General features: G+C 43.0%; 2 protein-coding genes across 2 annotated transcripts; both read right to left on the bottom strand.

The window, feature by feature from the left end:
- Positions 1 to 35,695: 35,695 nt before the first annotated feature.
- Positions 35,696 to 42,600, bottom strand: LOC117509734 (cytochrome c oxidase subunit 6A, mitochondrial-like). Its single transcript, XM_034169445.1, has 3 exons — positions 42,455 to 42,600; positions 35,907 to 36,049; positions 35,696 to 35,824 (listed from the first exon to the last, which is right to left on the bottom strand). Exons 1-3 carry the CDS (start codon positions 42,558 to 42,560, stop codon positions 35,735 to 35,737), a joined length of 339 nt encoding a protein of 112 aa, XP_034025336.1. The 5' UTR covers positions 42,561 to 42,600; the 3' UTR covers positions 35,696 to 35,734.
- Positions 42,601 to 59,582: 16,982 nt separating this feature from the next.
- Positions 59,583 to 66,525, bottom strand: LOC117510072 (cytochrome c oxidase subunit 6A, mitochondrial-like). Its single transcript, XM_034169686.1, has 3 exons — positions 66,368 to 66,525; positions 59,795 to 59,937; positions 59,583 to 59,711 (listed from the first exon to the last, which is right to left on the bottom strand). The coding sequence occupies exons 1-3, from the start codon at positions 66,471 to 66,473 to the stop codon at positions 59,622 to 59,624; spliced, it is 339 nt and encodes a 112-aa protein (XP_034025577.1). The 5' UTR covers positions 66,474 to 66,525; the 3' UTR covers positions 59,583 to 59,621.
- Between the last annotated feature and the right edge of the window lie 5,564 nt (positions 66,526 to 72,089).

Raw genomic sequence — 72,089 nt, 5'->3', positions numbered from 1 at the left:
CTGCAGGATTGTCTTACAGACATAAAGACATGGATGACCTCTAATTTCCTGCTTTTAAACTCAGATAAAACTGAAGTTATTGTACTTGGCCCCACAAATCTTAGAAACATGGTGTCTAACCAGATCCTTACTCTGGATGGCATTACCCTGACCTCTAGTAATACTGTGAGAAATCTTGGAGTCATTTTTGATCAGGATATGTCATTCAAAGCGCATATTAAACAAATATGTAGGACTGCTTTTTTGCATTTACGCAATATCTCTAAAATTAGAAAGGTCTTTTCTCAGAGAAAAACTAATTCATGCATTTATTTCCTCTAGGCTGGACTATTGTAATTCATTATTATCAGGTTGTCCTAAAAGTTCCCTAAAAAGACTTCAGTTAATTCAAAATGCTGCAGCTAGAGTACTAATGGGAACTAGAAGGAGAGAGCATATCTCACCCATATTGGCCTCTCTTCACTGGCTTCCTGTTAATTCTAGAATAGAATTTAAAATTCTTCTTCTTACTTATAAGGTTTTGAATAATCAGGTCCCATCTTATCTTAGGGACCTCATAGTACCATATCACCCCAATAGAGCGCTTCGCTCTCAGACTGCAGGCTTACTTGTAGTTCCTAGGGTTTGTAAGAGTAGAATGGGAGGCAGAGCCTTCAGCTTTCAGGCTCCTCTCCTGTGGAACCAGCTCCCAATTCAGATCAGGGAGACAGACGCCCTCTCTACTTTTAAGATTAGGCTTAAAACTTTCCTTTTTGCTAAAGTTTATAGTTAGGGCTGGATCAGGTGACCCTGAACCATCCCTTAGTTATGCTGCTATAGACGTAGACTGCTGGGGGGTTCCCATGATGCACTGTTTCTTTCTCTTTTTGCTCTGTATGCACCACTCTGCATTTAATCATTAGTGATCGATCTCTGCTCCCCTCCACAGCATGTCTTTTTCCTGGTTCTCTTTTGCTCTGTATGCACCACTCTGCATTAATCATTAGTGATCGATCTCTGCTCCCCTCCACAGCATGTCTTTTTCCTGGTTCTCTCCCTCAGCCCCAACCAGTCCCAGCAGAAGACTGCCCCTCCCTGAGCCTGGTTCAGCTGGAGGTTTCTTCCTGTTAAAAGGGAGTTTTTCCTTCCCACTGTAGCCAAGTGCTTGCTCACAGGGGGTCGTTTTGACCGTTGGGGTTTTACATAATTATTGTATGGCCTTGCCTTACAACATAAAGCGCCTTGGGGCAACTGTTTGTTGTGATTTGGCGCTATATAAATAAAATTGATTGATTGATTGATAATTATGTCTTGGTCATTTCTTGCACCTTTAATTTTTAGGTTGTTTACCCCTGTGTTATCTGTTGTATGGCCCACAATGGAAATATGTGTTGACACGATTGTTATATCAAAGTATTTTAATGTGCACTGTTTTGTGCTTTACTAAATAAATTCATTCAATCAATCAATTAATCAATTCCTTTGCTACCAAAGATATTCAGTGGAAATACCCGGACATGTAGAAAGCTCAGTTACACAGATTCTTTAGTCTAAGTTCAAGCACCAGTGGACTCTTTTTTGCCAGCTTGCACTCGGCCGAGACGGACGCACTTTTCTCTTCTCCCTCCCTCCTTATCTTTCCTGCTTCTGTGGCATGTTGTCTGTGAGGCTGCAGCTTTGCTCTTCTGGAAAACGACAAAAATGGATCTGTTAAAGTGGTCTTTGAATACAATTGACACTATTTTTTCTACAAGACATTCGGGGGTGGAGGACCCGACCTGTCCTGCCGGGATGCATGTGATGGGTTATGTGATGGATTCGTGAAGGAGATGGGAGGTCATGTGCCTCTACATGCTTTCTGTGGAGGACGTCGAAGATGTGTATATATTTGGCTTGGTGGTGACCGGCTTTCTGCTGTGTGGAGCGGGCATGGCGCTGGTTTACAGGAAAATCAAGAAAGTGGAGGCAGCTTTGATTGGGATGTCCAGACTGCCCTACATGATTGATTCGATTGGGAAGGCAGTGGCTGCGCAGTCGGCGGGTGTTAACCGCACGCTGGAAAACATGTCGGGCAGGATTGCAGCTCTGGAAACCTGCTTTGACCGTCTGTAAAGACCATATTCTACATTCAGATGCATTGAGAGCCACTCTGTTCTCAGAACTGTGGAATCTTTCAGGCGTCTGCTAATCTGGATATTCATTTGGCCTCCCCAAAACACAGCTGCACTCCAAGGCCGCTGTGATAAAAAACCTCCTCAGAAGATCAACACTTAAGCCTTGCTGCCTGGTCATCCCCCTCCCCTCAGCTTCTCCAGCACTGACGTTGACTGTGGACAGTGGACTGCCCAGGGCTGAGCCCCTCCCCCTCCAGGATTGTCAGACAAGGCCGTTGACGGCGCCTAATAGGCTGCCTCTGGAGTGTTCTGATAAACTGGACCTTCAAATCTCGGTTGTCGTCCTGCGTCTTTGTTTGTCTGTGTGATTATTGTTTTTCTGTGCTGATGGGGTTTTTTTTCCTCATTGCTGCTGTGTAACGCAGCGGCTATGAGGGGTTTTTTTTCTCCTTTTTCCCTCGTGTGTGCTTTTTTTAATATGTGTTTATGTACCGGGCCGACCTATGTGTGTTGTGTGTCGTTTGTTATGGGTCGGTCTTGGTTTGCTGAGCCCTGCTGTTGACCAAGGCAGGGATGTACATCTGGAGCTGGTCCCCGGGTGCCTAATGGCGACTTCTGCTCCTAATTGGCAATTAGAATGGGTTAAATGCAGTAGACACATTTCATTGTGCAAGGAACATGTTCTTTTGTGCATATGACAATAAAATTCTTTTGAATCCTTTTGAATCCTTGTGGAATCTTTTCCTCCAAATGTTTGTGAAAAGGAAACATGTGGTGATTAACTGTGGTAAAGGAACATGGTGCCGCACGCCTCCCTGCCCACCACACTATGGAACCACCTCAGGTACTGGATGGCAACCAACAAAACAGACCCCAAAATGTTGTAGTTTGTTGATTGAACAGTAAAGCGTGTCAGTGCAGGCAGTGCAGTGCTTCATGTGTGACATCAGCAATAAACAAAGAGACCAGGGGCCTCATGTACAAAGCATGCGTACACACAAAAACATGGCGTGCGTTTGTCTCCCCGACAACGCTCAGATGTATCAAAAGTGAAATGACCGTGGAAATGTGCGGTGCATCATGCAGAAATGATGTGCACATCAGAGACACACTGATGAACAATGAACACATCCACGTGTTTGCAGTTATATGGGTCGACATAAATTACATGCACAAAGTGATGCATAAAATGGAACTAACAATGGCTGTGTTAGCGTTGTTAGAGGACCTTGAAAATGGTGCAATCCGATGTGAGCGTGTATTCAAGGAACGCAAGGATTTACTTGCAATTGACAATAATTGGCTCATAAGCCAATTTTGATTACCAAGGCCAATGTTACTGGAGTTGCAATACGGCAAGGAGCCAGGAGACAGGCGCTGACCACGCTGGGCTTCCTGGCTTTAGGGGCATACCAGCAACAGTTGGCTGATTGGTCAGGCGTGTGCCAGTCAACCTTGAGCCAAGTCATGCCAGCTGTGTGGAATGCAATCATCTGAATGTCATCCAGGTGCATCACATTCCAACATTACAGTGCATTTTGCAGTGAGATCCAGTTTCCCGAATGTTATTGGAGCCATTTACTGCACACTGCACACATAATTACACGCCACACTTATGGTGCTGTCAACACGACACAACCAAACTATTTGAATACATTTGCATATTGCGTTGGAGGTGTGGTCAGGGAGGAGTTTGGTGCATGCACGTGTGTGCTAAATGCCATGTTGATTGGGATGTACAAACTGAATGTGCGTGGATCCATGCCTACATACACTTTGATACATCTGAATTTTTTGTGCCTTACGCCAGTTTCTGGGTTTTGGCGTACGACACGTTGCAGTAGGAAATCCACGCAAGTTTTGGTGCATGAGGCCCCAGGACCTTTGCATATTTAGGGGCGGAGCTTCAGTCCCCAACCATAGCCAAACCAAACTTACACAACTGACACAATGTGAAAAATAATTTTTGCAGTAATGCTTCTGACAGACTCTTTAACAACTTTGACTTTTAGAAAGAAATGTGTTGTAATATAAAGTTCATACATCTTCATTGAAGTCATACAGGAGTGTGGTTTGGAAATTGATGAGCAAGTGGTCAGAAAGTTATTTATAAAATAGTTCTTTAAATTATGTGACACATTCTGTTCATTCAGTGAGGACATTTTTTAAAGATCCTGTCAGAAGCATTACTGCAAAAATTATTTTTATATTGATGATATTACTGCCTTTCTTTCTTTCTTTATGGCTAAAGCTCTGAAGGAGCTGCATCAGGACTGACCAGAGTTTACCGGTTGGCTGCTGCTGGGTTTATGGGACATTCCATAATTAGAGGACATTTTGGCATATACACTTCTTAAAAATAAATCTTCAGTTTTAGCATCTTATGTTGTATATTTAAGAAATATGGGTCATAAACTACTACTAAACTAAGAATAAGAGAAAACCCCATTTTTAGGGGTATTTTACACCTATTCAGTATATTTAATTATGTAAAGACACAAATTCTTTCCAGCAAATTATTATATTTTGCTTTATGACAGTTTAATTGGCAGGTTATGTGATATATTTTGTTATTTTTGGACTAAAGTATTTTAAATATCTGGTGGGGGACAGCAAATGTCCTCTAATTCTGGAATGTCTCTTATACAGTTTCATCATATTACAGTATGAGTTCACCCAGAACGATCCTTTTTTTTATCTTATTGTAACTTTCCTAATAATTTCCCCCTCCATGGTCCTCAATCAGTGGGAACACAAAGTCCTTTGATGACTACAAAGGCCTTTAAGTAAAATTACAACAACACAAATAATTTGATCAGAAAACGCTTCTGTTCGTCTCTAATCCTGTGCTCGGGACTCGATTGATCACGCCTGTCTGCCACCGTGAACGCGCACGACCGACGCCGTGAACACATTCAAGGCGTTTCACTTTATTTACCATCACACGTTTTTCCTCCGGTGATTTTATTTAAAACGAACCGGATTAAACGTTTGTCTTTCAGACCGGCTGCCATGTTGGCTGTGCGTGCAGCACCACGTGCAAACATAATTACACATAAAATGTTTTATTTCTGACGTTCTTCTACAACCCCTGGCAATAATTATGGAATCACCGGCCTCGGAGGATGTTCATTCAGTTGTTTAATTTGGTAGAAAAAAGCAGATCACAGACATGACACAAAACTAAAGTCATTTCAAATGGCAACTTTCTGGCTTTAAGAAACACTATAAGAAATCAGGAAAAAAAAATTGTGGCAGTCAGTAACGGTTACTTTTTAGACCAAGCAGAGGAAAAAAATATGGACTCACTCAATTCTGAGGAAAAAATTATGGAATCACCCTGTGCATCAAATCAGATCTGCTCATTAGTCTGCATCTAAAAAGGAGTGATCACACCTTGGAGAGCTGTTGCACCAAGTGCACTGACATGAATCATGGCTCCAACACGAGAGATGTCAATTGAAACAAAGGAGAGGATTATCAAACTCTTAAAAGAGGGTAAATCATCACGCAATGTTGCAAAAGATGTTGGTTGTTCACAGTCAGCTGTGTCTAAACTCTGGACCAAATACAAACAACATGGGAAGGTTGTTAAAGGCAAACATACTGGTAGACCAAGGAAGACATCAAAGCATCAAGACAGAAAGCTTAAAGCAATATGTCTCAAAAATCGAAAATGCACAACAAAACAAATGAGGAACGAATGGGAGGAAACTGGAGTCAACGTCTGTGACCGAACTGTAAGAAACCGCCTAAAGGAAATTGGATTTACATACAGAAAAGCTAAATGAAAGCCATCATTAACACCTAAACAGAAAAAAACAAGGTTACAATGGGCTAAGGAAAAGCAATCGTGGACTGTGGATGACTGGATGAAAGTCATATTCAGTGATGAATCTCGAATCTGCATTGGGCAAGGTGATGATGCTGGAACTTTTGTTTGGTGCCGTTCCAATGAGATTTATAAAGATGACTGCCTGAAGAGAACATGTAAATTTCCATAGTCATTGATGATATGGGGCTGCATGTCAGGTAAAGGCACTGGGGAGATGGCTGTCATTACATCATCAATAAATGCACAAGTTTACATTGATATTTTGGACACTTTTCTTATCCCATCAATTGAAAGGATGTTTGGGGATGATGAAATCATTCTTCAAGATGATAATGCATCTTGCCATAGAGCAAAAACTGTGAAAACATTCCTTGCAAAAAGACACATAGGGTCAATGTCATGGCCTGCAAATAGTCCGGATCTTAATCCAATTGAAAATCTTTGGTGGAAGTTGAAGAAAATGGTCCATGACAAGGCTCCAACCTGCAAAGCTGATCTGGCAACAGCAATCAGAGAAAGTTGGAGCCAGATTGATGAAGAGTACTGTTTGTCACTCATTAAGTCCATGACTCAGAGACTGCAAGCTGTTATAAAAGCCAGAGGTGGTGCAACAAAATACTAGTGATGTGTTGGAGTGTTCTTTTGTTTTTTATGATTCCATAATTTATTCCTCAGAACTGAGTGAGTCCATATTTTTTTCCCTCTGCTTGGTCTAAAAAAGTAACCGTTACTGACTGCCACAATTTTTTTCCTGATTTCTTATAGTGTTTCTTAAAGCCAGAAAGTTGCCATTTGAAATTACTTTAGTTTTGTGTCATGTCTGTGATCTGCTTTTTTTCTACAAAATTAAACAACTGAATGAACATCCTCCGAGGCCGGTGATTCCATAATGTTTGCCAGGGGTTGTAATAATGTTTGTTCATATCAGGAAAAACTAATTGTAGATTTGTGTGGGGAAATCAAATGGATATTGCAGATTAAGTTCAGAAATCTAACTTCAGCGTCAAAATTACGATTCATTTGAGTCCAATCGACTTATTTTATTTACTCAAAATGACTGAAAATGTGCGTGTCACATTGATCTGGATTTATTTCTAATTATTCAAAATGATCACAGATCAGTGCTGTTTTCTGTGTTCACTCAGCTTTTATTTTTTAAGTCTCGTCACCTCAGTCGTCAGGTTCATCACACAATTTTTTTTTACAGAGACAAGCGTTTGTGTGGACACAAGCTCCCTTCAGTCACCAACAACTCATCACAGGACGAGAACACGAGTCTCTGCTGCCCTCCTCTAGGTGGCGCTCTGCACATCAAGCAAAAACCTGCTATATTCAAAATAAAATTCAGGAATCAGCCACTAAACCTGAGACAGGAGGCAGAACCAGTTACTGTCTAACGGCTCAAACAGGAACATGGACGATGGACTGAAGACGTTTCCTTTTAATAATCTACATCCTAGATGGTCGACTTATGAAAAATGTAATTGTGTATTTTGTTTTGGTGTATGTATGTTTTTATGATCGTCTGTTCGCCAGTGTTTTTTGTTTGACGTGTGTGGTACCAAAGTGTGCTTTGTGTGGTACAAAGCACTTTGAACTTCATAAACATAGAACATATGGTCCTCCATGTGTGCATGAACTCTGCAAATATGACAACTCCTTCAATATTCATCTTCTGCCACTTGTCCAGGTCACAGTAGCAGCAGACCTGTTGACATATGTGTATGACTGACTGTACATGGTATTCCTGTTCCTCTCCACAGGAGGGTGCTGTTGTTTATCCCATAAGGAAAAAGTTATTGGTGACGTCACACCTTATATAAAAATGAGTGTTAGTCTTTTTGAACTCTCTCTTGGTTCTCTCTCAGCATGATGGCTCATAAAGAGCAATGAGGTAAATGTTTGCCAAAATAAATATGCCAGAAAGGCTGAAGAAATATTTTGTCTTACCTACCTTTCTATGCTGCTAACTGTTGTCCCGCTGCTGTGTTAGTATTACACCTGCTAACAGGTTATGGGCCCAGGAACGACGACAGTAGTTGCAACAACGAAAGTGTGGTGTCGAACACGTTAGCTAATTAGCTAAAAGTGTGGTAGCTAGTTTAGCGCGGTGAAACCGGGGAGCTAAGCTAAGCAGAGAAGAATGGCAAACCAAAACAAGACAAAGTGGCCGACGTTCGACAGTAGGGTCGAAGAATATGAGCTCTGGGAATAACAGATGCTGTGTTGCATGCACCGTGTTGGATTAAAAGAGACTATTCTGAACGAGCCTGGCGCATCACGGACCGTGGTGGAACAAGCCGAAGATGATAAGCTGAATGCTGACGCATACTGCGCATTAGCGCCATTACTGGACAACGTGAGTTTGGGACTGATATTCAGAGACACTAAAAACAAGGGACGTGAGAGTCTGCAAGTGTTGAGAGAGCATTACATTGGCAAAGCTAGGCCACGAATTGTCTCCATGTACATAACGCTGACCTCGCTGAAGAAAGCGGGCACAGAGACTGTAACTGAGTACATTATCCGGGCAGAGCAGATTATTACGACGCTCAAAGGTGCAGGTGAGGCACCGAGTGAGGGACTAATGATGGCTATGATTATGAGAGGACTTCCAGAGAAGTACAAGCCGTTTACGCTGATGGTAACACATAGTTCAGCGGACATGAAACTGGCGGAGTTCAAGGCTAAGCTGCGCAACTTCGAGGCGTCGGAGGATGCAGAGCCAGTAGCTGAGGAAGTGGGAGAAAGTGTGCTGAAAGCCCGCGCAGCACTGAAGAAAAAGAACGGCGGATCTTCGACAGACATGGCCTGTTGGCGATGCAGAGAAAAGGGACATCGAAAGGACGAATGCGCAAAGAAAGTTTGGTGCAGTTCCTGCAAGAGCACAAGTCACATGGACAAAGCGTGCAAAAAGAAAGAGCGTGCACAAGGCTCTAGGTGCGCTTGCGCTCAAGATGACAGCGGTGGCAGCAGCGGCGGTGGCAGCAGCGGCGGTGGCAGCAGCGGCGGTGGCAGCAGCGGCGGTGGCAGCAGCGGCGGTGGCAGCAGCGGCGGTCGTGCAGCGAGTTGTGGAGGGCAGATCAGCGTGCAGGGACCCGCAGGAGACGACTTTACATTCCGGGCAGAGACCGAGGACACGTGCAAGCCAGCGCAGCAGCAGCAGATCGAGAGGAAAGGACTGATTGTCGACACAGGCGCGTCGTCCCACATCCTCAATGACAAAAGCCGGTTCAAAACCTTCGACAGCTCATTCAAACCAGAGAGGCACAGCATGGAGCTGGCTGACGGGAAGCGGACATTCGGGTTGGCGCAAGGCAGAGGAGACGCACAGGTGTGTCTCATTGACAGCGACGGATGCAGATGTACAGTGATTCTTAAGAACGCCCTGTACATCCCTTCATTCCCTCAAGAACAGTCTTTTACAGATGTGTGCACAGGAGCAGTTTTCACTTACTTTCTTAAAGCAAAGAGTGATGCCGCACAGGCTACTGAAAAGATCCTGGCTGATGTAGCACCTTATGGCACTGAAGTGCATCCGGTCAGACAATGGGACCGAGTTTACTAACAGAGAGTTTCAGACATTACTGAGAAAGAACAAAATCATACACGAGACGTCCTGCCCTTACTCGCCGCACCAGAACGGGATAACTGAGAGGGAAGGACGCACTCTCTTCGAGATGGCCAGGTGTATGCTTATTGGCAGCAACTTACCTAAAAGCCTATGGCATTATGCCGTTCAGGAAACAGCCTACACCAGGAACCGATGCTTTAACAAGCACATTGGTACAACTCCATACACAGCACTGACAGGGAAGAAGTGTGATCTAGCCAAGATGCACAAATTCAGGTCAGAGTGTTACGCGTACCAACAAGACAATCAATCAATCAATCAACTTTTTTCTTATATAGCGCCAAATCACAACAAACAGTTGCCCCAAGGCGCTCCACATTGCAAGGCAAGGCCATACAATAATTATGAAAAACCCCAACGGTCAAAACGACCCCCTATGAGCAAGCACTTGGCCACAGTGGGAAGGAAAAACTCCCTTTTAACAGGAAGAAACCTCCAGCAGAACCAGGCTCAGGGAGGGGCAGTCTTCTGCTGAGACTGGTTGGGGCTGAGGGAAAGAACCAGGAAAAAGAGATCGATCACTAATGATTAAATGCAGAGTGATGCATACGGAGCAAAAAGAGAAAGAAACAGTGCATCATGGGAACCCCCCCACAGTCTACGTCTAAAGCAACATAACCAAGGGATGGTCCAGGGTCACCCGATCCAGCCCTAACTATAAGCCTTAGCGAAAAGGAAAGTTTTAAGCCTAATCTTAAAAGTAGAGAGGGTATCTGTCTCCCTGATCTGAACTGGGAGCTGGTTCCACAGGAGAGGAGCCTGAAAGCTGAAGGCTCTGCCTCCCATTCTACTCTTACAAACCCTAGGAACTACAAGTAAGCCTGCAGTCTGAGAGCGAAGCGCTCTAATGGGGTAATATGGTACTACGAGGTCCCTAAGATAAGATGGGACCTGATTATTCAAAACCTTATAAGTAAGAAGAAGAATTTTAAATTCTATTCTAGCATTAACAGGAAGCCAATGAAGGGAGGCCAACACGGGTGAGATATGCTCTCTCCTGCTAGTCCCCGTCAGTACTCTAGCTGCAGCATTCTGAACCAACTGAAGGCTTTTTAGGGAACTTTTAGGACAACCTGATAATAATGAATTACAATAGTCCAGCCTAGAGGAAATAAATGCATGAATTAATTTTTCAGCATCACTCTGAGACAAGACCTTTCTGATTTTAGAGATATTGCGTAAATGCAAAAAGGCAGTCCTACATATTTGTTTAATATGCGCTTTGAATGACATATCCTGATCAAAAATAACTCCAAGATTTCTCACAGTATTACTAGAGATCAGGGAAATGCCATCCAGAGTAACGATCTGGTTAGACACCATGCTTCTAAGATTTGTGGGGCCAAGTACAATAACTTCAGTTTTATCTGAGTTTAAAAGCAGGAAATTAGAGGTCATCCATGGCTTTATGTCTGTAAGACAATCCTGCAGTTTAGCTAATTGGTGTGTATCCTCTGGCTTCATGGATAGATAAAGCTGGGTATCATCTGCGTAACAATGAAAATTTAAGCAATACCGTCTAATAATACTGCCCAAGGGAAGCATGTATAAAGTGAATAAAATTGGTCCTAGCACAGAACCTTGTGGAACTCCATAATTAACTTTAGTCTGTGAAGAAGATTCCCCATTTACATGAACAAACTGTAATCTATTAGACAAATATGATTCAAACCACCGCAGCGCAATGCCTTTAATACCTATGACATGCTCTAATCTCTGTAATAAAATTTTATGGTCAACAGTATCAAAAGCAGCACTGAGGTCCAACAGAACAAGCACAGAGATAAGTCCACTGTCCGAAGCCATAAGAAGATCATTTGTAAACTTCACTAATGCTGTTTCTGTACTATGATGAATTCTAAAACCTGACTGAAACTCTTCAAATAGACCATTCCTCTGCAGGTGATCAGTTAGCTGTTTTACAACTACCCTCTCAAGAATCTTTGAGAGAAAAGGAAGGTTGGAGATTGGCCTATAATTAGCTAAGATAGCTGGGTCAAGTGATGGCTTTTTAAGTAATGGTTTAATTACTGCCACCTTAAAGGCCTGTGGTACATAACCAACTAACAAAGATAGATTGATCATATTTAAGATTGAAGCATTAAATAATGGTAGGACTTCCTTGAGCAGCCTGGCAGGAATGGGGTCTAATAAGCATGTTGATGGTTTGGATGAAGTAACTAATGAAAATAACTCAGACAGAACAATCGGAGAGAAAGAGTCTAACCAAATACCGGCATCACTGAAAGCAGCCAAAGATAACGATACATCTTTGGGATGGTTATGAGTAATTTTTTCTCTAATAGTCAAAATTTTGTTAGCAAAGAAAGTCATGAAGTCATTACTAGTTAAAGTTAATGGAATACTCAGCTCAATAGAGCTCTGACTCTTTGTCAGCCTGGCTACAGTGCTGAAAAGAAACCTGGGGTTGTTCTTATTTTCTTCAATTAGTGATGAGTAGAAAGATGTCCTAGCTTCACGAAGGGCTTTCTTATAGAGCAACAAACTCTTTTTCCAGGCTAAGTGAAGATCTTCTAAATTAGTGAGACGCCATTTCCTCTCCAACTTACGGGTTATCTGCTTTAAGCTACGAGTTTGTGAGTTATACCACGGAGTCAGACACTTCTGATTTAAAGCTCTCTTTTTCAGAGGAGCTACAGCATCCAAAGTTGTCTTCAATGAGGATGTAAAACTATTGACAAGATACTCTAACTCCCTTACAGAGTTTAGGTAGATACTCTGCTCTGTGTTGGTATATGACATTAGAGAACATAAAGAAGGAATCATATCCTTAAACCTAGTTACAGCGCTTTCTGAAAGACTTCTAGTGTAATGAAACTTATTCCCCACTGCAGGGTAGTCCATCAGGGTAAATGTAAATGTTATTAAAAAATGATCAGACAAAAGGGAGTTTTCAGGGAATACTGTTAAGTCTTCTATTTCCATACCATAAGTCAGAACAAGATCTAAAATATGATTAAAGTGGTGGGTGGACTCATTTACTTTTTGAGCAAAGCCGATAGAGTCTAATAATAGATTAAATGCAGTGTTGAGGCTGTCATTCTCAGCATCTGTGTGGATGTTAAAATCGCCCACTATAATTATCTTATCTGAGCTAAGCACTAAGTCAGACAAAAGGTCTGAAAATTCACAGAGAAACTCACAGTAACAACCAGGTGGACGATAGATAATAACAAATAAAACTGGTTTTTGGGACTTCCAATTTGGATGGACAAGACTAAGAGACAAGCTTTCAAATGAATTAAAGCTCTGTCTAGGTTTTTGATTAATTAATAAGATGGAATGGAACAAGGGTAAACTAGATCCCAGGTGTGAGAAGGGACTCTTCGTAGGGCACGACAAGGGCAGTCCCGCCTTTCTAGTTTACTACCCCAGCAAGAGAAAAGTGCAGAAGCACAGATGGGTTAAGTTTATCACAAAGACCACATGCAAGAGTGAGACTCAGACTCAGGAGCTAGGATTTGACCCCATTGTGAATAGTGAGAAAACAGACGCATCACAGCTCAGTGCTACTAGCTCAGACGTACAGACTGACAGTCCACAATCCCCAGGAGATGATGGTGAGGAGCACCACAGGGTGACGCCACAGGCCCCAAGCAGTGGGAGGTACCCCACTAGAGAGCGTAAGCCCCCACGTTATCTTAGAGATTACACTCAGGAAGATAGCGGTGATGATGACAATACACTTACTAGTGTAGATTATTGCTACCAAGCAGTGTGTGGTCTGCCACTTACCTTTAAACAGGCTATGGCATCACCACAGTCAGGTAAATGGAAGAGGGCAATGGACGAGGAGATGCAGTCACTAGAGGAAAACCAGACCTTTACCCTGACCAAATTGCCAGAGGGCAGAAAGACAGGGGGAGGTAGGTGGGTATACTCTATTAAGGTGGGTGGTGATGGATGTGAACAATACAAGGCCAGATTTGTGGCGAAGGGATATAGCCAGAGAGCGGGGATAGATTATGGTGAGATATTCTCCCCCACGGCCAATCTGACTAGTGTACGTGTAATCATGCAGAAGGCAGCCCAAGAGAACTTGGTGCTACACCAAATGGACGTAAAGACGGCATATCTGCATGTACCCATAGACCGAGACATTTACATGGATCAACCTGAGGGTTACGAAAAAGTGGGAGAAAACCTAGTGTGTAAACTAGAGAAGTCTATTTATGGTCTTATTATGGATTATTGCTCTTGCTTGCCTCTACTGGTGGTTGGCTCTCACTGCGGTATTGTATCACTTCCTGTTCCGGAGCACAGTGGTGTTTTGCTGTATCTGTTAGCTGTTTAATCTGCGCAGTTAGATTGATCTAGATAACTAGATAACTGTTATGGTTTAAGACGGGGATTGAGGAGCGGTCCAGTATCTGACTGAACCCAGCATGAAATAATCAGAAGCAGTTCCAAAAAGAAAACACATTTATTTTTCTCCCTTTGTGCTATACATGAAATACTAAATAATTAAAGTTCTGGTGAGGTGAAAAGGCGGCGCGCTCTCTCAGCGTCTCAACAGTTGGAGTCTGAACGTTCAGGACTCAGGAGTTCCGCCAACACCCCCCCAGGTGACTTTCCCAGACTGTACTCTGCGAAGGAGGAACAGAGATGAGATTATTCAACACTTATTACTATGAAATATTGTTTAGAGGCAAACTTATCAGCTACACGTTTAGGTCTGGTTTCAAACTTAGTTCAAAGAGGCTGCTGCTCACAGCTAGTGGAGGATCATTAATCCGCACGCCACTGCCGTGAGGAGCACGCCAAACAATTTCCACCAATAATTACTTATAGCTGCGTATAAACGCCAATTTACATTCACGGATAAACTTTTCAGAATATTCACCTCTGTCGTGTGCTGACAACATTTGCCTCTCACCCTCGTCCTCCTTCACAGGCGCGATGTCAGACTCTGAAATGGCCCTCAGCGTCCCCACACGGTCATCACAAGGTCGTATTCTCCGGCAATCTTATCCAACTCACTGCTGGTTTAAATGTAGTTCTTCATCACTACATTGGTACCAGCTGGAAGTCCTCAGATCTGCACGTGAACATCACAGGTGTCGTGGATTGTCCTGATAGAGAGCCGCACGAGAATGCAACAGGTGCAGCCAATCATCGTAACAGAGGAGAGAGACTCTTCTGCAGCACATTTTCCTCAGAGAACAGCCCCAAATCACCTGGGAAGGAAAATAAACACAAAACAACCCAACCTTGTCCAGCCAAACCCCCCCAACACACAACAATAACGATTTGTTTCACAGTGTAATCTTCACGTGCCTTAACAAAAGCACTCCCTCTGCTGAATCACCTCTAAATTATTTACACATTATTCACTTCGTGTGTTTTTAGGAATCCGCTAGCTTAGCGCAGCTACTAGCTCTTAGCCGGTTTAGCATGGCGGCTTCTCCTGTCTCTCCCGCACTTTTCTGCTCTGGGTGTGAAATATTTAGTTATTCCTCAGCCTCCTTTAGCAGTAATTGTACTTGTAATAAGTGTAGCTTATTCGTAGCTTTGGAGGCCAGGCTGGGCGAATTGGAGACTCGACTCCGCACCTTGGAAAATCCTACAGCTAGCCAGGCCCCTGTAGTCAGTGCGGACCAAGGTAGCTTAGCCGCCGTTAGTTCCCCTCTGGCAGATCCCGAGCAGCCGGGAAAGCAGGCCGACTGGGTGACTGTGAGGAGGAAGCGTAGTTCTAAACAGAAGCCCCGTGTACACCACCAACCCGTTCACATTTCTAACCATTTTTCCCCACTCGGCGACACACCCGCCGAGGATCAAACTCTGGTTATTGGCGACTCTGTTTTGAGAAATGTGAAGTTAGCGACACCAGCAACCATAGTCAATTGTCTTCCGGGGGCCAGAGCAGGCGACATTGAAGGAAATTTGAAACTGCTGGCTAAGGCTAAGCGTAAATTTGGTAAGATTGTAATTCACGTCGGCAGTAATGACACCCGGTTACGCCAATCGGAGGTCACTAAAATTAACATTGAATCGGTGTGTAACGTTGCAAAAACAATGTCGGACTCTGTAGTTTTTTCTGGGCCCCTCCCCAATCGGACCGGGAGTGACATGTTTAGCCGCATGTCCTCCTTGAATTGCTGGCTGTCTGAGTGGTGTCCAAAAAATGAGGTGGGCTTCATAGATAATTGGCAAAGCTTCTGGGGAAAACCTGGTCTTGTTAGGAGAGACGGCATCCATCCCACTTTGGATGGAGCAGCTCTCATTTCTAGAAATCTGGCCAATTTTCTTAAATCCTCCAAACCGTGACTATCCAGGGTTGGGACCAGGAAGCAGAGTTGTAGTCTTACACACCTCTCTGCAGCTTCTCTCCCCCTGCCATCCCCTCATTACCCCATCCCCGTAGAGACGGTGCCTGCTCCCAGACCACCAATAACCAGTAAAAATCTATTTAAGCATAAAAATTGAAAAAGAAAAAATAATATAGCACCTTCAACTGCACCGTTTTATTTGTTATTATCTATGGTCCACCTGGTCGTTACTGTGAGTTTCTCTGTGAATTTTCAGACCTTTTGTCTGACTTAGTGCTTGGCTCAGATAAGATAATTATAGTGGGCGATTTTAACATCCACACAGATGCTGAGAATGACAGCCTCAACTCTGCATTTAATCTATTAATAGACTCAATTGGCTTTGCTCAAAATGTAAATGAGTCCACCCACCACTTTAATCATATCTTAGATCTTGTTCTGACTTATGGTATGGAAATTGAAGACTTAACAGTATTCCCTGAAAACTCCCTTCTGTCTGATCATTTCTTAATAACATTTACTCTGATGGACTACCCAGCAGTGGGGAATACGTTTCATTACACTAGAAGTCTTTCAGAAAGCGCTGTAACTAGGTTTAAGGATATGATTCCTTCTTTATGTTCTCTAATGCCATATACCAACACAGGGCAGAGTAGCTACCTAAACTCTGTAAGTGAGATAGAGTATCTCGTCAATAGTTTTACATCCTCATTGAAGACAACTTTGGATGCTGTAGCTCCTCTGAAAAAGAGAGCTTTAAATCAGAAGTGCCTGACTCCGTGGTATAACTCACAAACTCGCAGCTTAAAGCAGATAACCCGTAAGTTGGAGAGGAAATGGCGTCTCACTAATTTAGAAGATCTTCACTTAGCCTGGAAAAAGAGTCTGTTGCTCTATAAAAAAGCCCTCCGTAAAGCTAGGACATCTTACTACTCATCACTAATTGAAGAAAATAAGAACAACCCCAGGTTTCTTTTCAGCATTGTAGCCAGGCTGACAAAGAGTCAGAGCTCTATTGAGCCGAGTATTCCTTTAACTTTAACTAGTAATGACTTCATGACTTTCTTCGCTAATAAAATTTTAACTATTAGAGAAAAAATTACTCATAACCATCCCAAAGACGTATCGTTATCTTTGGCTGCTTTCAGTGATGCCGGTATTTGGTTAGACTCTTTCTCTCCGATTGTTCTGTCTGAGTTATTTTCATTAGTTACTTCCTCCAAACCATCAACATGTCTATTAGACCCCATTCCTACCAGGCTGCTCAAGGAAGCCCTACCATTAATTAATGCTTCGATCTTAAATATGATCAATCTATCTTTATTAGTTGGCTATGTACCACAGGCTTTTAAGGTGGCAGTAATTAAACCATTACTTAAAAAGCCATCACTTGTCCCAGCTATCTTAGCTAATTATAGGCCAATCTCCAACCTTCCTTTTCTTGACTAGAAGGAGAGAGCATATCTCACCCATATTGGCCTCTCTTCATTGGCTTCCTGTTAATTCTAGAATAGAATTTAAAATTCTTCTTCTTACTTATAAGGTTTTGAATAATCAGGTCCCATCTTATCTTAGGGACCTCATAGTACCATATCACCCCAATAGAGCGCTTCGCTCTCAGACTGCAGGCTTACTTGTAGTTCCTAGGGTTTGTAAGAGTAGAATGCACTGAGTGTTTCTTTCTCTTTTTGCTCTGTATGCACCACTCTGCATTTAATCATTAGTGATTGATCTCTGCTCCCCTCCACAGCATGTCTTTTTCCTGGTTCTCTCCCTCAGCCCCAACCAGTCCCAGCAGAAGACTGCCCCTCTCTGAGCCTGGTTCTGCTGGAGGTTTCTTCCTGTTAAAAGGTTTCAGTTTTTCCTTCCCACTGTTGCCAAGTGCTTGCTCACAGGGGGTCGTTTTTACCGTTGGGGTTTTTCCGTAATTATTGTATGGCTTTGCCTTACAATATAAACTGCCTTGGGGCAACTGTTTGTTGTGATTTGGCGCTATATAAATAAAATTGATTTGATTTGATTTGATTTGATGGTCTGAAGCAGTCAGGTCGAAATTGGAATGAGATGCTACACAAATGTTTGGTAAATGACAACTTCACACAGAACCCAGCGGACCATTGTGTCTACATAAAAGAGTCTAAGCAGGCAGAGAAGGTGATAATAGTCATTTGGGTGGATGATCTGATCATCGCGGCGAACAACATGAGAAGTCTAGAGCAAGTGAAGGCAATGCTTTCCACCAGGTTTAAGATGAAGGACCTAGGCAGGTTGAAGCATTTTCTAGGCATAGACTTCAGTCAATCTGATGATTGTGTAACAATGTCACAACAGAGATATGCTGGAAAGATTCTCAACCGTTTTGATATGCAGAAGTGCAGAACACGTGAGACACCGTGTGAACAAAAGATTGGCTACTCTGATGATGCAGCTAAGATGACTGATGTTAGGAAATACAGGGAAGCTGTAGGTAGCCTCATCTACATAGCTACTTGTACGAGACCTGACCTATGTTTTGTGGTAGGCAAGCTATCACAACATTTTGCAAACCCCACAGATGAAAATTGGATCACAGTGAAACATGTATTACGTTATCTAAGAGGTACCACAGACAAGCAGCTGACTTTTAGGAAGAGCAGCGATGGTTTAGGCCTCCGAGCATATAGTGATGCAGACTGGGGGGCAGACACCAGCGACAGACGGAGCACGTCTGGTTACTATGTGAGCATGAGCGAAGACAGCTCACTGGTATCTTGGAGAAGTAAAAAGTAATCCACAGTAGCGTTATCCACATGTGAAGCCGAATACATGGCTTTAGCTCTGACAATACAGGAGTGTATCTATTTGGAGCAATTACTGAAGGGTAGCGATTCCTATGAATATGTGAAAACAGTTGTTCATGAGGATAACCAGAGCACTATTGCACTCGTTAGGAATCCTGTGTGCAGACAAAGGTGCAAACACGTTGACATCAAGTATCATTTCATCAGGTCAACTATTAAAGAAGGGAAGATGTCACTTGTTTACTGTCCAACAGATGAGATGATTGCAGATGCTATGACCAAGCCTGTCTCAACGGTTAAATTGATGAGATTTTCGGGAGTCATGTTTGGTGTAAGTGTCTGATGAAGTGTATACGAGGTCTATTAGATAATAAACCGACCCTTTTATTTAATTTTTTAACTATATGGATTTGAATGATGTGCGATTACACCAATCATGCTTGAACCCTCGTGCGCATGCGTGAGTTTTTTCACGCGTGTCGGTGACATCATTTCCCTGTGGGCAGGCCTTGAGTGAGATGTGGTCCCGCCCTCTCGGCTGAATTCCTTTGTTTCACACGCTGCTCGAGACGGCGCGCGTTGCTTTATCAAAATTTTTTCTGGACCTGTGAGGAATATCCGAGTGGACACTATTCGAGAAATTAAGCTGGTTTTCAGTGAAAAGTTTAACGGCTGATGAGAGATTATGGGGTGTTTCTGTCGGTGTAAGGACTTCCCATGGAGCGGGACGTCCTGCAGCGCTTCCAGGCGCCGTCGTCGGCCTGTTTCGACCTGAAAACATCCTAATTTAAGACTTAATTCACCCAGGACATCGTGAGAGAACAGAGAAGATTCAGAAGAGGCCGGCATGAGGACTTTATGCGGACATTCCACTGTTTAAGGACATTTATTAATGAAAGACGTGCGCGCAAATTCGCCGAGTCGTTTCCGTGACTACTCGGCGAATCTGTGTGCGCCGCGACAGGAAAAACACCTCCGTGTTGAAAACCATTTGTAAAATTCAGGCGGCTTTTGATGGCTTTCAACAAGTGAGTAACTGAGAAATTGTTTAACAGCTTGGGCATGTTCCAACTTGCCCGTTAAGGTTTCCAATGGAGGTGTTTTTCCTGTCGCGACCCCCCGCGGTCGGGTCCGGCCCGACATGCGACTCTGCCCGCACGTTCTTTCATTACAAAATGTCCGTTAACAATGGAATGTCCAAATAAACTCCTCATGCCGACTTCTTCTGAAAGTTCTCTGTTCTCTGACGACTTCCTGGATCAACAGAGCCTGAAATGTGGAAGTTTTCAACTTGAAACGGCGAGACGCTGCCGCCTCGAAGCGCAGATCGCCGTCAGGCGCCGTGGGCCGTCCTTACGGCGACACTACCAGACCAAAATCTCTCATCAGCCGTTAAAATTTTTACCAAAAACCAGCTGAATTTATCAAATGGTGTCCACTCAGTTGTGCCTTACAGTTTTGAAAAAATTTTGATCAGACAAAGCAGCAGTCTCTGAGCCATTCCTAAACAATGAAAAAATCGACGAGAGGGTGGGCCACTCCTCACTCAAAGACTGCCCACAGGTGAATGACGTAACCGACAGGCGTGAAAAAACTCTCGCATGCCCACGAGGGTTCAAGCATGTCTGATGTAATCACACGTGATTCAAATCCATATGGTTTTTGAACAAAATAATGTCGGATACTTTTCTAATAGTATTGTTAAGTACATAGGTATGTACTATAAATGTTTTGACATCTGTCATTTATTTTTTCGGTCATTTTGGTTGTTAAAAGCTGTACAGTATACAGGTCATTCATAAGTGGGAGTGTTGACATATGTGTATGACTGAAAGTATTCTGTACATGGTATTCCTGTTCCTCTCCACAAGAGGGTGCTGTTGTTTATCCCATAAGGAAAAAGTTATTGGTGACGTCACACCTTATATAAAAATGAGTGTTAGTCTTTTTGAACTCTCTCTTGGTTCTCTCTCAGCATGACGGCTCATAAAGAGCAATGAGGTAAATGTTTGCCAAAATAAATATGCCAGAAAGGCTGAAGAAATATTTCGTCTTACCTACCTTTCTATGCTGCTAACTGTTGTCCCACTGCTGTGTTAGTATTACACCTGCTAACAAGACCAAGTAGGTCATCACACTTCCCTTACCAAAAAGTAGTATATGCAAGTATGTTTCAAGTATACTTCTAGTTTACTTTTTATATACTTAACAGTACTATTTTTTGGTAAGGGGTCCCTATGCTCAGCCAAGTCCTCCAGCTCTTCCTGGGGGATCCATCTGGGAAATACAATCTCTCCACTGTGTCCTGGGTCTTCCCTGCGGCCTCCTCCCAGTTGGACGTGCCTGGTAGATTTTTCAATTTCAATTTATTTTCATTTATATAGCGCCAAATCACAACAGAGTTGCCTCAAAACGCTTCACACAGATAAGGTCTAACCTTACCAACCCCCAGAGCAACAGTGGTAAGGAAAAACTCCCTCTGAGGAAGAAACCTCAAGCAGACCAGACTCAAAGGGGTGACCCTCTGCTTGGGCCATGCTACAAACATAAATTACAGAACAATTCACAGAAACAATTCACAGACGAATATACAAGAAATGCTGTTGGTGCACAGGACAGGAGGATCGCCAACACAAATACAACTCCCATCTCTGGATGGAGCTGCACCTTAAACAGAGAGAAAAAACAGAATCAGGCATCAGAAAGACAAAAAAATACTGTATAATTTGTCAGCATTAAACAACAAGAAAAAGAGAAATATGAGGTCTATTAGAAAAGTATCCGACCTTATTATTTTTTTCAAAAACCATATGGATTTGAATCACGTGTGATTGCGTCAGACAAGCTTGAACCCTTGTGTGCATGCGTGAGTTTTTCCACGCCTGTCGGTTGCGTCATTCGCCTGTGAGCAGGCTTTGAGTGAGGTGTGGTCCACCCCCTCGGCGGATTTTCATTGTCAGGAAATGGCGGAATGATTTGGGCTTTTTTTCCATCAGAATTTTTTCAGAAACTGTTAGAGACAGGCGGCTAGAAACCATTACAAAAATTTATCTGGCTTTCGGTGAAAATTTTACAGGCTTCACAGAGAATAAGGACTGTTACTACAGCTTTAAGGACAGCTTTAAGGACGCTCGGCGTGCCGCGCTCCATGCCGCCATCGAGAGCCACAAACCACCGGATCATTTCTAAACGGATGGCTCTGTGGAGCCGGGACCGTCGTGTGCACTTTCTCTGGTTATCACAAGAGCTGGACATCAACCATTTTCCGGCAGATTTCACTTTTAACAAGAGATTTTGTTATGGAAAGCCGAGCGGAGGCTTCGCGCATCACGACCGATTTGCTGATGGAGCGAGACAAAGGAACACCTCCGTTTTGGTCTCACAGGACGGCTTTGAGATGGCGTTCAGACAGCTGTCGGTGGTTTTTCCATCGAGTGATTATCCGAGAAATTGTGGATGTGCCTGGACATGCCCGAAAATGTCCTGTGAGGCTTCATCACGGCGTTGCTGTGCGCCATGCGGCACCGCCGCGATGTGCGGAATTCCTCCGCACGTCTGTCTCAATGTGCCGAAAAAGTGCTGATGTCCATATATTGTCACAATTCCTGTGCTAGTCAGACGACGTCCCAGATGAAACACAGCGTCCAGTTTGGAAATGAACGGCACATTCCACTGTTACAGGAGTTTTTGTCATGGAAAGAGGAGCGGAGGCTTCGCGCATCGCGGCGGTGCTGCATGTTCTGGCATGTCCAGGCACATCCACAATTTCTCGGATAATCACTCAATGGAAAAACCACCGACAGCTGTCTGAACGCCATCTCAAAGCCGTCCTGTGAGACCAAAACAGAGGTGGTTTTGTCTCGTTCCAGTAGCGAATCCATCGTGACGCGCGAAGCCTCCGCTTGGCTTTCCATGACAAAATCTCTTGTTAAAAGTGAAATCTGCCGGAAAATGGCTGATGTCCAGCTCTTGTGATAAAATGGCACACGACGGTCCCGGCTCCACAGAGCCATCCGTTTAGAAATGATCCGGTGGTTTGTGGCTCTCGATGGCGGCACGGAGCGCGGCACGCCGAGCGTCCTTAAAGCTGTCCTTAAAGCTGTCCTTAAAGCTGTAGTAACAGTCCTTATTCTCTGTGAAGCCCGTAAAATTTTCACCAAAAAAACAGATAAATTTTTCTAATGGTTTCCAGCTGCCAGTCTGTAACAGTTTCTGAAAAAATTCTGATGGAAAAAAAGCCCAAATCATTCCACCATTTCCTGACAATGAAAATCCGCCGAGGGGGTGGACCACTCCTCACTCAAAGCCTGCTCACAGGCGAATGACGCAACCGACAGGCGTGGAAAAACTCACGCATGCGCACAAGGGTTCAAGCTTGTCTGATGCAGTCACACGTGATTCAAATCCATATGGTTTTTGAAAAAAATAATGTCGGATACTTTTCTAATAGACCTCGTATTTCTCTGTTTTTCTTGTTGTTTAATACTGACAAATTATACAGTATTTTTTTGTCTTTCTGATGCCTGATTCTGTTTTTTCTCTCTGTTCGCCGGCCACTAGCCCTAAGCTTCACTAAAAGTTGAGGCCGCAGCCCACTCCAATTACTAATAAATGAATTAAAAGAGTATAAAGCATAAAACAAAACTGTACCAGTATGCTAGCCATATGAAAGGGAAAATAAGTGCGTCTTAAGTCTGGACTTGAAAATCTCCACAGAATCTGTTTTATTGATGCAGGGAGATCATTCCACAGAACAGGGGCACGATAAGAGAAAGCTCTGTGACCCGCAGACTTTTTATTCACCTTAGGGACACAAAGTAGTCCTGCACCCTGAGAACGTAAAGCCTGGGCCGGTACGTAAGGTTTAATTAGGTCAGCTAGGTAGGGAGGTGCCAGTCCCTGAATAATTTTATAGGTTAGTAGCAGAACCTTAAAATCTGATCTCACTGGGACAGGAAGCCAGTGAAGGGATGCCAAAATGGGTGTAATGTGGTTGTACTTTCTGCTTCATGTCAAAAGTCTGGCTGCAGGCTGTAGATATCCCTAGGGGGCAGCCTCACCAGATGCCTGAACCACTTCAACTGGCTCTTTTCGATATGAAGAAGCAGTGGCTCTACTCATCCGTCCCTGATAGGAACAAGCTGCTCACCTTGTTCCTGAGTGGAAGACCAGATACCCAACAAAGGAATCTAATTTCTACCACTTGTATCTGCGACCTTGTCCTTTCAGTCATTACCCAAAGCTCATGATCATAGGTGAGGATAGGAGCGTAAATCAACTGGCAAACTGAGAGTAAAGGTAAAATATTGATCACCTCCAGATCTTAGGTCTCATATAGGTGAGACGCCTATATGAGACCCAAGAGTGGATTGGCCATTGGGAGTACCAGGATTTTTCTCGGTGGGCCAATCAATAATAACCCAATGGCTGGTCGTTTTTTTTTGTTTTGTTTTGTTGTTGGATTTTTTTGTTTGTTTGTTTGTTTTTTGCTCCTTGCCATGGTATCTCTCCCGGCCCAAGGAGAGAGATATGCACCAGCCCAGAGCTCAGCCTGGAGAAACAGCATAGGCTCAGTGGCTTGTCTGTCAAAAGACTACCTGATGCAATTGTGGCCCCATGATAGGCGACAGAGGCCCAGGAGTCCCACCCACACATGTTCAGTCTTGTATAAAGTACCTTAGAGAAAGTACAAGCATCTTACCATAAAAATACTTTGGTAAAAGTTAAAGTCTCCTTTAAAAATTTTACTTGAGTAAAAGTGTTAAAGTATCTGACATTTTCTGTACTTAAGCATCAAAAGCACATTTCTCATATAAAATGTACTTTAAAAGTATTGAGTAAAAGTAAAATCCAAAATGAATGGAGAGTGAAATCGACAGAAAAGAAAGCCAGTGTGGTGTTTGGAGAAACCGGGGGGGCTCTGCCGCTATAAAAGGCTGGATCCATCTCTGGAGGAGATGGGATGAGTGAGCAACAGGTGGATGTGTAGCTGTAAATAAAGCTTCCGTTCTTTTTCCTGGAAGACCCACACACACTTTTCTCCTAAACACAACAGCCAGGTTCTTGTGAAACACAACAGTCATTTATAGCATCACCACCACCAACCACTGCAAAGTAGAGCTGGGTATCGATTCCGATTCTTAAGAGTCAGAATCGATTATTTCAATTAGATCTGATCCAATATCGATTTGGGTTTTTTGAAAAACCATGTTAAAACCATATTTTGAGCTGTTACCTGATTGTGTAGTTATGCAACATTAATACTACTTCACAAAATTTGGCTCTCAAAATGCAGGCAATAGTGTTTCAGAGACTTATAAATTAAATTTTTTTCAGGGGTAATATGGCCCTGGTCTCCCCTACAAAGCTCGAGACTGCAGCACTGTGCAGCACCCTGCAGGAGCAGTGAGGGGAAAGTTCTCCCAAGTTCCCCTGCTGCAGGAGAACTTAGGAGAATGTTTCTCCTCCAGGAGGAGAACGTGGCTATGGGAGAAGTTCTCCGACACACCACAGAACCTTCATGCGCTCTCCCACGGAAATGGTTGTTATGAGAATGCAAAAAATGAAAAAAAAAAAAAAAAAACAGTGTGAATTAAATGGCAGACAACTCTTTTCTTACCCGCAACAACAGAGTCCCGGTAATCACGACTGACATCTTTAAACAGCTTTGACAGAGGCTGATGAATAAATTGTGGACGCACTGTCTCTAAATCAGAACCAGCACATCCACAATCAGTGTAGAGAAATGATCATTTTTCCATTCGAAACAACCACGCTGGCCAGTTTTATCAGTGGAAGGCGCTGCACTCCGGCTACAGAGGACTGGATCTCTGCCTGGTGTACAGCTGCGCTCCAGCTGACTTTCTCCACAGGCAACGCCCAATCAAATTTCTTCTACTTGTATATTGTAGTAACAAGTAACGAAGATGTTTAAGGGAAATGTATGTAAAAGTATACATTTTATTGAGGAAATGTAGTGGAGTAAAAATGAAAGTCGCCAGAAATGTAAATAATGAAGTAAAGTACAGTTACGTCAAAATTCTACTTAAGTCCAGTAACGAAGTATTTCTACTTTGTTTCAACACTGCACATGTTCTAGACCCCTCTCATACAATCACCTTTAATGATGAGCAATCATGATGAGAGGGAGAGAGAAACAATGCAAGCAGAACACAAAAAACAAAGCGAGTCACAAAATGGAGAAAACCAGACAGGTGGTGCAGAAAGTCTGATGGAAAAGAAAAAACTCTTGCAACTGATGCTGCTAAGATCAGAAACATTTCAGAGATGTTTGCTGTGGGGGCCGGCCTGGCAGGGGCGCCTGCGGGTCCCTCCCAGGAGCAGCAGGTGGTGTCGGAGTCAGACAGTAAAAGTGACAGTGAGGCTCCCACTGCCACGGAGATGGCTCTCTATTTGCCAGCCTGCCAGTGCCATGAGTTTCACCAACTCCAACTGCCCACTCCAACACCAACTGAAAGTGAGTGAGTGATAAATAAACACTCTTGAATCTTAAATCGTTTCTCTTGTATCTTTTTTAAGACCAAGTGAGCAACATACTGTGCAGTGATCATTTATTTTAATCAAGGCTCCAGAATAGTAAGGAATATCATATACCTAAAAATGATATGCCAATATGATTGGATAAAACACTAAAGAGTAAATAACAATACACCCTTTTCGCGGACAGGTAATATTTTTCATACCACCCGAGTAATCAGCCAATCCAGACAGCGGAGCAGCGCCACGACGAAGAGGCGCGGTCAGAGGAACTGTGAAATACTGGTGAGTCACTATTAATAATTTCTTACGTGTCCAACCTCGTAGGTTGATCGTTAAAATTAAATTTGTTAGTTCTAAAAGCCATCATAATTATTTATAGGAAAACGTTCTATTTTTTTCTAATAAGGTTTGAACTTTTAATGTTACACAGGAGAGAAAAGTCAGAAAATGTTAATGCCTGTTTGAGAAAAGTGTATAAAGTGTGTAGTGAGGGGTTTTACAGCCTTAAAACATCTATAATAATTGTAAAAAATAACGCTGACTACTTCGTGGATTTCGCCTATCATGGGTTATTTTTAGAACGTAACTCCCTTTCGCGGCCTCGCAGTTTCGCGGATTTTTTTTTGTGCAATTTTGCATGCTGCTTCTTCTTTCTTTTTTTTAACAGCGCATTGTGTTCTGCGTCCTTATCGGGCGGGCGATTGCTCTCACTGCCTCCGATGCGCTTACTGAGTCTGCGGGCTCGGTAAGTGCCGCAGCGGCCCACTCACACCACTCCCCTGTCTGCTGTGCCGAGCTGCATGCAGCAACAGGTCCAGAGACTACGCTCGCTGTTTTGATGCGCAGCGCCCACTACATGGTCTCAGTAACCGCAGCCACAGAGCTCTGTGGCCATGACTTGGATTCTTTGCGGGTCCCACATCTGTACCCCCGGAGGCAGTGGGTGAAGGGAGAGCACGCACATTGTGTTCTGCGTGCATTTATCATTTATAGGTATATGATAAAATCGTTATCAAGTTGTTTTACCGATGAATATGGCTTTATACACCCTGAAGAAAACCAAGCCATATTCATCGGTAAAACAACTTTATAACTGATAATATTGTTTAGTAGTGTTATTAAGGGCTTGTGTGTTATATGTACCCTAACGGGGGGTGAGTTGGCACAGTGTCTGCCCACGGATTGTCGTGGTGAGCCAGTCTGGACCAAAAAGTCTAGGGCTGAATTTTTGTCCCAGTCCAGCCCTGATGAGACCTATGGGACAAGATTCACCCAGCTTTGATTTCATGTTGTGCAAAAACAACTGGAACTGAAAGAACCTTCACACCACACAGACACTCATGAATGTACCTCAAAATATAATAATAATAATAATAATAATAATAGCCAGAAATATATCAACAACTGTTTGTGTCCAACGTGATTAAAGTATGTGTAACACTGTTCACATGGTCACAAGAGCTGCTTATCAAGTAGTAAAATTTCTTTCTCCAGTTTCCTCATCTTCAGAGCTCTGTAAGCCATCTCCTGGTCCCGATTCTCCATTTCCTTCCTGAGGTAGCAGCAGTAAAGGCGCTTTATGTCTTCTGTCAACACCTGCAATAAAGACAGACGGTGACCACATGTGCTGCTGGTTTTCCTCGCTGTCACCCTACGGCACGTTTCTGACATGGACCTGACCTCTGCATCTCCTCCAACTGAGTCTTCACACGCAGCATCCGTCCTGTCCTGGGAACTGCAGCGGTCCACACCCTAAAAACACACGTCATCAGTAGAACACATCGAAACGCCTCATGAATGGTCAGTCTGAGCAACTGCACGGCAGGAGGCGGAGCTGCATGGTAATTATTACAAACACGTAAAGAATCCACTCCAGTCGTACTATTAAGAAAGTGGTAAAATACGCAACCGGCCTGTACATAGTGGACATAGAGTGCAGCCAGAAAGTATTCACAGCGCTTCACTTTTTTCATATTTGTTTATGTTACAACCTTATTCCAAAATGGAGTAAATTCTTTTTTTTCCTCAAAATTTTCTACACAATAGCCCATAATGACAATGTGAAAAAGTTTTTTTGAGAGGTTTACAAATTTATTAAAAAACAAACAAACAAACCAAAAAAACTAAGGAATCACATGTACGCAAGTATTCACAGGTTTTGCCAAGGAGGTGCACCCTGTTTCCACTGATCATCCTTGAGATCATGTTTCTGCAGCTTAACTGGAGTCCACCTGGGGAACATTCAGTTGATTGGACATGATTTGGAAAGACACACACATGTCTACATATAAGGTCCCACAGTTGACAGTCAGAGCACAAACAAAGCATGTAGTCAAAGGAATTGTCTGCAGACCTCCGAGACAGGATTGTCTCGAGGCACAAATCTGGAGAAGGGTACAGAATCATTTCTGCTGCTTTGAAGGTTTGCTTTGAAGCAGTTTGGATCCACCAGGACTCTTCCTAGAGCTGGCCGCCCATCTAAACTGAGAGATCGGGGTAGAACGACCTTAGTCAGGAAGGTGACCAAGAACTTGATGGTCACTCTGTCAAAGCTCCAGCATCCCTCTGTGAAGAGAGGAGAATCTTCCAGAAGGACAACCATCTCTGCAGCAATCCACCAATCAGGCCTGTATGGTAGGGTGTCCAGTTGGAAGCCACTCTTTAGTGAAATGCACATGGCAGCCCACCTGGAGTTTGACAAAAGACACCTGAAGGACTCTCAGACCATGAGAAACAAAACTCTCTGGTCTGATGAGACAAAGACTGAACTCTTTGGTGTGAATGCCAGGCGTCATGTTTGGAGGAAACCAGGCACTATCTCTACAGTGAAGCATGGTGGTGGCAGCATCATGTTGTGAGGATGTTTTTCAGCAGCAGGAACTGGGAGACTAGTCAGGATTGAGGGAAAGATGAATGCAGCAATGCACAGAGACATCCTGGATGAAAACCTGGTCCACAGCGCTCTTGACCTCAGACTGGGGCGACGGTTCATCTTTCAGCAGGACAATGACCCTGAATGTGGCATGTTGGTGTACGGTGTACCATTAAGGCGAGCATGCACGGTGCGCACTTATACACACACCATCTGGAGTGGGCTTTGTGGTGGCGGCATGCTGTGTGCACCTGTACGACACTGGGCAAGTTCTACACAAAACGCTGTGCCTTTCAGTCATTTCTTCCAGGGCAGTGGTCTGGCCTGTGTGTGTTTCCCTCCTGTATGTTGTGAGTGTGTGCTGACGGGCACACGCTGTGAGCTTGGGGCTTTCTCCCGTGTTAAGTCTGTTCATTGTCTTGCTGGCGTTGCACGCTGTGCCATGGCTGACGTTAAATACTGCTTTAGAGACTGGGTTGTTACGGGACCTCGCCGTGAATTCTTAATGACCTAACGCCCCCTGCTTCTTGGGAGACATAGACAGTCTGCATGCTGTACACAGCAGGTACATTTTAAGTCAAAAAACACACACTTTAACTTGCATACAGTGCGCACTGGCCCGTATGGATTCTAATTAAAGTCCACCCTCACAAGCCGCTACTGCGTAGTAAGTGAAGTGTGATGCTGTTGTCTGACCTGAGTACCATGTGAACTGTGAAAAAAAGGGCTCCAGTGAGCAGGTAATTACTGTGGCTGTGCATAGATATAAGGCTGATCGTGTGTGCATGTGTGTGTGTGTCCGCACATATCCACTTTCAACCTAAGTTGAAAGGCAGTTCACCCTGAACACAAACCGTGCCACGTACATACATACATAGACTGACTTATATATATATATATATATATATATATATATATATATATATATATATATATACATACACAAGGTCTGTTAGAAAAGTATCCGATCTTTTTATTTTTTTCAAAAACCTGATGGATTTGAATCACGTGTGCTTGCATGAGCCAACCTTGTACCTTCGTGCGCATGCGTGAATTTTTTCACGCCTGTCGATTATGTCATTTGCTGGCAAGCAGCCTTTGTGTGAGGACGTGTGTTGTGCTCTTGGTGGTTTTTCATTCCAAGGAAAATGACGGAACGACTGGAGCAGCACGACTGCATCAAATTTTGCCAGAAACTGGGTGACAGCCAGGTGGAAACCATTCGGAAGATTCAGATGGCTTTCGGTAACGATGCTATGGGCATCACACAGATTAAGGAGCGGTACAACCGGTTTAAAGATGTCCGCACAACGGTGGAGAGCGAGCTACGCTCCGGTCGGCCATCAACATGCTGAAATGACCAGATCATTTCCAAAGTGAATGCTGTGGTGATGTGGGACCGTCGTGTGACTATCCGAGAAATTGCGGAAGCGGTGGACAACACTTTTTTGTGGCACTTTTTTGCCACATTCCGCTGTGACAGAAGATTTGGCCATGAAAAGAGTGGCGGTGAAATTCGTGCCGAAGCTGCTGACGGCGGAGCAAAAGCAACTTCATGTTGAAGTCTCACAGGACATGCTGGACTCCGAAAAATGATGCCCACCTCTTCCACAATTTCTCGGATAGTCACACAACTGAAAAGCCACCGAAAGCCGTCTGAATCTTCCGAATGGTTTCCACCTGGCTGTCACCCAGTTTCTGGCAAAATTTGATTCAGTAGTGCTGCTCCAGTCGTTCCGTCATTTTCCTTGCAATGAAAATCCGCCGAGAGCACAACACACAACCTCACAAGGCTGCTTGCCAGCAACTGACGCAATAGACAGGTGTGAAAAAATTCACGCATGTGCACAAAGGTTCAAGGTTGGCTCATGCAAGCACACGTGATTCAAATCCATCTTGTTTTTGCAAAAAAAAAAAAAAAAGGTTGGACACTTTTCTAACAGACCTCGTATATATAGACTAGCTGAGTTACCTGGGTCTGCCAATCTGGATCCGGATCACCTCCAAAATTCAGTGAAGTCTTCCATGCCCTAATATCTAGCTGTTATTCAATTCATTCATTCTATCTGTGGTGCAAATTTGGTGAGAATCCTTGAAGTAGTTTTGACATAATCCTACAAAGCGCATATAAGGCTGACCATGTGTGTGTGTATGTGTTCACGCATGTGAGCCCCAGTGACCTCCCCCTTGGTGCCCCCAGTCACCATACCAAGTTTGGTGTCAATTGCTTAATTACTATGTCAGTTCACCCCGAACACAAACTGTGCCACATACAGTACATACATTGCCATTTATATATATATATATTATGTCCCGGAGACGTTCATGTCCATGTACACAGTGGCAATAAACAGCGTGCGGCACCTCTGAGCTGCACTTGTCAGCTGTTTATTGCCGCTGTGCATATGGATGTGAAATGCACATACATGAAGATTCTCCTCTCAGCTGTGAGGTAAATCTTCATGCGTGCCCAGTGTACTGTCACGACCGTGGGATGTTATCTCCTGAAAATAATGTATTCTGACTTTTTCCAATCTAACAAATACATCTGCGTGTCCAGGCAGCCCGTGAAAACAGTGTGGTGGAGACAGTCCATGTCCATCATGGTCACAGTCTGGGACTTTTTCCTGCTGTCCTCAGGTCGGTGTGACTTGGCTCCTCCCAGAAGGACACTTCTCCAAGTCATTTGTTCTTTCTGTCATTAAGCTGCTTAATGCAGAGTTGCCTCTTTTTGCCTGATCTATGCGAAAGACACAGTGACAGAATGGAACGACTGATGGCATTATCAACACACATGCACTTTAGCGTGATTTATTCTTGTCTTTAATCTATTAATTATGTTTTTATTTTGTCTTTGATTCCTGTTTTTAGTTGTTCTTAATTACTAGACTTTACTCTTGAACATATTTTAAATTTTCTGCTGTCTGTCTTCCCCATGTGCATATCAGCTTTATTTTTCCCAAACAGCGCACAGCCTCCTCTGATATGTGTGAATTCTTTCATTTTTTAACGATTCATCAAGTTTTCTGTGTCTGTATAAATGTTAGTTCATGATCCTCAAGATATTTATCTATACAGATCATGACCTGCTCTGCTATGCACTGCCACAGTAATTAAGCAATTGACACCAAACCTGGTATGGTGACTGCAGGCACCAAGAGGGAGGTCACTGGGGCCCATAGGTTGAAAGCGCACATGCTCAAAACACACACACACACGGTCAGTCTTATATATTACATCACAACCGCTCACTGGAGCCCTTATTTTCACAGTTCACATGGTACTTAGGTCAGGTAGCAGAAGAGACCTTCATCTGGTTAAATGTCCTGAGAATCCAGCAAACCAACACCTGCTTCTGTGCTTCTAAATAAAACAGCAACTATTTTATTTTATTTTTTGAAAAAAAGCTGTTTAATTTTATATTTCAACATTAAATGAATGGATAATTAAAAATGTCCATGAAGTCAAAGACATTTGCACAGGTAGAAGAAGCCCCGCCCCTATTGTGCACAATTTTAAAACATTCACAATCACAAGTTAAATTCATATTTTAGAAATTACTCTGTCCTGATCACAACATTAAAGGCAATCACATAGTCTGATGTAATTACAAGCTGAAATGACTCAATTAAAAAATTATTTCATCATGAGGTTTATGTCACATTAAGAAATTGTACTTTACAAACACACTGCAGTCATTGTTAAATCATCTCCTGTTGCATTTATAATAAACATTTGTATTTATTTAAGTGTCTGTTTTTCTGGTTGAAATGCAGATATGAATAATCAACCAGATTTAAAAATGTACACATTTCCATGATATTTTATTTGTCTAAAAATAAATTTCCAAGGTTCCTTATGTTAAACAAGAAATCATTTCATCTGAAATAACAGGTAAGTTATGTTTTTAATTTACAGATGAAGAAAGTTTTCTAAAGAATCTTTACTATTTTAATTACAAGTGTTCTAAGGTATTGTATTGTGGGGAATTGTGTGTAGACTTTTGAGGGGAAAAAAGATTCATCCACTTTGGAATAAGGCCGTAACATAAATAAATGTGGAGTGCAGTGGTGTGAAATGCTTTCTGGATGCACTGTATATGGAATAGTTTTGATCAAGTAGCATGTTTACTGTCCAAAGTAAAGGTCAAACAATGTCGATGTTCATTGGATTCTATAACATATGTTACCCTATAACATGATAATTAAGTATGACACATGGTGCACGCTGTCCCCTTTGTAAAACCCAGTGAACTCAACCAGTAATAACAGACTCACCCCGTCACTGACATCGGTGTCCTCACAGACGGGGCTCTCCCGCTCAGTCTTTGGTACAGAAAACACCACAGGATGACCTGGTACTGCCCAGGATGACAAAATAAATAAATAAAATTATGTAAAAAAAAAAAAAAAAAAAAAAAGATTTAGTTATTGTTAATGACACTGACTACTTTCGAAAAGAGAGTTGCTGCATCCAGGTAGTGGAGGTATGCAGGGGCCTGCGGGGACAAGCTCCGCCTCCAGGCCTTTGGCGTTATGCTGCAGTACCAGCTGCTCCGCGGAGGTCAGGGCCGGGGGCACCGCCGCTCGGCCACGCCTCCTTTCCTCCGCTCGTTTCCGTTTTGCTGCACGAGGACACGTGTCAGAGGTAAAAGACTTCCCTGGACGTGATACCGAGCAAAACTCAGACTGGCTGCAACGATACCTGTTTGCAGAATATTTTTATGTTTGACCTTCACCTGCTGCCACGTCCGCCTGTAGCCGCTGTCTGACAACCTGGAAGGTCGAAAAAATGATCGAACCCGCTTCTCAAGTGTGGCGGCAAAAAAAAAAACATCAAGAGACTACGTTTTTTGTTTTTGTTTTTTTTTGGGGGGGGGGGGTAACAGTACTGTACGTACAGTGCAGCACTGTACGAGAAAAAACATCTTAATCTAGTTTTTCTTCGTTCTTACTCATTGATTGCATCTGCGATCCTCTGCCAGGCCTTCTCCCGGAGTTTGGACGCACAGGCCGTGTTGGACTTGGCGTTTAAAACGGACTTTTCTTCTTCGTACAGCTTCATGATCAGCTCCTGTTCTTTGCAGCTGAAATAATGTGCTCGCTCCTGTCTTTTCATTATTTATTACCTGCTGCAGCCACAAGACAAAACAAAACTCATTTAACAGGCAGGAAGGAAAACAGTATTATTATTATTATAGGAATGTTATTTAAAATATTTCTATTTAATATTATGACAGGAACATGAAACCAGTGTGTGAGATCCTGCACAGGTCTCACCTCCACACCGGGAAGAACTGATCCTGGAGTCGGAGTTCGATTGAGCTGGCCTGGCGGCTCGGGATATCCCAGATCTTTCAAAGCCGGATTTCTTTATCTAATCCGCGCTTGTTAACCGGAATCAAGCGAAGTGAAACCGATTCGGTGTTTGGTTACGGAACTGTTTTCACTGTCTATGACTATCCGAGCGACGGAACCGATCCAAGTTTAGCCGCTTTAATGCTGCTGAATCAACGAGCTTTGTTAACCCGGGATTATCTGAATCGGTTTAAAGCGCGTTCACGTGAAAGAGGCGGAGCTTAGACAAAGAATCGTTCATCAGACAAAACCTTCACGTGTGCACGTCTGGCTTTTTGTAAACTCGACACGTTATGTAGAATGAATATATATATATACACACACACACATACAGACACATTTGTGGGTATTGTAATCGTGAATAAACAGTTTTAAGGGGAGAGACAATTTAAAACGTTTTCCATTTTTTGTTCATTTAAATGTTTCAATATTAAGTTTTTATAGCCTTTAAATGTAGTTTATCTTTCTGGTTCTGAAATGTTTACTTTTGGTCTTTGTACACATTTATTACAGCACATTTGTAATTTGAGTGATAGATGACCGAAGCAGGATTAGATCTTGTTGGTGCCAGGACTTGTCTCCGGACGGCACAGGTCACTTCCCCAGGCGAGGCCACACCACCGTTACAGCTGGGATGACTCGGGAAGTGGACATGAAAGATCTATCCTGGGACTGGACCCAAGTGTCTTGTCCTGGGTTTGAACCAGGATTCAAACCCAGGTCTATATACTTGGCAGGACACTGAGCGACCTGCTCTGAGGACAAGGAGGCAAATTGGTTGTAGACCCAGGAGCTTAACTCTCATTAAGTCAACCTGGGTTTGATCTCCAGTCACCGTGTCCTCATAGATCTGCAATATTCCCACTCCATCCAGCTGTGACTGAGATCTGGACTTGGTTGAGACTAACCTAGCATGGACGTTAGACAGCAGAGCAGCGGTCACACGCTCACCTGCTTCACGCCGGGTGTCCAGAGACCAGCACCAGTCTGTGCAGGACTTACATCTTCTAAAAGGTGTTCATGTGGTCAAAGTCAGCAGCATCAGGTGCTTTCGTGAGCTAAAACCAGATCAAGAAACACTCTGAAGCATTCCGCATTCGTTCTTTGATAAGATTTAGAATAAGTGTGGCTCCAGTCACAGATAACCTGGAACACAAACCGAGTACTCAGAGCCCCCCCAACCCCACACACACACACACACCAGAAACACGCCAAACCGAGCTAAGAATAGTTTATTCATGTTTCAGCACTTTAAGCACTCTTGGTCCAGAGGAATGGAACTGGGTTCTGGTGCCCGTGGTAAGAGCACGAGGTAAGAAAATGTAAACTCAGAGGGGGTGTGGTCCAGGAAGGAACGGAAGTCTGGTCCCCGTTTACTCCTCATGACCCTCATAGCCATCAGGGAGAGGATTCGTGTGTGCATTGTGGAAAAGGGATTTGGTTCCATCCCCCCACGGGAAACGCTGTCAGACAAAAGAGAAGGAAATCAAACACAAAGTCTCATTCCCAGCATCTGCACTGAAACCTGAATGCTAAAAGTCAGACCTTGCTGCGCATCCGAAGGTGGGTATACGGGACAAACTCTGGTTGCTCGTGGCCATGGTCCTTCTCCTTCAGGAAGGCGTTCAACATGCACACGGCCACACCAGGCAGAGCCAGCACGAAGGTGAGGATCTTCCAGGTCCTTGCTGGGGGGGGGGGGGGAACACACACAGAGACCCAGTTAGCTTAGCAAAACAACTACAAGGAAACAAACAAACAAGCAGGGGATTAGGATTTCTTTTCACAGCCAAGAGTTTTAGTTAGCTCTAAAACAGTTCACCTGCACTAACCAAAAGACATTAGCTGAACGAGGGGAAAAAAAAAAAAGTCCCAAAGTCCCAAATCGTTGAGAAAAAGTGGACGAATGAGCCTGGACTTCTCCCGTCACTGAAGAGCGCATAAAAGACCGAAACTAACAAAAGAAAAACAAAGCTAACAGCAACCTTGATGCTTATATAAAAAAATAAATAAAAACGAAGCGACACCATGTGATCATTTCTGCAGCAAGTCTGTGCTGTCCACAGCCACCTGCAGCAGCAGTCTTGACAACATGTGCTTGCACGCGCACGTCGCAGCCAGAGACGTTGAGAAGCGAGAGAGAGAGAAAGAGAGGCTGGATGACAAACGGAATGCTGACGATACAGGAACGACACAAACAATGAGGAACCGTCAAGACAGAAAGCAAAACAGAATACGGACAAATTGAGGTTGTCAGGATTCTTTCACATGTTTCAACAGCTGGAAAATTCTGACAAAGCACCAGCTACAGAAATGAAGCTGGACGACGGTTAAACGATGTCTCCAAAAGTCAATGCAAGTCCAGATTTCTTGCTTCGTTGTCCTTCGTTAGTGCTGTGTAACCGGGGCTTTACACGCCAACACCATAAATTATAAATGCATTTAAATACACAAAAATGTTTAATATCATGATACTTATCAAGTACTGGATGTCCAATGTATCGTATCAAGTTCTGAGAAATGATACAGAGCCCCAATGCCTTGTGTTTCATTGAACTGATATGGTAATGATAACCCACTAGCCCTAACTTTACTCGCACACTAATATGGCCCTAACCCACTGCTATTCCACCCATTGATGGTAGGAACAAGAACCCATGGACGGCATGGCATAGTGGTTTGCACTGTTGCCTCACAACAAAAAGGTCGGGGATTCTCTTTCCACCTGGTCCTTCCTGTGTGGAGTTTACGCGTTCTCTCTGGGTGCTCTGACATCCTCCCACATCCAAAGACAAGCATAACAGGTGAATTGGTGACTCTAAATTGACCACAGGTGTGAATATGTTTGGCCTATACGCGTCCCTGTGATACCTGGAGTAACATGCCCCCTAAACAAACTGAAAGAAAAAGCTCAATCCGGATGGAACATTTCCCGTTCCCCCTGTAAAATGTGCAATTTTCTGATGACAGATCACGCAAATTGGTCGCAAATACACTTATTCTTGAAATAAAAACGTCCCTATCTGTAACTGACACATCGTTTTCCGTTACTTAAATCTACATACCGGAGGCAACTAGAGCGATTACGGTAACAACAAGCTCAGTCGCGGACACAACGTGGACAGTTTCCATGACAATTTGGCCGTTCTGGACAAAACAGCCCAGACACCAAAGGGTAAAAACATATTTGCCTGCGTATTTCTTAATCACTGTTAAACAGCATTTTTTTTTTCAGGTGGATTGAGTGCGATCAAGCAAGCATGCTGATCATTTGTCAACAAATTAGTACAAGCTACTTAGCGGGCACACCACATGATAGAATTCTTGCTTCAAGTACAACCAACTCGCCCTACTTGAGTGTGAAATGAAAATATATGTGTTTGTGCGTGCGTGCGTATTCTTATTATATGCAAAGGTAAGTAAATTTTCTCTCTTTCTCCACTGTAGTGAAGAAACAGTTTTGGCGCTACACGTCACACCCTCATGTACTGCATTACATAAAACCAATGCGCAACAACTCTCCATTTTGGGCGTTATTCATCTTTTGGAACCGTTACCTTCAGTGTACACATTTTCATAATTCTATCAATCTTGGGCACCGTACTGAAGAAATAATAACTCACCACAGGTGTTTGGATCTCCGTGTCTGCCATGTTTTTTCCCCCCTTTCTGGTCTGCAGAAACGAGGTGTTTTGTCCAGAATGGCCAAACTGTCACGGAACCTGCCCATTTTGTGTCCGCGATGGAGGTTGTTAAAGTAATCGTTCCAGTTGTCTCCAGCACAGAGACTTAAATAACAGAAAACAATGCAGCAGTTACTGATAGGAATGTTTCAAGAATAGGTGTATTGCGACTGATTTGAGTGACCGTTCATCATAAACTGCACATCTTACAGGGGGAATGAGAAAGTTCCATCAAGGTTGAGCTTTTCTTTCCGTTTGTTAGTGGGAAGCAGTACAGAAAGTCAATGAACACCAACAACCCACTAACTCCCAACTGTATTCACATTCTAACCTGGTCCTAACCACAGAGGGCCTATATGGTACTAGAGTCCGCAGTCGCACTAAGACATGTCCCGGCAAGGATGCGTGGTCGCCATTTTGGAACAGGGCAACTCAGTGGACAGCGCGCACAGACGCTCAAAGAATCTAGTCAAGTAACAGGTGAAAAATGCTGGAAAGTTGCCACATGTTGGCCAAAGCTACAACAGAGGAAAAGGTAAAGCAGTTTTGGTTATTCTTCAGGGTTCTCCCCAGAACTTTTTAGTACAGCGGTGCTGTTGGGAACTATCACTGTGCACAACGACAATTTAAAATGTGGGAGATTCTAGCTGTATAATTTTCAATTTGAAAAGTCTGAATTCCCAAGTCACAATATCACCAGGCTGGGGGCATTCACTTCTCTCACCTTGTCCTTGTGATTCAGATTTTGACCACCCCTCTATATTGTGAAAAAAACAAAATAAAAAAAATAAAAACAGAAAAACAAAGGTCCAGCTTTCCTCCCCGAGTCAGGCAGGTGCATTTCAGGAAAATGTCTTTATATCTGCATATATTATATCTGCATTTGTAAGCATTTCTCAGCGTGTGATGCACATTTTAGGAAAAGCAGAACAGACAGTGAAACAAACACTGCTTCATCCAATAACGAAGATTCGAAAGTGGAAGGTTCGGATTTGAGGCTGTACCAGAGAGACAAGGGGCGACGCAGTTCACTTCAAACTCTTACATTTTTTTCACGAGTGTCGAATTTGGATTCTAACGTGTGTGACGTTGCCGTTTGTGTCGCTGGACAGTATTTTAACCCCGCCGTGAGCGTACACGAGGAATGTCTCCATGACGCTTTTTTTTTTTTATTGGTGGAGCAGACTTTGGAAATCATAAATGGATGACTGTTCAGGTTTTTTTTATTCTGTGGAGCTGGTAGAGTTTATTTTTATTTTACTTTGAAAGTCTGTCTTGACATGAGACTGTTCTGTAATGGAGCAGCACGCACCACACTCGCACAGCGTGCCCCACACTAAGTTTTTGCACAGTGGAAAGCGGCTGCTGCATCAAAATTAACAGCTATCACTTAAAAAAAAAAAAAAAAAAAAAAAAAAGAATCATCATAACACAATATCACACTTATGTAAACTTTGTAATTAATCTGTGGTTCCATTTTTACATTAGCAGCATTCAAGTGTGCGCTGAGATGTTTTCCTCTAAGAAGCGCTGTCCGGAAACACTGGAAATGTTCTGATTTCAGTGCTACATGTCCTTTTAAAACACAGGAAGAATGGAAATAGTGCACACCGCTATCCAGCCCCAAAATCTCAACGTGTGCCTCGGTACCTGAAGAATTTCAAATTCCATTCTGCTGTTTTCTTCATTAAAGCCTCCCTGTTCACAGTCACAGAGGCCAGTATCATTCTTAGCCTCTGATCTGATCGATCCCACAGCAGACAGCATTGATCCAGCTGGCTGTGCAACCTGCCTCCGTATGCTGGGCGCCAGCATGCCTCCTCCCCAGACGGCCTGGCGAGCGCTGCGCCCCACACGGGCTGTGGTCCCGCCAAGATGAAAAAAAAAAAGAAAAAAATGCAGAGATCGTCCTCTGATCATCTGGCTTCTTGAAACGCTTGCATTTGTCATGGTTTGTGTCATCTGGATGTAAAGAAGCTAAAATAAAGAGCTGAAGTGTTTATGTGTAATTTCCCGCAAAAGTGGATGTGCGTGCCTTTAGATTACCACCAAGGTCCCGTTAAATCATGAGATGACACTACTTATATCGGCACTAGATGGCAGTATAACAGCGTGGCACCATTGTTTCATTGTCTGGGGAGAACCCTGTTCTTGTTACTTTTTCTGACTTAAGGTGATAAACTGGTGTAAAGCATCATACCTGTGAACCACATCTGAGGATTAGAAACCACCTGGAATTTATTCAAAGCTTAATTATTCACTACTATACAAAAACGGAGTAGTGGCTATACGCCCAACCGTTGGGTCAGTAAAGTAAATTCGCGAGCATATACTCCCAACCACAACCGACCAATGAGCGCGTTTGTAAGTTCACTTCCGATTTCAACGCGGGAGGGAAAAAAGGTGGACATTTTCTCGCCAGCTGCGGGAGGGTTTGCAGCCCATGGAGGAGCTGTGATCTAAAGTGGTTCTGTTTGGCTCATCACACCCAGGGAACAGTGTCAAAACTAATACCATCCTTAGAGCCATCAAGCAGCATTTCTTCAAAAACTGTTTTGTCGTCGTTAACAGGCTTCTGTTCAAAATGCTTATGACGTCTGTTTTCATCCATTGCGGGTTTTCACAGTAATTAAAGAGGACTCCATTAAATGTGTCAAACTACGCCACAATAGAGCCTTAAAAGGTGGTGTGAAAACATGGTGTAGATGCACAAAACATGTCAAATACACGATCACGGTTGGGCGAATGAGGCAAGGCATTATATTCATCTGCCCAATGGTTGTGCATGTAACGATCAATGTATGACTTATCTGCCCAATGGTTGGGCGAATGAGGTAAGACACTATATTTATCTGCCCAACGGTTGGGCGTATAGCCTTTGCCATACAAAAATGGATTGAATGAAGTAATGGACTGATGAGCCACTCTACCCTGAACGCAGCAGCTGATGTCTCAACTCAGCTGCTGATTTACTGTTGCTGGAACAGATTGGATCCATGTAAAATTTCAACTAAGATCTTGGAATGTGGGGTCAGAGTAAGATTAATACTTTCCTTACATAATTTAATGTAAATTAATTTTACTGGCTCAATCCAGGTCCAGGCGGTATTTTAACACATATTATGCAAACTTTTTTCATGTCCGCACTGAAAATACTTATGAAACATTTTCACATCCAGGCCCTTCGCCAACATTTTGCCCGGTTGCCAAGTGTCATGTTGCTGTGCTCTGTAGTTCTCATACGCACTGCTGATATGTGAACGCATCATAACACAGTTTGACATCACAATTGAACATGTATCCTTGACACTTTATCAGAATTTGTAAGGAAATGACACATAATGTGTGATGACTATTTACGTTAAGTTATTTTTAATTTGTGTGGGTTTTTTGTACAATACAGTCACTTGCCCAGTTCCGGATCATTGCCAGTTCCGGATCACTGCTGTAGTTTTTGCGCCGCCGTTTCTCGTAATCAGCACGAATAAGCTAATACTTGGTACCAATGGAAAGATTGATGTTTTGTCTACATACGACCACAAGCTCGACCGGATCCAGACATCCTTGTGATCAGCAGAGGAATCAAAACATCCCGGTGTCTGCGGTGTGCACGCTTTTTCTCACTGACTCATTCCTGCAAGTTTTAATGTAACGATCTCTAAAACATGTAGCAAAGGTGAGTTAGCCGTTCTGTGTTTTTGGTTCTAGAGTGGGAAAATACTTACTTGGGTAAAAAATGTCAGTGTGTTATGTCTTCATCTGTTTAATTGCTGCGCACATTTATCTCCGACGTGAAAATGTGCCGGTTGTGGATCACTGAAGCAGCAGCCTCGTGTCAGGACTGTGTTCAAAACATTCTCGGGCACAGTGTGTATCATTCTGCATTAGAAGGGCTTCAGCCAGATGCCAGGAATGAACCCAAAGTCACACAGAGTGTCGTGATCCGGACCCGGCAAAAGTGATCCATTTCTGGCAAATGTCTGCGCCACGCATAATGTGGCTTCACACTTTAAGTAGAAGCGCTGCTCCACCCAGACTTTTGCAGCTAAATAACATCCAAATACCCAATACAGTAATACACAATTAAAGGACATTCAGTTGCATTATGGCTCCGTATAGCGGGACTTTAAAAAAGGTGATCCGGAACTGGGCAGAAAGATGGAGACCACTTCCGGAAGAGCGCTGGATCTTTCTGGATACGGACCGAGGCTCTAAATTCACTGTTTCGGCTGTCCAGTGATCTTAGAAATCTCTCACTTTTAAGAGTAAAAAAACAGCAGAAACGTTACGTTCGAGCGTTTGTGTTCGAACAGGTTGCTGCTAACGCTTCTAATAATGCTGCAAGGTCACAGGAAACAGACAACACCTACAGCCAGTAAACGCTCATCTTAAAAACAGAAGCATATTTACCTGAATTCTCGCCGTGACCTGCGGCGGAGACAGCGGAGAGCTGCCGCTGAGTCTGAGCCACAGGAGCCCGGAGCAGGACTTTAGACAAACGAACCAAAGCCGCCATGACGACCTCCTGCTTCTTCTTCTTCTTCTTCTTTGGATTTTATTGGCGGTTTACAAACCAACACGGTACATGACCGCCACCACCTGGTGAGGAGTGGAGCATTACTGGATTATGACGTACATTATATGAGGATTGTGAAGATGAGGGAGGGGAATTAAAAAAATTCCCTTGAATAACCCCGTTTCCTTTAGATATGTCAGTACATGCCTCCGAGCAGGCGGTGTAACTGTAGAAAAGGAAAGTAACCTTTTAGTGTTAATCTGCTCTGTCCCAGTGTTCTGACATCGTCTCGGAATTCTTCTCTGTCTGTCTGCTTGTCACTCCAGTAACACTTTGCTCCACCGTGTCCCTCCCGCTGCACCTCAACACTGACTGCTTTTATGTTTTCCAGTGATAGTCAGGGTCAGAATCAGAAAAAGGGGCTTCAATAAAGATCTTCAGGCATTTTTGAGTAAAAGTTGGCAAGCAACTTTTTCTAAAATGTATTTTTTGTGCTGAATCCATTTTTGCTGTTTGCCAAGCTGTACCTCCCCCGTGGAACCCAGTAGGGGGCGCTTTTTGTAAAAAAAAAAAATTGACTTTTTCCATTATTTGAGTATAAAACCTGTACATTTTCAAAAAGTGAAATTGTAGAAAGTTGCATATATCCCTTAGCTAGATTGGTACCAAATTTGGCTTTAATTGGATGAAAGAAACTCTCAAAACAGACCTTGAGGTAATGTACAAATTACCAATTTCCATGATAAAATAAAACTCGAATAACTCCAGTAGTTTTTGAGCTAGAATCATGTTCTATACCTTAAACTGTTTGGTCAGAGATGGTCACATGACATTGGCAAATCTTGAGATTTTGTCTAAAATTTTATTGGGTTCCTGTTTTCATGAAAAATTCAACACATAAATGTCAAGTTGCCTCATTCGTATTCGTCTTCCGAATCATCCTCATCTGAAGATGGGCTTTCTGCCAGTGTGTCCTCGCCTTCCTCATCCCCATCCTCAACCTCCGAGTCCATATCTTCAACTGACAATGTTTGGGGCATCTGGTGGCCTTCAAATCAAACCATCTTCAGTCTCTTATTTTCATTCACCTTCCATCCATGGCCGACAGGACTGAATTCCACAGGTTAAGCTTTTCTTGCGTTTTTCCACACAAAGGCTACATGAATCGCACGCTTCAGCTTTTCTTCCAAAACAGCTCTAATGGGTCACCCTGTTTCTTGGGGGCATACATTTTTTGAACAGATGAAGCCTAGCATCATTGACCTGGCTGACATTTTTCAAAAATCGAACATACAAATTCCTCCAGGGTTGCAGCAACATCCATGTCTATTCTATCTGAGTTCCCTTGAGCGCACATCACCTTGGTGAATTTGTCACATTTCACCATAACCTCATATGGTTTCCATTTCCCTTTTCTGATGAACGATGCAGTCAAATCACAGCCCGTCAAGGCATGATAACTTGGTAAAGCTTCAGCTATTAGAGGGGTGATTTTCAAAGCCAGTTCAGAGATGTCTATTAGACGCCTTGTGTTCTTTGAGTTCACACCTGTATCTAGCCACAACTTGGCATTGATGTATTGGGAATGATATAGAAGGAGTATGAACACATCTGTGTCAATGCTTCTGACTACCACAACAGGCACTGCACCTTCATTTACCTCTGTGACATGCGAGATCAAACCAACAGGCCACATAGGATTATTCTGCATCAATCAACTTCATCATGCATAATGATATTAAACCAATACCATATAAATTGCTTTGCTGACAGACTGATAACTGGTACCTGTGTACCACAGATTCTGTAAAATATAGGGCTAGCACATGGTTTCATTATGGACAGTGCAAGGCGACTGTATTGCAATGTGTTTCATCACTTTCACTTTAGGTGATCTGCCTCTACTGGTGGTTGGCTCTCACTGCGGTATTGTATCACTTCCTGTTCCGGAGCACAGCGTGTTTTTCTGTATCTGTTAGCTGTTTAATCTGCGCAGTTAGATTGATCTAGTTAACTAGATAACGATTTGTTTTCACAGTGTAATCTTCACGTGCCTTAACTAAAGCACTCCCCTGCTGAATCACCTCTAAATTATTTACACATTATTCACTTTGCGTGTTTTTAGGAATCCGCTAGCTTAGCGCAGCTACTAGTTCTTAGCCGGTTTAGCATGGTGGCTTCTCCTGTCTCTCCCGTACTTTTCTGCTCTGGGTGTGAAATGTTTAGTTATTCCTCGGCCTCCTTTAGCAGTAATGGTACTTGTAATAAGTGTAGCTTATTCGTAGCTTTGGAGGCCAGGCTGGGCGAATTGGAGACTTGGCTCCGCACCGTGGAAAATTCTACAGCTAGTCAGGCCCCTGTAGTCGGTGCGGACCAAGGTAGCTTAGCCGCCGTTAGTTTCCCTCTGGCAGATCCCGAGCAGCCGGGAAAGCAGGCCGACTGGGTGACTGTGAGGAGGAAATGTAGCCCTAAACAGAAGCCCCGTGTACACCGCCAACCAGTTCACATTTCTAACCGTTTTTCCCCACTCGACGACACACCCGCCGAGGATCAAACTCTGGTTATTGGCGACTCTGTTTTGAGAAATGTGAAGTTAGCGACACCAGCAACCATAGTCAATTGTCTTCCGGGGGCCAGAGCAGGCGACATTGAAGGAAATTTGAAACTGCTGGCTAAGGCTAAGCGTAAATTTGGTAAGATTGTAATTCACGTCGGCAGTAATGACACCCGGTTACACCAATCGGAGGTCACTAAAATTAACATTGAATCGGTGTGTAACTTTGCAAAAACAATGTCGGACTCTGTAGTTTTCTCTGGGCCCCTCTCCAATCGGACCGGGAGTGACATGTTTAGCCGCATGTTCTCCTTGAATTGCTGGCTGTCTGAGTGGTGTCCAAAAAATGAGGTGGGCTTCATAGATAATTGGAAAAGCTTCTGGGGAAAACCTGGTCTTGTTAGGAGAGACGGCATCCATCCCACTTTGGATGGAGCAGCTCTCATTTCTAGAAATCTGGCCAATTTTCTTAAATCCTCCAAACCGTGACTATCCAGGGTTGGGACCAGGAAGCAGAGTTGTAGTCTTACACACCTCTCTGCAGCTTCTCTCCCCCTGCCATCCCCTCATTACCCCATCCCCGTAGAGACGGTGTCTGCTCCCAGACCACCAACAACCAGCAAAAATCTATTTAAGCATAAAAATTCAAAAGAAAAAATAATATAGCACCTTCAACTGCACCACAGACTAAAACAGTTAAATGTGGTCTATTAAACATTAGGTCTCTCTCTTCTAAGTCCCTGTTAGTAAATGATATAATAATTGATCAACATATTGATTTATTCTGCCTTACAGAAACCTGGTTACAGCAGGATGAATATGTTAGTTTAAATGAGTCAACACCCCCGAGTCACACTAACTGCCAGAACGCTCGTAGCACGGGCCGAGGCGGAGGATTAGCAGCAATTTTCCATTCCAGCTTATTAATCAAAAACCCAGACAGAGCTTTAATTCATTTGAAAGCTTGACTCTTAGTCTTGTCCATCCAAATGGAAAGTCCCAAAACCAGTTTTATTTGTTGTTATCTATCGTCCTCCTGGTCGTTACTGTGAGTTTCTCTGTGAATTTTCAGACATTTTGTCTGACTTAGTGCTTAGCTCAGATAAGATAATTACAGTGGGCGATTTTAACATCCACACAGATGCTGAGAATGACAGCCTCAACACTGCATTTAATCTATTATTAGACTCAATTGGCTTTGCTCAAAATGTAAATGAGTCCACCCACCGCTTTAATCATATCTTAGATCTTGTTCTGACTTATGGTATGGAAATTGAAGACTTAACAGTATTCCCTGAAAACTCCCTTCTGTCTGATCATTTCTTAATAACATTTACATTTACTCTGATGGACTACCCAGCAGTGGGGAATAAGTTTCATTACACTAAAATCTTTCAGAAAGCGCTGTAACTAGGTTTAAGGATATGATTCCTTCTTTATGTTCCCTAATGCCATATACCAACACAGTGCAGAGTAGCTACCTAAACTCTGTAAGTGAGATAGAGTATCTCATCAATAGTTTTACATCCTCATTGAAGACAACTTTGGATGCTGTAGCTCCTCTGAAAAAGAGAGCTTTAAATCAGAAGTCCCTGACTCCGTGGTATAACTCACAAACTCGCAGCTTAAAGCAGATAACCCGTAAGTTGGAGAGAAATGGCGTCTCACTAATTTAGAAGATCTTGACTTAGCCTGGAAAAAGAGTCTGTTGCTCTATAAAAAAGCCCTCCGTAAAGCTAGGACATCTTACTACTTATCACTAATTGAAGAAAATAAGAACAACCCCAGGTTTCTTTTCAGCACTGTAGCCAGGCTGACAAAGAGTCAGAGCTCTATTGAGCCGAGTATTCCTTTAACTTTAACTAGTAATGACTTCATGACTTTCTTTGCTAATAAAATTTTAACTATTAGAGAAAAAATTACTCATAACCATCCCAAGATGTATCGTTATCTTTGGCTGCTTTCAGTGATGACGGTATTTGGTTAGACTCTTTCTCTCAGATTGTTCTGTCTGAGTTAGTTTCATTAGTTACTTCATCCAAACCATCAACATGTCTATTGGACCCCATTCCTACCAGGCTGTTCAAGGAAGCCCTACCATTATTTAATGCTTCGATCTTAATATGATCAATCTATCTTTATTAGTTGGCTATGTACCACAGGCTTTTAAGGTGGCAGTAATTAAACCATTACTTAAAAAGCCATCACTTGACCCAGCTATCTTAGCTAATTATAGGCCAATCTCCAACCTTCCTTTTCTCTCAAAATTCTTGAAAGGGTAGTTGTAAAACAGCTAACTGATCATCTGCAGAGGAATGGTCTATTTGAAGAGTTTCAGTCAGGTTTTAGAATTCATCATAGTACAGAAACAGCATTAGTGAAGGTTACAAATGATCTCCTTATGGCCTCAGACAGTGGACTCATCTCTGTGCTTGTTCTGTTAGACGTCAGTGCTGCTTTTGATACTGTTGACCATAAAATTTTATTACAGAGATTAGAGCATGCCATAGGTATTAAAGGCACTGCGCTGCGGTGGTTTGAATCATATTTTCTAATAGATTACAATTTGTTCATGTAAATGGGGAATCTTCTTCACAGACTAAGGTTAATTATGGAGTTCCACAAGGTTCTGTGCTAGGACCAATTTTATTCACTTTATACATGCTTCCCTTAGGCAGTATTATTAGACGGCATTGCTTAAATTTTCATTGTTACGCAGATGATACCCAGCTTATCTATCCATGAAGCCAGAGGACACACACCAATTAGCTAAACTGCAGGATTGTCTTACAGACATAAGGACATGGATGACCTCTAATTCCTGCTTTTAAACTCAGATAAAACTGAAGTTATTGTACTTGGCCCCACAAATCTTAGAAACATGGTGTCTAACCAGATCCTTACTCTGGATGGCATTACAGCCCAGAGCTCAGCCTGGAGAAACAGCATAGGCTCAGTGGCTTGTCTGTCAAAAGACTACCTGATGCAATTGTGGCCCCATGATAGGCGACAGAGGCCCAGGAGTCCCACCCACACATGTTCAGTCTTGTATAAAGTACCTTAGAGAAAGTACAAGCATCTTACCATAAAAATACTTTGGTAAAAGTTAAAGTCTCCTTTAAAAATTTTACTTGAGTAAAAGTGTTAAAGTATCTGACATTTTCTGTACTTAAGCATCAAAAGCACATTTCTCATATAAAATGTACTTTAAAAGTATTGAGTAAAAGTAAAATCCAAAATGAATGGAGAGTGAAATCGACAGAAAAGAAAGCCAGTGTGGTGTTTGGAGAAACCGGGGGGGCTCTGCCGCTATAAAAGGCTGGATCCATCTCTGGAGGAGATGGGATGAGTGAGCAACAGGTGGATGTGTAGCTGTAAATAAAGCTTCCGTTCTTTTTCCTGGAAGACCCACACACACTTTTCTCCCTAAACACAACAGCCAGGTTCTTGTGAAACACAACAGTCATTTATAGCATCACCACCACCAACCACTGCAAAGTAGAGCTGGGTATCGATTCCGATTCTTAAGAGTCAGAATCGATTATTTCAATTAGATCTGATCCAATATCGATTTGGGTTTTTGAAAAACCATGTTAAACCATATTTTGAGCTGTTACCTGATTGTGTAGTTATGCAACATTAATACTACTTCACAAAATTTGGCTCTCAAAATGCAGGCAATAGTGTTTCAGAGACTTATAAATTAAATTTTTTCAGGGGTAATATGGCCCTGGTCTCCCCTACAAAGCTCGAGACTGCAGCACTGTGCAGCACCCTGCAGGAGCAGTGAGGGGAAAGTTCTCCCAAGTTCCCCTGCTGCAGGAGAACTTAGGAGAATGTTTCTCCTCCAGGAGGAGAACGTGGCTATGGGAGAAGTTCTCCGACACACCACAGAACCTTCATGCGCTCTCCCACGGAAATGGTTGTTATGAGAATGCAAAAAATGAAAAAAAAAAAAAAAAAAAACAGTGTGAATTAAATGGCAGACAACTCTTTTCTTACCCGCAACAACAGAGTCCCGGTAATCACGACTGACATCTTTAAACAGCTTTGACAGAGGCTGATGAATAAATTGTGGACGCACTGTCTCTAAATCAGAACCAGCACATCCACAATCAGTGTAGAGAAATGATCATTTTTCCATTCGAAACAACCACGCTGGCCAGTTTTATCAGTGGAAGGCGCTGCACTCCGGCTACAGAGGACTGGATCTCTGCCTGGTGTACAGCTGCGCTCCAGCTGACTTTCTCCACAGGCAACGCCCAATCAAATTTCTTCTACTTGTATATTGTAGTAACAAGTAACGAAGATGTTTAAGGGAAATGTATGTAAAAGTATACATTTTATTGAGGAAATGTAGTGGAGTAAAAATGAAAGTCGCCAGAAATGTAAATAATGAAGTAAAGTACAGTTACGTCAAAATTCTACTTAAGTCCAGTAACGAAGTATTTCTACTTTGTTTCAACACTGCACATGTTCTAGACCCCTCTCATACAATCACCTTTAATGATGAGCAATCATGATGAGAGGGAGAGAGAAACAATGCAAGCAGAACACAAAAAACAAAGCGAGTCACAAAATGGAGAAAACCAGACAGGTGGTGCAGAAAGTCTGATGGAAAGAAAAAACTCTTGCAACTGATGCTGCTAAGATCAGAAACATTTCAGAGATGTTTGCTGTGGGGGCCGGCCTGGCAGGGGCGCCTGCGGGTCCCTCCCAGGAGCAGCAGGTGGTGTCGGAGTCAGACAGTAAAAGTGACAGTGAGGCTCCCACTGCCACGGAGATGGCTCTCTATTTGCCAGCCTGCCAGTGCCATGAGTTTCACCAACTCCAACTGCCCACTCCAACACCAACTGAAAGTGAGTGAGTGATAAATAAACACTCTTGAATCTTAAATCGTTCTCTTGTATCTTTTTTAAGACCAAGTGAGCAACATACTGTGCAGTGATCATTTATTTTAATCAAGGCTCCAGAATAGTAAGGAATATCATATACCTAAAAATGATATGCCAATATGATTGGATAAAACACTAAAGAGTAAATAACAATACACCCTTTTCGCGGACAGGTAATATTTTTCATACCACCCGAGTAATCAGCCAATCCAGACAGCGGAGCAGCGCCACGACGAAGAGGCGCGGTCAGAGGAACTGTGAAATACTGGTGAGTCACTATTAATAATTTCTTACGTGTCCAACCTCGTAGGTTGATCGTTAAAATTAAATTTGTTAGTTCTAAAAGCCATCATAATTATTTATAGGAAAACGTTCTATTTTTTTCTAATAAGGTTTGAACTTTTAATGTTACACAGGAGAGAAAAGTCAGAAAATGTTAATGCCTGTTTGAGAAAAGTGTATAAAGTGTGTAGTGAGGGGTTTTACAGCCTTAAAACATCTATAATAATTGTAAAAAATAACGCTGACCTACTTCGTGGATTTCGCCTATCATGGGTTATTTTTAGAACGTAACTCCCTTTCGCGGCCTCGCAGTTTCGCGGATTTTTTTTTGTGCAATTTTGCATGCTTCTTCTTCTTTCTTTTTTTTAACAGCGCATTGTGTTCTGCGTCCTTATCGGGCGGGCGATTGCTCTCACTGCCTCCGATGCGCTTACTGAGTCTGCGGGCTCGGTAAGTGCCGCAGCGGCCCACTCACACCACTCCCCTGTCTGCTGTGCCGAGCTGCATGCAGCAACAGGTCCAGAGACTACGCTCGCTGTTTTGATGCGCAGCGCCCACTACATGGTCTCAGTAACCGCAGCCACAGAGCTCTGTGGCCATGACTTGGATTCTTTGCGGGTCCCACATCTGTACCCCCGGAGGCAGTGGGTGAAGGGAGAGCACGCACATTGTGTTCTGCGTGCATTTATCATTTATAGGTATATGATAAAATCGTTATCAAGTTGTTTTACCGATGAATATGGCTTTATACACCCTGAAGAAAACCAAGCCATATTCATCGGTAAAACAACTTTATAACTGATAATATTGTTTAGTAGTGTTATTAAGGGCTTGTGTGTTATATGTACCCTAACGGGGGTGAGTTGGCACAGTGTCTGCCCACGGATTGTCGTGGTGAGCCAGTCTGGACCAAAAAGTCTAGGGCTGAATTTTTGTCCCAGTCCAGCCCTGATGAGACCTATGGGACAAGATTCACCCAGCTTTGATTTCATGTTGTGCAAAAACAACTGGAACTGAAAGAACCTTCACACCACACAGACACTCATGAATGTACCTCAAAATATAATAATAATAATAATAATAGCCAGAAATATATCAACAACTGTTTGTGTCCAACGTGATTAAAGTATGTGTAACACTGTTCACATGGTCACAAGAGCTGCTTATCAAGTAGTAAAATTTCTTTCTCCAGTTTCCTCATCTTCAGAGCTCTGTAAGCCATCTCCTGGTCCCGATTCTCCATTTCCTTCCTGAGGTAGCAGCAGTAAAGGCGCTTTATGTCTTCTGTCAACACCTGCAATAAAGACAGACGGTGACCACATGTGCTGCTGGTTTTCCTCGCTGTCACCCTACGGCACGTTTCTGACATGGACCTGACCTCTGCATCTCCTCCAACTGAGTCTTCACACGCAGCATCCGTCCTGTCCTGGGAACTGCAGCGGTCCACACCCTAAAAACACACGTCATCAGTAGAACACATCGAAACGCCTCATGAATGGTCAGTCTGAGCAACTGCACGGCAGGAGGCGGAGCTGCATGGTAATTATTACAAACACGTAAAGAATCCACTCCAGTCGTACTATTAAGAAAGTGGTAAAATACGCAACCGGCCTGTACATAGTGGACATAGAGTGCAGCCAGAAAGTATTCACAGCGCTTCACTTTTTTCATATTTGTTTATGTTACAACCTTTATTCCAAAATGGAGTAAATTCTTTTTTTTCCTCAAAATTTTCTACACAATAGCCCATAATGACAATGTGAAAAAGTTTTTTTGAGAGGTTTACAAATTTATTAAAAAACAAACAAACAAACCAAAAAAACTAAGGAATCACATGTACGCAAGTATTCACAGGTTTTGCCAAGGAGGTGCACCCTGTTTCCACTGATCATCCTTGAGATCATGTTTCTGCAGCTTAACTGGAGTCCACCTGGGGAACATTCAGTTGATTGGACATGATTTGGAAAGACACACACATGTCTACATATAAGGTCCCACAGTTGACAGTCAGAGCACAAACAAAGCATGTAGTCAAAGGAATTGTCTGCAGACCTCCGAGACAGGATTGTCTCGAGGCACAAATCTGGAGAAGGGTACAGAATCATTTCTGCTGCTTTGAAGGTTTGCTTTGAAGCAGTTTGGATCCACAAGGACTCTTCCTAGAGCTGGCCCGCCCATCTAAACTGAGAGATCGGGGTTAGAACGACCTTAGTCAGGAAGGTGACCAAGAACTTGATGGTCACTCTGTCAAAGCTCCAGCATCCCTCTGTGAAGAGAGGGAGAATCTTCCAGAAGGACAACCATCTCTGCAGCAATCCACCAATCAGGCCTGTATGGTAGGGTGTCCAGTTGGAAAGCCACTCTTTAGTGAAATGCACATGGCAGCCCACCTGGAGTTTGACAAAAGACACCTGAAGGACTCTCAGACCATGAGAAACAAAACTCTCTGGTCTGATGAGACAAAGACTGAACTCTTTGGTGTGAATGCCAGGCGTCATGTTTGGAGGAAACCAGGCACTATCTCTACAGTGAAGCATGGTGGTGGCAGCATCATGTTGTGAGGATGTTTTCAGCAGCAGGAACTGGGAGACTAGTCAGGATTTGAGGGAAAGATGAATGCAGCAATGCACAGAGACATCCTGGATGAAAACCTGGTCCAACAGCGCTCTTGACCTCAGACTGGGGCGACGGTTCATCTTTCAGCAGGACAATGACCCTGAATGTGGCATGTTGGTGTACGGTGTACCATTAAGGCGAGCATGCACGGTGCGCACTTATACACACACCATCTGGAGTGGGCTTTGTTGGTGGCGGCATGCTGTGTGCACCTGTACGACACTGGGCAAGTTCTACACAAAACGCTGTGCCTTTCAGTCATTTCTTCCAGGGCAGTGGTCTGGCCTGTGTGTGTTTCCCTCCTGTATGTTGTGAGTGTGTGCTGACGGGGCACACGCTGTGAGCTTGGGGCTTTCTCCGTGTTAAGTCTGTTCATTGTCTTGCTGGCGTGCACGCTGTGCCATGGCTGACGTTAAATACTGCTTTAGAGCCTGGGTTTGTTACGGGACCTCGTCTCCGTGAATTCTTAATGACCTAACGCCCCGCTTCTCTTGGGAGAACATAGACAGTCTGCATGCTGTACAAAGCAGGTACATTTTAAGTCAAAAAACACACACTTTAACTTGCATACAGTGCGCACTGGCCCGTATGGATTCTAATTAAAGTCCACCCTCACAAGCCGCTACTGCGTAGTAAGTGAAGTGTGATGCTGTTGTCTGACCTGAGTACCATGTGAACTGTGAAAAAAAGGGCTCCAGTGAGCAGGTAATTACTGTGGCTGTGCATAGATATAAGGCTGATCGTGTGTGCATGTGGTGTGTGTCCGCACATATCCACTTTCAACCTAAGTTGAAAGGCAGTTCACCCTGAACACAAACCGTGCCACGTACATACCTACATAGACTGACTATATATATATACTATATATATATATATATATTATATATATATATATATATATATATATACATACACAAGGTCTGTTAGAAAAGTATCCGATCTTATTTTTTTTTCAAAAACCTGATGGATTTGAATCACGTGTGCTTGCATGAGCCAACCTTGTACCTTCGTGCGCATGCGTGAATTTTTTCACGCCTGTCGATTATGTCATTTGCTGGCAAGCAGCCTTTGTGTGAGGACCGTGTGTTGTGCTCTTGGTGGTTTTTCATTCCAAGGAAAATGACGGAACGACTGGAGCAGCAAGGACTGCATCAAATTTTGCCAGAAACTGGGTGACAGCCAGGTGGAAACCATTCGGAAGATTCAGATGGCTTTCGGTAACGATGCTATGGGCATACACACAGATTAAGGAGCGGTACAACCGGTTTAAAGATTGTCCGCACAACGGTGGAGAGCGAGCTACGCTCCGGTCGGCCATCAACATGCTGAAATGACCAGATCATTTCCAAAGTGAATGCTGTGGTGATGTGGGACCGTCGTGTGACTATCCGAGAAATTGCGGAAGCGGTGGACAACACTTTTTTGTGGCACTTTTTTGCCACATTCCGCTGTGACAGAAGATTTGGCCATGAAAGAGTGGCGGTGAAATTCGTGCCGAAGCTGCTGACGGCGGAGCAAAAGCAACTTCATGTTGAAGTCTCACAGGACATGCTGGACTCCGAAAAATGATGCCCCACCTCTTCCACAATTTCTCGGATAGTCACACAACTGAAAAGCCACCGAAAGCCGTCTGAATCTTCCGAATGGTTTCCACCTGGCTGTCACCCAGTTTCTGGCAAAATTTGATTCAGTAGTGCTGCTCCAGTCGTTCCGTCATTTTCCTTGCAATGAAAATCCGCCCGAGAGCACAACACACAACCTCACAAGGCTGCTTGCCAGCAAACTGACGCAATAGACAGGTGTGAAAAATTCACGCATGTGCACAAAGGTTCAAGGTTGGCTCATGCAAGCACACGTGATTCAAATCCATCTTGTTTTTGCAAAAAAAAAAAAAAAAAGGTTGGACACTTTTCTAACAGACCTCGTATATATAGACTAGCTGAGTTACCTGGGTCTGCCAATCTGGATCCGGATCACCTCCAAAATTCAGTGAAGTCTTCCATGCCCTAATATCTAGCTGTTATTCAATTCATTCATTCTATCTGTGGTGCAAATTTGGTGAGAATCCTTGAAGTAGTTTTGACATAATCCTACAAAGCGCATATAAGGCTGACCATGTGTGTGTGTATGTGTTCACGCATGTGAGCCCCAGTGACCTCCCCCTTGGTGCCCCCAGTCACCATACCAAGTTTGGTGTCAATTGCTTAATTACTATGTCAGTTCACCCCGAACACAAACTGTGCCACATACAGTACATACATTGCCATTTATATATATATATATTATGTCCCGGAGACGTTCATGTCCATGTACACAGCGGCAATAAACAGCGTGCGGCACCCTCTGAGCTGCACTTGTCAGCTGTTTATTGCCGCTGTGCATATGGATGTGAAATGCACATACATGAAGATTCTCCTCTCAGCTGTGAGGTAATCTTCATGCGTGCCCAGTGTACTGTCACGACCGTGGGATGTTATCTCCTGAAAATAATGTATTCTGACTTTTTCCAATCTAACAAATACATCTGCGTGTCCAGGCAGCCCGTGAAAACAGTGTGGTGGAGACAGTCCATGTCCATCATGGTCACAGTCTGGGACTTTTTCCTGCTGTCCTCAGGTCGGTGTGACTTGGCTCCTCCCAGAAGGACACTTCTCCAAGTCATTTGTTCTTTCTGTCATTAAGCTGCTTAATGCAGAGTTGCCTCTTTTTGCCTGATCTATGCGAAAGACACAGTGACAGAATGGAACGACTGATGGCATTATCAACACACATGCACTTTAGCGTGATTTATTCTTGTCTTTAATCTATTAATTATGTTTTTATTTGTCTTGATTCCTGTTTTAGTTGTTCTTAATTACTAGACTTTTACTCTTGAACATATTTTAAATTTTCTGCTGTCTGTCTTCCCCATGTGCATATCAGCTTTATTTTTCCCAAACAGCGCACAGCCTCCTCTGATATGTGTGAATTCTTTCATTTTTTTAACGATTCATCAAGTTTTCTGTGTCTGTATAAATGTTAGTTCATGATCCTCAAGATATTTATCTATACAGATCATGACCTGCTCTGCTATGCACTGCCACAGTAATTAAGCAATTGACACCAAACCTGGTATGGTGACTGCAGGCACCAAGAGGGAGGTCACTGGGGCCCATAGGTTGAAAGCGCACATGCTCAAACACACACACACACACACACACGGTCAGTCTTATATATTACATCACAACCGCTCACTGGAGCCCTTATTTTCACAGTTCACATGGTACTTAGGTCAGGTAGCAGAAGAGACCTTCATCTGGTTAAATGTCCTGAGAATCCAGCAAACCAACACCTGCTTCTGTGCTTCTAAATAAAACAGCAACTATTTTATTTTATTTTTTCAAAAAAGCTGTTTAATTTTATATTTCAACATTAAATGAATGGATAATTAAAAATGTCCATGAAGTCAAAGACATTTGCACAGGTAGAAGAAGCCCCGCCCCTATTGTGCACAATTTTAAAACATTCACAATCACAAGTTAAATTCATATTTTAGAAATTACTCTGTCCTGATCACAACATTAAAGGCAATCACATAGTCTGATGTAATTACAAGCTGAAATGACTCAATTAAAAAATTATTTCATCATGAGGTTTATGTCACATTAAGAAATTGTACTTTACAAACACACTGCAGTCATTGTTAAATCATCTCCTGTTGCATTTATAATAAACATTTGTATTTATTTAAGTGTCTGTTTTTCTGGTTGAAATGCAGATATGAATAATCAACCAGATTTAAAAATGTACACATTTCCATGATATTTTATTTGTCTAAAAATAAATTTCCAAGGTTCCTTATGTTAAACAAGAAATCATTTCATCTGAAATAACAGGTAAGTTATGTTTTTAATTTACAGATGAAGAAAGTTTTCTAAAGAATCTTTACTATTTTAATTACAAGTGTTCTAAGGTATTGTATTGTGGGGAATTGTGTGTAGACTTTTGAGGGGAAAAAAGATTCATCCACTTTGGAATAAGGCCGTAACATAAATAAATGTGGATGTGCAGTGGTGTGAAATGCTTTCTGGATGCACTGTATATGGAATAGTTTTGATCAAGTAGCATGTTTACTGTCCAAAGTAAAGGTCAAACAATGTCGATGTTCATTGGATTCTATAACATATGTTACCCTATAACATGATAATTAAGTATGACACATGGTGCACGCTGTCCCCTTTGTAAAACCCAGTGAACTCAACCAGTAATAACAGACTCACCCCGTCACTGACATCGGTGTCCTCACAGACGGGGCTCTCCCGCTCAGTCTTTGGTACAGAAAACACCACAGGATGACCTGGTACTGCCCAGGATGACAAAATAAATAAATAAAATTATGTAAAAAAAAAAAAAAAAAAAAAAAAGATTTAGTTATTGTTAATGACACTGACTACTTTCGAAAAGAGAGTTGCTGCATCCAGGTAGTGGAGGTATGCAGGGGCCTGCGGGGACAAGCTCCGCCTCCAGGCCTTTGGCGTTATGCTGCAGTACCAGCTGCTCCGCGGAGGTCAGGGCCGGGGGCACCGCCGCTCGGCCACGCCTCCTTTCCTCCGCTCGTTTCCGTTTTGCTGCACGAGGACACGTGTCAGAGGTAAAAGACTTCCCTGGACGTGATACCGAGCAAAACTCAGACTGGCTGCAACGATACCTGTTTGCAGAATATTTTTATGTTTGACCTTCACCTGCTGCCACGTCCGCCTGTAGCCGCTGTCTGACAACCTGGAAGGTCGAAAAAATGATCGAACCCGCTTCTCAAGTGTGGCGGCAAAAAAAAAAAACATCAAGAGACTACGTTTTTTGTTTTTTTTTTGGGGGGGGGGGGGGTAACAGTACTGTACGTACAGTGCAGCACTGTACGAGAAAAAACATCTTAATCTAGTTTTTCTTCGTTCTTACTCATTGATTGCATCTGCGATCCTCTGCCAGGCCTTCTCCCGGAGTTTGGACGCACAGGCCGTGTTGGACTTGGCGTTTAAAACGGACTTTTCTTCTTCGTACAGCTTCATGATCAGCTCCTGTTCTTTGCAGCTGAAATAATGTGCTCGCTCCTGTCTTTTCATTATTTATTACCTGCTGCAGCCACAAGACAAAACAAAACTCATTTAACAGGCAGGAAGGAAAACAGTATTATTATTATTATAGGAATGTTATTTAAAATATTTCTATTTAATATTATGACAGGAACATGAAACCAGTGTGTGAGATCCTGCACAGGTCTCACCTCCACACCGGGAAGAACTGATCCTGGAGTCGGAGTTCGATTGAGCTGGCCTGGCGGCTCGGGATATCCCAGATCTTTCAAAGCCGGATTTCTTTATCTAATCCGCGCTTGTTAACCGGAATCAAGCGAAGTGAAACCGATTCGGTGTTTGGTTACGGAACTGTTTTCACTGTCTATGACTATCCGAGCGACGGAACCGATCCAAGTTTAGCCGCTTTAATGCTGCTGAATCAACGAGCTTTGTTAACCCGGGATTATCTGAATCGGTTTAAAGCGCGTTCACGTGAAAGAGGCGGAGCTTAGACAAAGAATCGTTCATCAGACAAAACCTTCACGTGTGCACGTCTGGCTTTTTGTAAACTCGACACGTTATGTAGAATGAATATATATATATACACACACACACACATACAGACACATTTGTGGGTTATTGTAATCGTGAATAAACAGTTTTAAGGGGAGAGACAATTTAAAACGTTTTCCATTTTTTGTTCATTTAAATGTTTCAATATTAAGTTTTTATAGCCTTTAAATGTAGTTTATCTTTCTGGTTCTGAAATGTTTACTTTTGGTCTTTGTACACATTTATTACAGCACATTTGTAATTTGAGTGATAGATGACCGAAGCAGGATTAGATCTTGTTGGTGCCAGGACTTGTCTCCGGACGGCACAGGTCACTTCCCCAGGCGAGGCCACACCACCGTTACAGCTGGGATGACTCGGGAAGTGGACATGAAAGATCTATCCTGGGACTGGACCCAAGTGTCTTGTCCTGGGTTTGAACCAGGATTCAAACCCAGGTCTATATACTTGGCAGGACACTGAGCGACCTGCTCTGAGGACAAGGAGGCAAATTGGTTGTAGACCCAGGAGCTTAACTCTCATTAAGTCAACCTGGGTTTGATCTCCAGTCACCGTGTCCTCATAGATCTGCAATATTCCCACTCCATCCAGCTGTGACTGAGATCTGGACTTGGTTGAGACTAACCTAGCATGGACGTTAGACAGCAGAGCAGCGGTCACACGCTCACCTGCTTCACGCCGGGTGTCCAGAGACCAGCACCAGTCTGTGCAGGACTTACATCTTCTAAAAGGTGTTCATGTGGTCAAAGTCAGCAGCATCAGGTGCTTTCGTGAGCTAAAACCAGATCAAGAAACACTCTGAAGCATTCCGCATTCGTTCTTTGATAAGATTTAGAATAAGTGTGGCTCCAGTCACAGATAACCTGGAACACAAACCGAGTACTCAGAGCCCCCCCAACCCCACACACACACACACACCAGAAACACGCCAAACCGAGCTAAGAATAGTTTATTCATGTTTCAGCACTTTAAGCACTCTTGGTCCAGAGGAATGGAACTGGGTTCTGGTGCCCGTGGTAAGAGCACGAGGTAAGAAAATGTAAACTCAGAGGGGGTGTGGTCCAGGAAGGAACGGAAGTCTGGTCCCCGTTTACTCCTCATGACCCTCATAGCCATCAGGGAGAGGATTCGTGTGTGCATTGTGGAAAAGGGATTTGGTTCCATCCCCCCACGGGAAACGCTGTCAGACAAAAAGAGAAGGAAATCAAACACAAAGTCTCATTCCCAGCATCTGCACTGAAACCTGAATGCTAAAAGTCAGACCTTGCTGCGCATCCGAAGGTGGGTATACGGGACAAACTCTGGTTGCTCGTGGCCATGGTCCTTCTCCTTCAGGAAGGCGTTCAACATGCACACGGCCACACCAGGCAGAGCCAGCACGAAGGTGAGGATCTTCCAGGTCCTTGCTGGGGGGGGGGGGGGGGAACACACACAGAGACCCAGTTAGCTTAGCAAAACAACTACAAGGAAACAAACAAACAAGCAGGGGATTAGGATTTCTTTTCACAGCCAAGAGTTTTAGTTAGCTCTAAAACAGTTCACCTGCACTAACCAAAAGACATTAGCTGAACGAGGGGAAAAAAAAAAAAAGTCCCAAAGTCCCAAATCGTTGAGAAAAAGTGGACGAATGAGCCTGGACTTCTCCCGTCACTGAAGAGCGCATAAAAGACCGAAACTAACAAAAGAAAAACAAAGCTAACAGCAACCTTGATGCTTATATAAAAAAATAAATAAAAACGAAGCGACACCATGTGATCATTTCTGCAGCAAGTCTGTGCTGTCCACAGCCACCTGCAGCAGCAGTCTTGACAACATGTGCTTGCACGCGCACGTCGCAGCCAGAGACGTTGAGAAGCGAGAGAGAGAGAAAGAGAGGCTGGATGACAAACGGAATGCTGACGATACAGGAACGACACAAACAATGAGGAACCGTCAAGACAGAAAGCAAAACAGAATACGGACAAATTGAGGTTGTCAGGATTCTTTCACATGTTTCAACAGCTGGAAAATTCTGACAAAGCACCAGCTACAGAAATGAAGCTGGACGACGGTTAAACGATGTCTCCAAAAGTCAATGCAAGTCCAGATTTCTTGCTTCGTTGTCCTTCGTTAGTGCTGTGTAACCGGGGCTTTACACGCCAACACCATAAATTATAAATGCATTTAAATACACAAAAATGTTTAATATCATGATACTTATCAAGTACTGGATGTCCAATGTATCGTATCAAGTTCTGAGAAATGATACAGAGCCCCAATGCCTTGTGTTTCATTGAACTGATATGGTAATGATAACCCACTAGCCCTAACTTTACTCGCACACTAATATGGCCCTAACCCACTGCTATTCCACCCATTGATGGTAGGAACAAGAACCCATGGACGGCATGGCATAGTGGTTTGCACTGTTGCCTCACAACAAAAAGGTCGGGGATTCTCTTTCCACCTGGTCCTTCCTGTGTGGAGTTTACGCGTTCTCTCTGGGTGCTCTGACATCCTCCCACATCCAAAGACAAGCATAACAGGTGAATTGGTGACTCTAAATTGACCACAGGTGTGAATATGTTTGCCTATACGCGTCCCTGTGATACCTGGAGTAACATGCCCCCTAAACAAACTGAAAGAAAAAGCTCAATCCGGATGGAACATTTCCCGTTCCCCCTGTAAAATGTGCAATTTCTGATGACAGATCACGCAAATTGGTCGCAAATACACTTATTCTTGAAATAAAAACGTCCCTATCTGTAACTGACACATCGTTTTCCGTTACTTAAATCTACATACCGGAGGCAACTAGAGCGATTACGGTAACAACAAGCTCAGTCGCGGACACAACGTGGACAGTTTCCATGACAATTTGGCCGTTCTGGACAAAACAGCCCAGACACCAAAGGGGTAAAAACATATTTGCCTGCGTATTTCTTAATCACTGTTAAACAGCATTTTTTTTTTCAGGTGGATTGAGTGCGATCAAGCCAAGCATGCTGATCATTTGTCAACAAATTAGTACCAAGCTACTTAGCGGGCACACCACATGATAGAATTCTTGCTTCAAGTACAACCAACTCGCCCTACTTGAGTGTGAAATGAAAATATATGTGTTTGTGCGTGCGTGCGTATTCTTATTATATGCAAAGGTAAGTAAATTTTCTCTCTTTCTCCACTGTAGTGAAGAAACAGTTTTGGCGCTACACGTCACACCCTCATGTACTGCATTACATAAAAACCAATGCGCAACAACTCTCCATTTTGGGCGTTATTCATCTTTTGGAACCGTTTACCTTCAGTGTACACATTTTTCATAATTCTATCAATTCTTGGGCACCGTACTGAAGAAATAATAACTCACCACAGGTGTTTGGATCTCCGTGTCTGCCATGTTTTTTCCCCCCCTTTCTGGTCTGCAGAAACGAGGTGTTTTGTCCAGAATGGCCAAACTGTCACGGAACCTGCCCATTTTGTGTCCGCGATGGAGGTTGTTAAAGTAATCGTTCCAGTTGTCTCCAGCACAGAGACTTAAATAACAGAAAACAATGCAGCAGTTACTGATAGGAATGTTTCAAGAATAGGTGTATTTGCGACTGATTTGAGTGACCGTTCATCATAAACTGCACATCTTACAGGGGGAATGAGAAATGTTCCATCAAGGTTGAGCTTTTCTTTCCGTTTGTTAGTGGGAAGCAAGTACAGAAAGTCAATGAACACCAACAACCCACTAACTCCAACTGTATTCACATTCTAACCTGGTCCTAACCACAGAGCCATATATGAGTACTAGAGTCCGCAGTCGCACTAAGACATGTCCCGGCAAGGATGCGTGGTCGCCATTTTGGAACAGGGCAACTCAGTGGACAGCGCGCACAGACGCTCAAAGAATCTAGTCAAGTAACAGGTGAAAAATGCTGGAAAGTTGCACATGTTGGCAAAGCTACAAACAGAGGAAAAAGGTAAGCAGTTTTGGTTATTCTTCAGGGTTCTCCCCAGAACTTTTTAGTACAGCGGTGCTGTTGGGAACTATCACTGTGCACAATGACAATTTAAAATGTGGGAGATTCTAGCTGTATAATTTTCAATTTGAAAAGTCTGAATTCCCAAGTCACAATATCACCAGGCTGGGGGCATTCACTTCTCTCACCTTGTCCTTGTGATTCAGATTTTGACACCCCTCTATATTGTGAAAAAAACAAAATAAAAAAAATAAAAAACAGAAAAACAAAAGGTCCAGCTTTCCTCCCCGAGTCAGCAGGTGCATTTCAGGAAAATGTCTTTATATCTGCATATATTATATCTGCATTTGTAAGCATTTCTCAGCGTGTGATGCACATTTTAGGAAAAGCAGAACAGACAGTGAAACAAACACTGCTTCATCCAATAACGAAGATTCGAAAGTGAAGGTTCGGATTTGAGGCTGTACAGAGAGACAGGAGGCGACGCAGTTCACCTTCAAACTCTTACATTTTTTTCAGAGTGTCGAATTTTGGATTCTAACGTGTGGTGACGTTGCCGTTTGTGTCGCTGGACAGTATTTTAACCCCGCCGTGAGCGTACACGCGGAATGTCTCCATGACGCTTTTTTTTTTTATTGGTGGAGCAGACTTTGGAAATCATAAATGGATGACTGTTCAGGTTTTTTTATTCTGTGGAGCTGGTAGAGTTTATTTTTATTTTACTTTGAAAGTCTGTCTTGACATGAGACTGTTCTGTAATGGAGCAGCACGCACCACACTCGCACAGCGTGCCCCACACTAAGTTTTTGCACAGTGGAAAGCGGCTGCTGCATCAAAATTAACAGCTATCACTTAAAAAAAAAAAAAAAAAAAAAAAAAAAAAGAATCATCATAACACAATATCACACTTATGTAAACTTTGTAATTAATCTGTGGTTCCATTTTTAACATTAGCAGCATTCAAGTGTGCGCTGAGATGTTTTCCTCTAAGAAGCGCTGTCGGAAACACTTGGAAATGTTCTGATTTCAGTGCTACATGTCCTTTAAAACACAGAAGAATGGAAATAGTGCACACCGCTATCCAGCCCCAAAATCTCAACGTGTGCCTCGGTACCTGAAGAATTTCAAATTCCATTCTGCTGTTTTCTTCATTAAAGCCTCCCTGTTCACAGTCACAGAGGCAGTATCATTCTTAGCCTCTGATCTGATCGATCCCACAGCAGACAGCATTGATCCAGCTGGCTGTGCACCTGCCTCCGTATGCTGGGCGCCAGCATGCCTCCTCCCCAGACGGCCTGGCGAGCGCTGCGCCCCACACGGGCTGTGGTCCCGCCAAGATGAAAAAAAAAAAAGAAAAAAAATGCAGAGATCGTCCTCTGATCATCTGGCTTCTTGAAACGCTTGCATTTTGTCATGGTTTGTGTCATCTGGATGTAAAGAAGCTAAAATAAAGAGCTGAAGTTGTTTATGTGTAATTTCCCGCAAAAGTGGATGTGCGTGCCTTTAGATTACCACCAAGGTCCCGTTAAATCATGAGATGACACTACATTATATCGGCACTAGATGGCAGTATAACAGCGTGGCACCATTGTTTCATTGTCTGGGGAGAACCCTGTTCTTGTTACTTTTTCTGACTTTAAGGTGATAAACTGGTGTAAAGCATCATACCTGTGAACCACATCTGAGGATTTAGAAACCACCTGGAATTTTATTCAAAGCTTAATTTATTCACTACTATACAAAAACGGAGTGGCTATACGCCCAACCGTTGGGTCAGTAAAGTAAATTCGCGAGCATATACTCCCAACCACAACCGACCAATGAGCGCGTTTGTAAGTTCACTTCCGATTTCAACGCGGGAGGGAAAAAAGGTGGACATTTTCTCGCCAGCTGCGGGAGGGTTTGCAGCCCATGGAGGAGCTGTGATCTAAAGTGGTTCTGTTTGGCTCATCACACCCAGGGAACAGTGTCAAACTAATACCATCTTAGAGCCATCAAGCAGCATTTTCTTCAAAAACTGTTTTGTCGTCGTTAACAGGCTTCTGTTCAAAATGCTTATGAAGTCTGTTTTCATCCATTGCGGTGTTTTCACAGTAATTAAAGAGGACGCCATTAAATGTGTCAAACATACGCCACAATAGAGCCTTAAAAAGTGGTGTGAAAACATGGTTTAGATGCACAAAACATGTCAAATACACGATCACGGTTGGGCGAATGAGGCAAGGCATTATATTCATCTGCCCAATGGTTGTGCATGTAACGATCAATGTATGACTTATCTGCCCAATGGTTGGGCGAATGAGGTAAGACACTATATTTATCTGCCCAACGGTTGGGCGTATAGCCTTTGCCATACAAAAATGGATTGAATGAAGTAATGGACTGATGAGCCACTCTACCCTGAACGCAGCAGCTGATGTCTCAACTCAGCTGCTGATTTACTGTTGCTGGAACAGATTGGATCCATGTAAAATTTCAACTAAGATCTTGGAATGTGTGGGTGTCAGAGTAAGATTAATACTTTCCTTACATAATTTAATGTAAATTAATTTTACTGGCTCAATATCCAGGTCCAGGCGGTATTTTAACACATATTATGCAAACTTTTTTCATGTCCGCACTGAAAATACTTATGAAACATTTTCACATCCAGGCCCTTCGCCAACATTTTGCCCGGTTGCCAAGTGTCATGTTGCTGTGCTCTGTAGTTCTCATACGCACTGCTGATATGTGAACGCATCATAACACAGTTTGACATCACAATTGAACATGTATCCTTGACACTTTATCAGAATTTGTAAGGAAATGACACATAATTGTGTGATGACTATTTACGTTAAGTTATTTTTAATTTGTGTGGGTTTTTTTGTACAATACAGTCACTTGCCCAGTTCCGGATCATTGCCAGTTCCGGATCACTGCTGTAGTTTTTGCGCCGCCGTTTCTCGTAATCAGCACGAATAAGCTAATACTTGGTACCAATGGAAAGATTGATGTTTTGTCTACATACGACCACAAGCTCGACCGGATCCAGACATCCTTGTGATCAGCAGAGGAATCAAAACATCCCGGTGTCTGCGGTGTGCACGCTTTTTCTCACTGACTCATTCCTGCAAGTTTTAATGTAACGATCTCTAAAACATGTAGCAAAGGTGAGTTAGCCGTTCTGTGTTTTTGGTTCTAGAGTGGGAAAATACTTACTTGGGTAAAAAATGTCAGTGTGTTATGTCTTCATCTGTTTAATTGCTGCGCACATTTATCTCCGACGTGAAAATGTGCCGGTTGTGGATCACTGAAGCAGCAGCCTCGTGTCAGGACTGTGTTCAAAACACATTCTCGGGCACAGTGTGTATCATTCTGCATTAGAAGGGCTTCAGCCAGATGCGAGGAATGAACCCAAAGTCACACAGAGTGTCGTGATCCGGACCCGGCAAAAGTGATCCATTTCTGGCAAATGTCTGCGCCACGCATAATGTGGCTTCACACTTTAAGTAGAAGCGCTGCTCCACCCAGACTTTTGCAGCTAAATAACATCCAAATACCCAATACAGCAATACACAATTAAAGGACATTCAGTTGCATTATGGCTCCGTATAGCGGGACTTTAAAAAAGGTGATCCGGAACTGGGCAGAAAGATGGAGACCACTTCCGGAAGAGCGCTGGATCTTTCTGGATACGGACCGAGGCTCTAAATTCACTGTTTCGGCTGTCCAGTGATCTTAGAAATCTCTCACTTTTAAGAGTAAAAAAAACAGCAGAAACGTTACGTTCGAGCGTTTGTGTTCGAACAGGTTGCTGCTAACGCTTCTAATAATGCTGCAAGGTCACAGGAAACAGACAACACCTACAGCCAGTAAACGCTCATCTTAAAAACAGAAGCATATTTACCTGAATTCTCGCCGTGACCTGCGGCGGAGACAGCGGAGAGCTGCCGCTGAGTCTGAGCCACAGGAGCCCGGAGCAGGACTTTAGACAAACGAACCAAAGCCGCCATGACGACCTCCTGCTTCTTCTTCTTCTTCTTCTTCTTCTTCTTTGGATTTTATTGGCGGTTTACAAACCAACACGGTACATGACCGCCACCACCTGGTGAGGAGTGGAGCATTACTGGATTATGACGTACATTATATGAGGATTGTGAAGATGAGGGAGGGGAATTAAAAAAAATTCCCTTGAATAACCCCGTTTCCTTTAGATATGTCAGTACATGCCTCCGAGCAGGCGGTGTAACTGTAGAAAAGGAAAGTAACCTTTTAGTGTTAATCTGCTCTGTCCCAGTGTTCTGACATCGTCTCGGAATTCTTCTCTGTCTGTCTGCTTGTCACTCCAGTAACACTTTGCTCCACCGTGTCCCTCCCGCTGCACCTCAAACACTGACTGCTTTTATGTTTTCCAGTGATAGTCAGGGTCAGAATCAGAAAAAGGGGCTTCAATAAAGATCTTCAGGCATTTTTGAGTAAAAGTTGGCAAGCAACTTTTTCTAAAATGTATTTTTTGTGCTGAATCCATTTTTGCTGTTTGCCAAGCTGTACCTCCCCCGTGGAACCCAGTAGGGGGCGCTTTTTGTAAAAAAAAAAAAATTGACTTTTTCCATTATTTTGAGTATAAAACCTGTACATTTTCAAAAAGTGAAATTGTAGAAAGTTGCATATATCCCTTAGCTAGATTGGTACCAAATTTGGCTTTAATTGGATGAAAGAAACTCTCAAAAACAGACCTTGAGGTAATGTACAAATTACCAATTTCCATGATAAAATAAAACTCGAATAACTCCAGTAGTTTTTGAGCTAGAATCATGTTCTATACCTTAAACTGTTTGGTCAGAGATGGTCACATGACATTGGCAAATCTTGAGATTTTGTCTAAAATTTTATTGGGTTCCTGTTTTCATGAAAAATTCAACACATAAATGTCAAGTTGCCTCATTCGTATTCGTCTTCCGAATCATCCTCATCTGAAGATGGGCTTTCTGCCAGTGTGTCCTCGCCTTCCTCATCCCCATCCTCAACCTCCGAGTCCATATCTTCAACTGACAATGTTTGGGGCATCTGGTGGCCTTCAAATCAAACCATCTTCAGTCTCTTATTTTCATTCACCTTCCATCCATGGCCGACAGGACTGAATTCCACAGGTTAAGCTTTTCTTGCGTTTTTCCACACAAAGGCTACATGAATCGCACGCTTCAGCTTTTCTTCCAAAACAGCTCTAATGGGTCACCCTGTTTCTTGGGGGCATACATTTTTTGAACAGATGAAGCCTAGCATCATTGACCTGGCTGACATTTTTCAAAAATCGAACATACAAATTCCTCCAGGGTTGCAGCAACATCCATGTCTATTCTATCTGAGTTCCCTTGAGCGCACATCACCTTGGTGAATTTGTCACATTTCACCATAACCTCATATGGTTTCCATTTCCCTTTTCTGATGAACGATGCAGTCAAATCACAGCCCGTCAAGGCATGATAACTTGGTAAAGCTTCAGCTATTAGAGGGGTGATTTTCAAAGCCAGTTCAGAGATGTCTATTAGACGCCTTGTGTTCTTTGAGTTCACACCTGTATCTAGCCACAACTTGGCATTGATGTATTGGGAATGATATAGAAGGAGTATGAACACATCTGTGTCAATGCTTCTGACTACCACAACAGGCACTGCACCTTCATTTACCTCTGTGACATGCGAGATCAAACCAACAGGCCACATAGGATTATTCTGCATCAATCAACTTCATCATGCATAATGATATTAAACCAATACCATATAAATTGCTTTGCTGACAGACTGATAACTGGTACCTGTGTACCACAGATTCTGTAAAATATAGGGCTAGCACATGGTTTCATTATGGACAGTGCAAGGCGACTGTATTGCAATGTGTTTCATCACTTTCACTTTAGGTGATCTGCCTCTACTGGTGGTTGGCTCTCACTGCGGTATTGTATCACTTCCTGTTCCGGAGCACAGCGGTGTTTTTCTGTATCTGTTAGCTGTTTAATCTGCGCAGTTAGATTGATCTAGTTAACTAGATAACGATTTGTTTCACAGTGTAATCTTCACGTGCCTTAACTAAAGCACTCCCTCTGCTGAATCACCTCTAAATTATTTACACATTATTCACTTTGCGTGTTTTTAGGAATCCGCTAGCTTAGCGCAGCTACTAGTTCTTAGCCGGTTTAGCATGGTGGCTTCTCCTGTCTCTCCCGTACTTTTCTGCTCTGGGTGTGAAATGTTTAGTTATTCCTCGGCCTCCTTTAGCAGTAATGGTACTTGTAATAAGTGTAGCTTATTCGTAGCTTTGGAGGCCAGGCTGGGCGAATTGGAGACTTGGCTCCGCACCGTGGAAAATTCTACAGCTAGTCAGGCCCCTGTAGTCGGTGCGGACCAAGGTAGCTTAGCCGCCGTTAGTTTCCCTCTGGCAGATCCCGAGCAGCCGGGAAAGCAGGCCGACTGGGTGACTGTGAGGAGGAAATGTAGCCCTAAACAGAAGCCCCGTGTACACCGCCAACCAGTTCACATTTCTAACCGTTTTTCCCCACTCGACGACACACCCGCCGAGGATCAAACTCTGGTTATTGGCGACTCTGTTTTGAGAAATGTGAAGTTAGCGACACCAGCAACCATAGTCAATTGTCTTCCGGGGGCCAGAGCAGGCGACATTGAAGGAAATTTGAAACTGCTGGCTAAGGCTAAGCGTAAATTTGGTAAGATTGTAATTCACGTCGGCAGTAATGACACCCGGTTACACCAATCGGAGGTCACTAAAATTAACATTGAATCGGTGTGTAACTTTGCAAAAACAATGTCGGACTCTGTAGTTTTCTCTGGGCCCCTCTCCAATCGGACCGGGAGTGACATGTTTAGCCGCATGTTCTCCTTGAATTGCTGGCTGTCTGAGTGGTGTCCAAAAAATGAGGTGGGCTTCATAGATAATTGGAAAAGCTTCTGGGGAAAACCTGGTCTTGTTAGGAGAGACGGCATCCATCCCACTTTGGATGGAGCAGCTCTCATTTCTAGAAATCTGGCCAATTTTCTTAAATCCTCCAAACCGTGACTATCCAGGGTTGGGACCAGGAAGCAGAGTTGTAGTCTTACACACCTCTCTGCAGCTTCTCTCCCCCTGCCATCCCCTCATTACCCCATCCCCGTAGAGACGGTGTCTGCTCCCAGACCACCAACAACCAGCAAAAATCTATTTAAGCATAAAAATTCAAAAAGAAAAAATAATATAGCACCTTCAACTGCACCACAGACTAAAACAGTTAAATGTGGTCTATTAAACATTAGGTCTCTCTCTTCTAAGTCCCTGTTAGTAAATGATATAATAATTGATCAACATATTGATTTATTCTGCCTTACAGAAACCTGGTTACAGCAGGATGAATATGTTAGTTTAAATGAGTCAACACCCCCGAGTCACACTAACTGCCAGAACGCTCGTAGCACGGGCCGAGGCGGAGGATTAGCAGCAATTTTCCATTCCAGCTTATTAATTAATCAAAAACCCAGACAGAGCTTTAATTCATTTGAAAGCTTGACTCTTAGTCTTGTCCATCCAAATGGAAAGTCCCAAAAACCAGTTTTATTTGTTGTTATCTATCGTCCTCCTGGTCGTTACTGTGAGTTTCTCTGTGAATTTTCAGACATTTTGTCTGACTTAGTGCTTAGCTCAGATAAGATAATTACAGTGGGCGATTTTAACATCCACACAGATGCTGAGAATGACAGCCTCAACACTGCATTTAATCTATTATTAGACTCAATTGGCTTTGCTCAAAATGTAAATGAGTCCACCCACCGCTTTAATCATATCTTAGATCTTGTTCTGACTTATGGTATGGAAATTGAAGACTTAACAGTATTCCCTGAAAACTCCCTTCTGTCTGATCATTTCTTAATAACATTTACATTTACTCTGATGGACTACCCAGCAGTGGGGAATAAGTTTCATTACACTAAAAGTCTTTCAGAAAGCGCTGTAACTAGGTTTAAGGATATGATTCCTTCTTTATGTTCCCTAATGCCATATACCAACACAGTGCAGAGTAGCTACCTAAACTCTGTAAGTGAGATAGAGTATCTCATCAATAGTTTTACATCCTCATTGAAGACAACTTTGGATGCTGTAGCTCCTCTGAAAAAGAGAGCTTTAAATCAGAAGTCCCTGACTCCGTGGTATAACTCACAAACTCGCAGCTTAAAGCAGATAACCCGTAAGTTGGAGAGAAAATGGCGTCTCACTAATTTAGAAGATCTTGACTTAGCCTGGAAAAAGAGTCTGTTGCTCTATAAAAAAGCCCTCCGTAAAGCTAGGACATCTTACTACTTATCACTAATTGAAGAAAATAAGAACAACCCCAGGTTTCTTTTCAGCACTGTAGCCAGGCTGACAAAGAGTCAGAGCTCTATTGAGCCGAGTATTCCTTTAACTTTAACTAGTAATGACTTCATGACTTTCTTTGCTAATAAAATTTTAACTATTAGAGAAAAAATTACTCATAACCATCCCAATGATGTATCGTTATCTTTGGCTGCTTTCAGTGATGACGGTATTTGGTTAGACTCTTTCTCTCAGATTGTTCTGTCTGAGTTATTTTCATTAGTTACTTCATCCAAACCATCAACATGTCTATTGGACCCCATTCCTACCAGGCTGTTCAAGGAAGCCCTACCATTATTTAATGCTTCGATCTTAAATATGATCAATCTATCTTTATTAGTTGGCTATGTACCACAGGCTTTTAAGGTGGCAGTAATTAAACCATTACTTAAAAAGCCATCACTTGACCCAGCTATCTTAGCTAATTATAGGCCAATCTCCAACCTTCCTTTTCTCTCAAAAATTCTTGAAAGGGTAGTTGTAAAACAGCTAACTGATCATCTGCAGAGGAATGGTCTATTTGAAGAGTTTCAGTCAGGTTTTAGAATTCATCATAGTACAGAAACAGCATTAGTGAAGGTTACAAATGATCTCCTTATGGCCTCAGACAGTGGACTCATCTCTGTGCTTGTTCTGTTAGACGTCAGTGCTGCTTTTGATACTGTTGACCATAAAATTTTATTACAGAGATTAGAGCATGCCATAGGTATTAAAGGCACTGCGCTGCGGTGGTTTGAATCATATTTATCTAATAGATTACAATTTGTTCATGTAAATGGGGAATCTTCTTCACAGACTAAGGTTAATTATGGAGTTCCACAAGGTTCTGTGCTAGGACCAATTTTATTCACTTTATACATGCTTCCCTTAGGCAGTATTATTAGACGGCATTGCTTAAATTTTCATTGTTACGCAGATGATACCCAGCTTTATCTATCCATGAAGCCAGAGGACACACACCAATTAGCTAAACTGCAGGATTGTCTTACAGACATAAGGACATGGATGACCTCTAATTTCCTGCTTTTAAACTCAGATAAAACTGAAGTTATTGTACTTGGCCCCACAAATCTTAGAAACATGGTGTCTAACCAGATCCTTACTCTGGATGGCATTACCCTGACCTCTAGTAATACTGTGAGAAATCTTGGAGTCATTTTTGATCAGGATATGTCATTCAAAGCGCATATTAAACAAATATGTAAGACTGCTTTTTTGCATTTACGCAATAT

This window comes from Thalassophryne amazonica, chromosome 5 (genome assembly GCF_902500255.1).
Source record: "Thalassophryne amazonica chromosome 5, fThaAma1.1, whole genome shotgun sequence".
NCBI classification, from domain to species: Eukaryota; Metazoa; Chordata; class Actinopteri; order Batrachoidiformes; family Batrachoididae; genus Thalassophryne; species Thalassophryne amazonica.
This window is presented reverse-complemented; position numbering and strand designations above follow the sequence as displayed.

Coding starts and splice junctions, on each gene's coding strand:
- LOC117509734 (XM_034169445.1), bottom strand. CDS start 42,560: ATGGCGGCTTTGGTTCGTTTGTCTAAAGTCCTGCTCCGGGCTCCTGTG. Junction 36,050..42,454: donor AGGTCACGGCGAGAATTCAG/GTAAATATGCTT, acceptor CCCCCCCCCCAG/CAAGGACCTGGAAGATCCTC. Junction 35,825..35,906: donor ACCTTCGGATGCGCAGCAAG/GTCTGACTTTTA, acceptor TTTGTCTGACAG/CGTTTCCCGTGGGGGGATGG.
- LOC117510072 (XM_034169686.1), bottom strand. CDS start 66,473: ATGGCGGCTTTGGTTCGTTTGTCTAAAGTCCTGCTCCGGGCTCCTGTG. Junction 59,938..66,367: donor AGGTCACGGCGAGAATTCAG/GTAAATATGCTT, acceptor CCCCCCCCCCAG/CAAGGACCTGGAAGATCCTC. Junction 59,712..59,794: donor ACCTTCGGATGCGCAGCAAG/GTCTGACTTTTA, acceptor TTTGTCTGACAG/CGTTTCCCGTGGGGGGATGG.